This window comes from Lactuca saligna, chromosome 4 (genome assembly GCF_052625555.1).
Source record: "Lactuca saligna cultivar CGN05327 chromosome 4, ASM5262555v1, whole genome shotgun sequence".
In the NCBI taxonomy this organism is placed as follows: Eukaryota; Viridiplantae; Streptophyta; class Magnoliopsida; order Asterales; family Asteraceae; genus Lactuca; species Lactuca saligna.
The window spans coordinates 214,785,897-214,857,985 of record NC_136420.1 but is presented as its reverse complement, the minus strand read 5'-3'; the positions used below and the strand labels follow the sequence as shown (position 1 = coordinate 214,857,985).

Genomic DNA, 72,089 nt, shown 5'->3' with positions numbered 1-72,089 from the left:
CAAACATTTCCTAGCTTTCATCAAGGATATGATTCCAGAACTCACTCTGCGTTTGTCCCCGTACACCATAAATGATTCCTTTCCGGGTGGGTTTATCCTAACTATCTTCTTTCGGCATAATATCTCGGCATCGTTGGCGCTAAGCCAATCCATACCCAAAACGATGTCGAAACCGTTTAACTCTATGGGTAATAGTTCCTCCTGGAATTCGTTTCCGTTTAGGTCAATGACGATGTTCCTAATACGATTACTAACAGGTACGAATTTGCCACTGGCAACTTCTACAATTAGGGCGTTATCAAGTTTTTCTACAGGTAATGCTAATTTCGCACTAAATTTATGCGACACAAAGGAGTAGTTGGCTCCGGAATCAAACAGTATATTTGCAGGCAAACCATTTACAAGAAAGGTACCTGAAGCGACGTCTGCTGCCTCCTTTGCAGCCTCGAGCGTCATCTGGAAGGCTCTCGCCTTCGGCTTTGGTGGTATGTTGGGTCTTCCTGCCTCCTTCTTCTTCGGACAGTCCTTCAAAATGTGCCCTTCTTCATTACACCCATAACAGGCCTTCTGGTTAAGAGTGCATTCGTTGGCATAGTGCCCAGGCTTTCCGCATTTGTAACAAGTGACCCCTCCATCACACTTCCCAGAGTGCTTCTTCTTGCACTTGTCACACCACTTTGCTTCTGATCCTCCTCCTCTCGAACTAGACTTCGAGAATCTACCTTTCTTACCGGACCTCGAGGATCCGTCAAATTTCCGTTTCTCTCCCACTTCCGCTCTCTCCAGACCCTTTTCTCGTATCTGGGTCTCCACATTCTTAGCAGCCCAGATGGCAGCTTTCAGAGTGCTAGTTTGCTTGACCATTGGACCGAAGTCCGCTGGTAATCCGAGGGCAAATTTGTTAACCTTGGAGAGTTCAGTTGGGACGAGGTGAGGAACAAGCTTCATTTTCTCAGTAAAGCTTGCAGCGTATTCAGTAACGCTCATCCTCCCCTTCTTCAGACTCTGGAATTCGTTGTTGATCTCCAGAAGATCCTGCTCAGAGCAGTATTGCATCTTTAACTGTACCAGAAAATCCTCCCACGACATCTTGCTTGCTTCACCTTTGGGCATTGAATCAGCTAGTAGCTTCCACCAGCTTAGTACTCCAGATTTCAATAGAGGAACTGCAAGAGCAGTCTTCTGCCTATTGCTACACTCGCAACTCTCAAACATTGTCTCCATCTCAGAGATCCAGTTCATGACTTCCACCGGCGTCGGGCTTCCGGATAGACTCGGTGGCTTGGATGCCATGAAATCCTTGTATTTGCATCCACGTCCATCATTTCCTCCATCCTGGTGGTTTTGCCTAACTATCGGTGGGTTGGCTTGACCAATAGTCCCACTGTAGTTTCCTTCTTCAGTCTGCCCTTCGTTCAACTCGGGCTGTTCGAGCTGAATAGTCGCTTCCTCTCGATTTTGCTGGAGCAAACGCCTGGTTTCCTCCATTTGACGATCCAACATTGCCTGGATCATCGCTTGCACTCCGGCCATCGTTATTGGTCCGGCGGCGGCTTCCACAACTGTTATTTGCTCGATCACGGGGGGTTGGTGTCCGTTCCCATTTGCGTTTACGTTTACGCTACGGGTCCTTACCATCTTGATCTATATACCGAATAAGGTGGATTTAGATCTTTATTTAGGAGAGACGTTTTAAATCGTCCTTATCACTCCGACATGTTTACATGCTAGTTCTAATATCGTAGTCGTACGTTTAGAATCCTAAACACATAAGGTTCCAGATCCGGTCGGCAACAGACCATAGATCCCGAACAAAATAACAGCATATCATGCATAAAACATTTAGCACATAAAAGCATTTTAGGCACAATTCCTAAAATAAGCTAGTGCTCACACCTCACAATCATCGCTTAGCATTCTAAGTTTAAGTCTAGAAATCCTACAAATTCCTAGTTCGCTTAAACTAATGCTCTGATACCAACTGTGACATCCCCAAAATCACGGCCAGAAAAGACCGGTTTTGTTTATACTTTATTTCAAAATCAGAGTTATCTTTTAATAAAAGGGTTGCGGAATTTGTCCCAAAACAATAATATGATAAAGATTTATCAAAAGCATTTCCATAGAAATGTATTTCATTAAAAGACTCGGGATGTCATGTTCGTACAGATCAAAAGTATAAACAATACAATATAAGCCTTACTACATTATTTCATATCTACAGGCCTATATCCGTAATCCCTCGTCCAAAACATCACACCTATGCTCATGCGCCACTACCTGTAATGCATAAAACTGAGTGGGTCAGGCTTGGGAGCCTGGTGAGCACATAGGGTTTTCAACCCACAATAAGTTTATTAATTTCATCAATCAACAATAACCCGATTACCCGTTCCCGTTATCCTCACTTTACGTCCCTAAACACCTATCATAAGGGACCTAGCCTAAGGATCATCATCGGGACGGACACTACTGCTAAGGGGATTCCTCAGCAATAAATGTCCTAATAGGCAACCATGTGGGGGATGGAGTACACCGGTGAACACATCGTTCACAACACCTACAGGTTGCGAGCCTGCTAGTGTTCCACTGGACTGTCTAGAAGAGTCCGTGGTCGTCATCTATACTCCGCTAGATGACTGGATCAACAACAACAACATTGAGGCCTCTCATTATTTTATCACACATCACCTATTACATCTACCCATGTTTTACCCCAACATTTTCGTAGATATAAAATACATATACAGTTTAAATCATTGAAAACATGTATAACAACGTTCATCTAGCATAGATAGCAAGTATTCAGATAATATGCACACATAGCACGTAATTTATATAAAATACTTCATATCTATGTGTAAGTTGAAGGTAACTATGCACTCACCGGAAAAGGTGGTGATTCCGAACTCAGACAGCGCTTCGCTTCTTAAAAAGAATTTTTTTCTTCGACGAAACCTAGTATTATTACCACTAGAGTTTAGTTTATTATTCGTCGAGACTAATTAATAGTCTAGCTATTATTATTATTATTATTATTATATAAGCATCAAAAAAATACTTATATAACCCATAATAATAGCCCAAGTATTTATTATAAGTTCCTAATAACGTTACTATAATTAAATAAAAGTTATATTAAAAATAGCGTAGGCGTAGCTCACTTACAGCGGGTTTTATAGAAAACCGGGCTTTGCTTGGAGCAGCGTTCCCGAGCCGAAAAGCTCTTCTTCTCGGAGCCTTCGAGCACTCCGGGGCTTCCGCCTCGTGCTAGGGAGGTTCCCTAGGCTTTTCGGGGGATTTCGGGGCTAGAGAGAGGTTCTAGAGAGAGAGAGAGAGTAAAGAGAAGAAAGAATGGGAAAGGTGTGAAGAAAATGAGGGTGGGAGAGGTGGTATTTATAGGGTGAAATGTGGCTGAACTTGGTGCCACATGTCACCATCTGGTGGCAAGCCTTGGGGAGAAAGCAATGGCCAAGATTGTGCCACATCACCCATTTTCGCACAGCACACTTCCGACTTCTAAAATCCGTAACTTTCACATACGACCTCCGTTTTTGACGTTCTTTATATCCACGCGTAGGTAATAATAAGATATACAACTTTCATTTTGACACCGTCAGCTAATTCTCGACCGATCTTAAATTTAACAGTACAAGGAGATTATACTGTTAAACGTCTGCGTAAAATTAATAACTTCTACATACGGACTCTGTTTTTGTCTGTATTTTTACTGTTGATTTCCTATTAATGAGATCTTCAACTCTCATTTACGTTGCGTAAGCCAAAAACCGCTCGAACTAAAATTCGAGTTTCAGGTCGTGCATTGCTAAGCCGAATCTTAGAAAAATCATAACTTCTTCATACGAAGTCAGATTTGGGCGTTCTTTTTATCGATGTTCTTAGTTTAACATATTCTACGACTTTTGTTTAGATTGCTAAGGCTAAAAAGTCTTCTATCGTAAATTCACTATTTACATCTCCCGGTATCGTGCCGGTTTTGTCGTAAAACTTCGGCGGGCCATAACTTCTTCGTTATAGCTCGGATTTCGGCATTCTTTATATGCACGGAAACCTTGAGACATATTCTACAACTTTATGTAGAGATATCGGGATTATCTCACACTTTAATTTTGACGCTCATTTTTATTCTTTATTAATTATACATTTATAATTAAATAATAAACACATAAACACACATAATTCACATAATACTCAAATATTTCATATTTATTACTTCAAAAAGAGTTACAATAGTTGACCTAGACTATTACATTGACAAAAATGCTTAGCCCTGAAAACCCGGGCGTTACAGTACGTTTAGCTTACTAAGCATGCATGAACGCGGAGGATGGCCACGTATGCAGGGTGTACGTATAGATACGCGAGGCATACGCAACAGAGGGCCAAAACCCTAATTCTTAGACTTGACACCTATTTAAACACCTTAAGCCTCTTGGAACAAACTCTAATCAGCCTCTATAGCCTCATTTCTCCCTTTTGCACCAGAGATACCTTGTGAGAGTGTTTTTGAGCTTAAGGAGTGTATTTTTTTTGCCATTTAGAGTCCATTCAAGAAGAAAGAATTACTAAGCAAGCTTGGAGTGGCATTGGGTTCAAGAATCTGCATCTAGTTCACCTTGAAGAGTATCTGGAGGTATAAAGTCTTGATCTTGCCATCTTATTTATTAGATCTAGCTAGGGTTTTCTATATTGTCCCTTTAGTTGGTTTTGGACCTTCTCTTGAGAGTTAAGCAACTCCAGAGACTGAAATGGTTAGGTATGGGATTTTTAAGCATGCTAAATGTATAAAGGTACTAGCTTGAAGAGTATCTAGACCCCATGCATGAGTTTGAAGCTTTATATGAAGTCCTTATGAGAACTAGAATTTGATCAGTTGCGTAGGGACAAGGATTGAGAATACAAACCTTGAATGAATGCTTAAGATCAATGTCTGCTCACTATAAGAAGTTTCAAGTCTAGACTGGAAAGACCAGTCAAGTCTTAGATATTATATTCAACAAATGATCAAGACATTAAATGAAGAACTAGAGTAAATGATCAAGGTAAAGCTAATAAATGAAGAATAAGAAGAATGTTTGAAAAAGATTTGAGATAACTAAGTAAATGCCAAAAGTTGAGCAAAAGATCCATTTTTAACTTGTATCGAATGCTCCTTTATATAGGAGAGAATGTTACAGTGAATTAACTGAGTAACTTATATCGGACTGGACAATAGAGCTATTTATGACATTCTGATTGTCAAATACAACAAAAGGCTAAGTCCTTTGTAATGTTACATCAATACAAGGATAATAAATGACAAAAAGACAAAAAAATGTTCTTCCAGATCAGCATACATTTCGGACGTGAGTGTCACTCCGGAATGTGTTCCTCTTCAAAATATTCTTCCTCTTCTTCTCTTCAGCTGTGGACAAATTCTGGAGCATTATTCACTTCGAAACCAGTAAGCTTCGAAATAGGTACTTGGGATTGCTAGATGTTCACTTTCAAGTTCCAACAGTCCTAATGTGAAGAATGAAGTTTTTAAGTTCCATATAGCATGTAAGGGCATAAAGTTGCCAACTTTATGCCCTAGGACGTCTTAATGAGCTCAGATTTGATATTGGACGTTAGAACATCGAGCATTAAGCACTTAATGGAAGAAGGTGCTTATTTTGTTTGTACGTTGGGCGTAACTTAGAATACGCAGTGCGACCAGCTCAGGGACTCATTACACTGTGTGTACCAGGGTGGTACGCAATCGTATGCACCTCAGATGGACTCCAACTTGTTTTGGGCTTGTATGCCCTTTGGGCCTTAATTAGTTATTGGGTCTGCTCACATTTTGAGTCAGTGGTCCAACTTATATATTTTGTGCCATGGTTACTATGGTTGGGCTTTATTGGGCTATAAGGCCCATTAATGATTTAAAAGATGGACTTTGGGCCCATTAGCAAACGAGGACTTTTTGGGCCATTGTTAAAGGACTTGGGGTTTGGGCCCTTTAATTGGATTATGTTCAACCCTAGCTTGGGTTAATGGTATTATTGTTCAGTATGGGTGGTTACAGATTGTTAGGAGAGTAGCTTTCAGATTCAGCAGATAGAGGTGAGTCTCCTCACCATACCAATGGGTCAAAGACACCAAGGCCGACCCATTACATATTATGTGGAATACTAGTTGATTGCGTGATATGTTATATTATAGTTATCTTTATGATGCTAGTATGGAAGACCCCAGGGGGTTCCCGTGGCAGCAGACTAAAACCATGCGGTGGTTCCCATGACATTCAGTGTAAGACCTTGGAGGGTTTCCATGGCATCCTAGTATGTTATACGTTTAGTTTATATGAAATTTTCTGTGATAGGAAAAACCGTGTGGGGGTTCCCATGGTAGGTAGTTAAGACCATGTGGGGGTTCCCATGGCAATAGGTTAAGACCACGTGGGGGGTTACAATGGCACCCAAAGTAAGGCCTTTGAGGGTTTCTACTGCATCCTTCTAGGTTGATATGCATAGCTTATGTGGCTTACGTAGCTTTTATAGTTGATATGTATTATGTGATTATGTGGATCGTGTGCGGTATGCTATGTGGAACTCACTAAGCATTAGCTTATAGTTTGTTGGTTTGTTTCAGGTACTTCCGAGCATAAGGGCAAGGGCAATGGCGCGACATACACTCTCTTAGGAGTTTTTATGGGACACTCTGATATTTGTAAATAAATTGTTGATATTATGAATGTGAAAACAATTGTTCTTGAGATTTTGTGGCTTATTGGAAATGTTTCGATTATTTAAAAATGAAAATTTTCTTTTGAAAAAAATTGGGTCGTTACAGCTAGAGATTTGGAAAATAATTATGAGTTTTTTCAATTGAGATGGGATGCTAGAGGTAAACGTGGTTTTACTATGTTTCAAAAATGCACAACAAGTCTTAGATAATTGGCATACGACATAGCCGCAGACACTTCAGATGAATATTTGAAAATGTGTGCGAGGATAAGTCGAGAATGCAGATATCTTTTTTGTAAGTATGTTATAAAGCTTTACGCTGACATGTGCTTTCGAAATCCGACTAGAAGTGATGTCGAATAGTTGTATGTCGCACAACAAGCTAAACATGGATTTCCAGGAATGTTAGGACCGGTCAAGAATGCACATATATTTTTTGTGAGCGTGTTATAGAGCTTTACGGTGACATATACATGTGAAATCCGACTAGAAGTGATGTCGAACAGTTGTATGCCGCACATCAGGCTAAACATGGATTTCCAAGAATGCTAGGTAGCATTGATTGTACACATTGGGTGTGGGAAAATTGTCCCAATGCATGACGATGGCAATTCACACGAGGTGATCATGGTGTGCCTACTGTTATACTAGAAGCAGTTGTTTCACAAGACCTCTGGTTTTGGCATGCATTTTTTTTGGTATGGCAAGGTCAAACAACGGTGTGAATGTGCTTGGAGCATCTTCGTTATTTAATGATATTTTGTAGGTAAAGCACCAAACATGCCATACGTTATAAATAGACATGAATACAATTATGGATATTACCTTGCTGATGATATATATCCAAAGTACGCTACATTTGTCAAGTCATACACATATCCGACTGATGAAAAACGAAAATTGTTCAAGTTAGCACATAAATCTGCAATGAAGGATGTGGAGCAGACATTTGGAGTCCTCAAACAGAAGTGACACATAATCAAACATCCAACACGAGTATGGGAAATGGGAAAATTTATGAAGGTGATGAAAGTGTGTGTAATTTAGATAACATGATAATAGAAGAAGAGGATAATGCTATTTGTACATATACTCAGAACGATATGCTCAATCCACCAACAATAACACAAGTCGGTAGCCCAACATACTTTACAAGGTTTTTGAAAATACAAAATAGTGAAACACATCACAATCTACGTCATGATTTGACTGAGCACATATGACATCGACAATTCGAAGACCAAAACGAGGAGGATGAGGACGCGGACGATGAGGACAATGATGCAGGTGAGTAATATTTTTTTTAAATGTTTTTTTTATTAGTAAAATGTATGTTGAATTTTAAAAATATTATTTTTATTTAAGTGTGTTTTTTTATTTATAAAATATTTTTGTATTTTTAATACTTATGTTTTTTATTTAATATAATGTAAAAAAATTAAAAAAATAAAAGATAAACAATGTACAGTCACTTTTCTAATATAATTGTTACAAAATAGTTAACACTAAGGTTCTAAATAATATAACGCGTGACTTTGCAGTAATATCAAGTCTCAAGCTTTTCCGAATCTTGACGAGCCATATCTTTTGTAAGACATGACTTAAAGCGACAATTTTGTATATAATTCATATTTTTATATGTATTTTCAACTATAATTTATTTTTATACACATATAAATCAAAACAATATTTTAATAAAGCTTGACCACACATATAAATTTTGAAGCATGTAAGTACCATGAGAGAACCATATCCAACTATTTAGAACACACAACACAAGTTTCGTAAACAAAGGTCGTCAGGCGTCAGCTACATACTTGTGTGGTGACAGGCATTTAATTGCCCTTGGCATTGTCTGCACTAACACGCCACCTGGCCCCAGTTACAACTACTTCACTTTTCTACTTTCTACTACGTAAAACCAATAAATCATGAATTACTATACGAGTTATTTCTATAGGAGGAGTCTTATGTGAAAAGTAAAAACAGTTATATCAACCCTACATTTAATATTTTACTTAGATATCATTACTTAAAGATAACGTTCATGTATACTTAATTATTTATATCTCGATATATGTCTAAATTTTAAAGTCAGTGTTCTTTTTCGACAACATGTAATCCGTTCATGAGATATTGGCATATACATCAATACATCATTTTCGTTTAAAATAAATGTACTTATCTTTTGTAAAACCTCAAACACAACGTTACACAATAACTTAAGGTTGGAACTTGAGTAGTCACCCATTTGACGTATACACGTTATCTTTCCTTTTTCTTTCATTTTTCCCAAACTAACAATATAAAGAATTCATTTTTACAACCTTCCGAACCCTATCGATTTTGTTTTTACATTAAAACATTTAAAAAAAAAAAAAAAAAAAAAACATTTTTCATCACAAAAATACACACAACTGAAAATTAAAATCCTAAATAAGATAATTAAAATGATATTTGAATCAACTCGTTATCCTGAATAATCACTTGAGTTGTATTGACATCCTTAAAACATATAGAAAATATGATAGATAACTTATTGATCTATGTTTAAATCCAGACACTACTAAACAAAGAACGTTTTTAGTGCTTTTAGTACACGTAGTGACATGTGCAACCCTGATTTTTCGGACGCAGTGAAAAATTTTCAAAATTTTTTTATTATCGTGTAATCCCTGATTTTCCCATGACACCCCTACTATGAAATCTTGCATCCGGGTGGTCATGGAGGTTCGTTTGCAGTGACTCTAGGGCATGAGACATAGTCTTATGTTCGCAGCAGAAAATTATTCGGTACACGAAACCTGATCCGAAAATTCTCATTAGAAAATTTTCCATTATGAAAAAAAAGAAAAAAAAAACTTGTCATCGTGAATGACTAATAGCAACTCAAAAAAGCTACATTCTAGAATGTTGTAATTAAATCATGATTCTTAAGAAGATCAGTGACAGAATTATGTTCATGGGCCATTTGTTGCCCATATATGAATTATAATTATATGAACTTAATTGGAGTTGGGTGGAGTTTTTATATATAGTCGGAAAAAGGATTTTTTATTTATTTATTTATTATTTAATATAGCCTTTGGCAATGACTTCAAGGCTCTTACCAACCCAACAATGTCTCTTCCGTCGATATCGCTAACCCTAATAACCTTTAGATCAATTTAAATTACTGTTTTTTTTTTTTTTTTTTTTTTAACAAACGGATATTATTAAATAGTAAGAAGCTAGAAAATTGAAAAATATATTATAAAGAATTTAAAGCCAACACAAGATTCTTCACATAAAGAAATTCAATTTTGTGTAATAATAATAATATATACATAGAAACCTCTAATTGTTACCGGGTTCAATTTCACAGTGTTCTGTTTTTATCCATAATCGGACCAGAATATTAAAGACATTTTAATTTTAAACCCATTATCTAATTCCGAATTACCCTTATCAAAATACGCTATCAACCCTACCACTTTATTTGTTTCTCTCTTTTGCCTACTTTTGTTGGTATATGCTGCTACCTAACTACATTACTGATACTATGCCTGGTTTTCATTTATTGTGGTCCAAAGTCGACACCATCATGCCATCAATGAAACTTATTATACATACCCACACGTATACATAACTGTTGTCATTTATGATGCTAGAAAAAACTAATCGATTAATGTATAGTATCATTTTATTTTTCATGAGTGTTTCAAACATACTTCATGATTAGCAAGTAGCTAAGAGATGACTGGTATAAAGATGAAAATATGGTGTTTAACAAAATGAAGATATATTCTAATCTACCCACCTAGTTTTTACATCAAAATTTCTATATTTGAACCATGCGTATGTTTGACAGACCACCTCGTATGCAATTTTTGCAGTATTTGTATTCATCTGTTTGAAAACCTTATTGTTTCTCGCCGCCTATATGAACATAACATTCGATAAATTACTGCAATTATGATGGGTTTTGAGCATAACAAACAATTCTATTTGTGTATGCATCCCTAATTGTTGGATTTATGTTTTCTCTATTAGACATACAAGCATTGAGCACAAAACTAGAAACCCTATGAGGCATGTATTATTTTCGAAAATAACAATAACTAGGGTTAGAATACATACATTGATTGTTATATTGTAATAACAATGAAATCCATGAAGATCTTGAACTTTTGAGAGCAAGTGTCACAAGTGTAACACATCAAATGACTCACAAACACACCAAGTATCAATTATCAACACATATTTCAAAAATTATTTATCACAAATCTAGATCCTCCAAAAATATTTCTCCAGCTTAGGTGTGTGTACAATCAAGCCGGTGCCTTCCCGCGATCATCGGAAGTACCTAAAACACATAACACATAACACGGTAAGCACGAAGCTTAGTGAGTTCCACAAAATACCACACACAACTCATTAGCCACTTGAGGCTGTAACTCAGTAAGACCCTCCGGTCAATGTGTCTCAGTGGGATCCTCCGGTCTCACAGCTCGGTTTGGACCCACTGATCCTGTCTCGGTGGAAACCCTCCGGTCCCACAACTAGGGTTGGACTCTCCGGTCCGATCTCAGTAAACACAAAATAAAGCATATATATCACACAGGCAAAATGCATAATATCACATAACTCAATAAGCACATAGACCATCCGGTTACACAGAGATAACACTCATGGTAAAGTATAGTGAGAAGACTCACCTCGTAAGAACTCGGGTAATCTCGAACTCGAATCACCGGTCTAGCCTCCGCCTAACACAATACGATAATTATCCCTAATTAATAACGACTCTTAATGAAGCTAGACCAACCCTTCTACAAACTCACCGAAGGGTAAAAGACCATTTTACCCCTCCATGGCCTTAATAGTCTGCAAATTGACCAAACCCTAAAAGTCAACCAAAAGTCAATGAAAGTGCAAACGTTGCACGTACCAGCTCTCTACGTTGGGCGTACTTAGCTACCATGCAGGCATCGAGGATGCTCGACCCCTATGCTGCGCGTACTGGGATTATGCCCAACATATGTCCTAGTTTCACTCTTTCTACTCGTTTGTTCTTAATCAGTTAAGACCTTGGATCATATCACAGATCTGGACTCCTTAATAGCTCCTAATCTATAAAGTGAATGACTTTAAGTATTTGCATGGATGATATGGTCACAAACACACAAAACACTCACTCTTTTATCACAAAAAGCTCATATCTCATGCATGGCTTGATTCCAACGTCCAAGAGTGGATTTTTATGACACTTCACCACTAAATACACTCAAAGGGGGTTGATCATAGTCTCTGGAACTCAATATCTCATAAAGTCTCCAACTTTTGGGACAAAACCCTAAAATACTCTACTATGATGCACAAAACAAAAGAGTGAGAAAGCTTGAAGCTTTATACCTCTATTTGAAGCTCCCAACTTAGATATGCTCAGATCCAAGGGCCTGGACACTCACTCCTTCTCCAAGGCTTCTTCTTCACTCCAAGAACACACAAAATCACACAAAGGCTCTCAAATGCACTCACAAGTTTTAAGAATGAAGGTTTAGGGTGTAAGAAGGTTTGTTGTCTGAGAATGGTGGCCAGGAATGAGGCCATCAAATCCTTTATAGAGGGGACTCACCCTAAATTAGGGTTTTCACTCTGGGCCTAGTACGCCCAGCGTACTAGGTGGTTTCCGTGTCAAAAGCACGCATATGAGTGCACTGAGCATACACTCGCGTACGTCCCGTGTACTCATTCACCTCCTTTTCTCAATAAGGGTCTAACATAGACAAATACTCAAAAGATCAAGGGTTACAAGGTATACATGAACTCGGGATGTTACAATGACATGGAACAGATTTATTCTTATTGTCCAACAATTTGCTTTCCGATTTCTGATATGTGATGACAAAGAACTTAATTGCGCAGATCAATTCAGTCTTGATCGGGCTTGGCACATAAGTCAACACCAAATCATCAAGGGGGCCAAGATATCGCTTCTCCCATTAGCGCAAAAGGAACAGATAAAGTTTGACTTATATGCTTGTACTATTTACTCATCAAATCATGCACAACGATATGTTTTATAATATCAAGTTACTGATGCGTTTATGCATTATCAATGCACAACCAACTCGTAAACAACAACTCATATATCTCAGATTAAAGATTATACGATATTATCGTCTCAGAATTACTCGTGATAAATTCCATGAAGTAATTCATTGAGCATGAGTTTAATATGATACTCAAATTCTCCATTTCAAAAGCACTCATGAATGTTGCAGCAAACCATTACTATGTCCAAACACTTATACAATCTACAACCCAATTCATGAAAACCTTCATTCACTATTTACTTCAAAAGTATGATCGAATGTGGGTATTTGAATAATCCAATTTTTTTAGAAGTAAAACATGCAAAAGTGAAACACAATGATAAACAATTGATAAAAGATACTAAACAATACTTATAAACGAATCTCCATTTATTTAATCATCAAATGTCAATTACATTTATTTGTTACAAGTTTCTATCTATCTATCTAATCACTAAAACGAATATCATCCTTTAGACCAATGTTCCGCGTATGTTGAGCGTGCTTAACCCTACTTAGACCCTTTGTGAGGGGATCACCAGGATTCTCTTTCGATGATACCCTCTTCACGACGAGGTGTCCTTCTTCTAATCGATGTCTGATAAAGTGGTATATTTTATCGATATGTCTAGATCTGCCATGATATCTTGGTTCTTTGGTTAAGGAAACCGCTCCTTCATTATTGCAATAAATGTCCATTGATTCCTTTATGGTTGTTATAACTCCAAGGTCTCCAAAGAAGTTCTACAACCATGTAGCCTTTTTTGATGCTTTGCTCGATGTAATGTACTCTGATTCACAGGTCGAATTAGTCACCGTTTCCAGCTTGGAACTTTTCCAAGTCACCGCTCCTCTATTAAGGGTAAACACCCAGCCAGATTGAGAACATAAGTTGTCTCTGTCAGTCTGAAAGTTGGCGTCACTATACCCAGTAACTCTTAAGTTATCATTACCACCAAGCACAAGGACCCAGTCCTTTGTTCTTCGCAAATACTTAAGAATGTTTTTGACTGCTATCCCATAAGCTTTACCTAGATTTCCCAAATATTGACTAACCATGCTTAAAGCTAAATCCATGTCAGGGCGAGTACATGTCATAACATACATCATCGATCCAACGGCGAAAGCATATAGAACTCGACTCATTTCTGCTATCTCCGCATCGGTACTCAGACTATGAATCTTACTCAATTTGGTATTGCTCTGTATAGGTAACTCTCCTTTCTTGGAATTCTCAATGCTAAAACACTTTACCACCTCATCCGAATATGTACTTTGACTAAGTCCAATTAGTCATTTACTCCTATTTATCAGAATCCTTATTTCCAAAATATAAGCAGCCTCTCCCAGATCCTTTATAGCCAAACAATTTGCAAGCCAGGCCTTAGCTTCCTGCAAGGTTGGAACGTCATTTCCTATAAGTAGTATGTCATTAACATATAATACCAGGAATGTGACTATACTCCCACTAGCTTTGACATACACACAAGATTCATCTTCACTTATAGAGAAGCCAAACTCTTTGACTTTCTCATCAAAACAAAGATTCCATCTGCGAGAAGCTTGTTTCAATCCATAGATTGAATTCTCAAGCTTACACACTTTATTGGGATACTTAACATCCACAAAACCCTCTGGCTGACTCATGTAAACATCCTCACCGAACTTTCCATTAAGGAAAGTGGTCTTAACATCCATCTACCAAATTTCATGATCATGAAACGCATACATGGCTAGCATAACCCTAATAGATTTAATATTAGCCACTATTGAGAAGGTCTCACCATAGTCAACCCTTGGGGAGCACATTCCCCACCCCCCCTGAAATTTCCTGGTTCCCCCGTCCCCGCCCTCGCCCCCGAAATGTTGAGCCTTCCTACCCCCGCCCCCACCCCAGAATCCCCTTTATTACCCTCGCCCCATTCCCCCGCCCCTGATTGATTTTAAGTAGTCTTTTTTTTTGTTAAAAGAAGTTGTTATCTAGGCTAAAAGAAGCTATTTTTAGGTAGAAAATAATTATTTATAGTAGAATTATACATGTTAAAAATAAAAAAGTTTTGGCATCTTAAAAACATTATACTGACAACTTAAAAATATATTTTTTGATGAATTTTGGAAGTTTAAAATCATGTTATTGTTTATTATATTTATATAATTAATATATGTAAATGTATGTATAATTTATTAACGGGGTCCCTATGGGGGTTTCGGGACGGGATTGCTTACCCCCGCCCCCACCCTCGAAATTAAAATAGGGGTTAACCTTGCCCCCACCCTCGATTTTTATAAAAAAATTCCCCTAAATGGGACGGGGCCCCCCATGGGAACGGGGTACCACAATACTTTTTAACATCCCTACTGGGGTTTGCGTAAAGCCCTTCGCAACCAGTTGTGCCTTGAAAGTGTGTACTTTTCCATCAATTTCATCCTTTTACTTGAAGATCCATTTGCACCCAACTGTCTTGCGACCTAGTACATTGACATCCAAATTCCAAACTTGGTTGTCATACATGGAATTGATCTCGCTATCCATTGCCTCTTTCCATTTGGCAGACTCGGGGCCTGCCATAGCTTCCTTGTCATTAGAAGGTTCATCCAAATTTACCAGTGTACTATCACTGATAAACGTATCACCATCTGCAGTTATATGGAAACCATAAAACTCATGTGGCATTCTAACTCTACCGGAACGCCTCATAGGTAATGACTCGTCAATTGGTTCAGTAGGAATATCTTCCTTAGGTTGAGCGTTAGTGTTAGAGGTTCCTTTTTCGCTTGACTCTTGAATTTCTTCAAGATCGATTGTACTCCCACTGTCCTCTTAGCATATGAGCTCTCTCTCTCTCTCTCTCTCTCTCTCTCTCTCTCTCAAGACTCCCTTTGGTGCTATAAAAACCATGTTTGCATTAGGTTTGTAGAACAAGTATCCAAAGGACTTTTGAGGGTAGCTGATGAAAATACATCTCTCACTTCAAGGTTCAAGCTTGTCGTGAGTCTCTCGTCTAACGAAAGCTTCACAACCCCAAACCTTGATATGTGCCAATGAAGGAACATTCCATGTCCACACCTCGTGAGCTGTTTTTATTGGATTAGGTGCCTAAGTCCATAACTGTAACTGGTATGTACTTGAATTGATAGCAGTATAGTCCTTTTGGGATGCCTTCATACTCGTAACTTGACAGGATGACTTTTAGAGAGAGAGGTTAAACGTATTATTTGGAATAATAAATTAGTATATAAAATGATTTATTAATGTATTATGAAAATATTATATTAATTAGAAATCATATTATTAATTAATATTTAATTATAAATTAATTTGGAATTAATTGTGGGATTAAATGAATTAATTAAAAGTACAGGGTTTTTTGCAATTTGTTGATAGTTTTGGAATTGAGCTCTTGGACTCTCCTAAAACGAGTGGGCAAAAACTCCTAGGGAAAGCCATAGAATTTCCGTCCAAGGCTCTTGGATAGGGAGTCAATGGGATACTTAGGGCTTAAGCAAAGAGATTAGGGTGTCCTCATTTTACCCTAGCTTTGGCTCTAAGATACCTCAGCTATATAAGGAGCCCCAACCCCTTAAGTTTTTGGTCAGATGATTCAAACCCTAAGAAGAACCAAATTCTAGGAGTTTCCTCCTCCTCACTCCTCTCATCCTTTTTCTTGGTGTGTTTGTAAGCCATTAGAGGTGTTATACTTGTGACACTTGCTCTCAAAGTTCAAGATCTTCAAGGAAACAATTGTTATTACTATATAATAATAAATGTATGTATCCTAACCCTAGTTTATTGTTAATTTCAAAAATTATACATGCATCCTAGGCTTTCTACTTTTTGTGTTCAATGATTATATGTCTAATAAAGAAAAACATAGACCCAACAATTAGGGTTGCATGCACACATAGGATTGTTTGCTATGCTCAAAACCCATCAGTGGTATCTGAGCTACTTGTTTTTGTTTTCTATTAGATTTGATGCAACTGATTGAACTTGACAAATTTAAGGATTATGACAATTAAACCCTAGGCCTTATGGTTTTCGCAATTAGGGTTTCATAACCCTGTTTTTCAAAATTTCTTAAGGGTTTTTAAACCCTTTCCTTTAGCCTCCATATTTTCGAGGCCTAGGGTTTCCTAACCCTAGGGTTTTCGAAAATAAGGCAAGGTTGAAAGCCTTGCCTTCCACTCCAAGTCCTAGATTTCGAAAATCAAGGTTTTGATAGGGTTGTTATATTTGGTACTTTATCTTCCAAATTGTTTTATTAGATAACTATAGAACCTTATAAACCCCTCCCATATTTTTGAAATTAGGGGATAAGGGATTAGGTTAAACTAATTTGTTTAATTTAATGGATAATCCTTAATTGATTTAATAAATTAATTAAAGGTTTAATTAATATATAATCATTAAATCAAATTTTTTAAAATTTAAAATTTAAATTAAGATTGTTTTTTAATTTTCGAAGTTTTAAATAAATTTAAACAACCTAGTATTTTGAAATGTTTAAAATACACCCTTATACTATATGTAAAATTAAAAGCCTAATATTTAATATACATATAAAATACACCATTTTTATACATATAGTAAATATTAGACTTTTAATTTTACATATAATATAAGGGTGTAATTGAAACATTTCAAAAAACTAGGGTTTTTAAATCTGTTTAAAATTTCAAAAATTAAAAACAATTTTAATTTAAATTTTAAATTTTAAAAACTTTGATTTAACAATTATCTATTAATTAAACTTTTAATTAATTTATTAAATATATTAAGGATTATCCATTAAATTAAACAAAATAATTTAACCTAATCTCTTATCCCCTAATTTCGAAAATATGGGAGGGAATTATAAGATTCTATAATTATCTAGTAAAACAATTTGGAAGATAAAGTACCAAATATAACAACCCTATCAAACCCTTGATTTTAGAAATCTGGGACTTGGAGTGGAAGGCAAGGCTTTCAACCTTGCCTTATTTTAAAAAACGCTACAGTTAGGAAACCCTAGATTTCGAAATTTAGGAGGCCAAATGAAAGGGTTAAAACCCTTTGCAAATTTCGAAGAAAAGGGTTATGAAACCATAATTGCGAAAATCATAAGGCCTAGGGTTTAATTGCCATAAACCCTAATTTTGTCAAGTTCAATCAATTGCATCAAATCTGATTGAAAACAAAAAACCAATAGCTCTGATACAACTAATGGGTTTTGAGCATAGCAAACAATCTTATGTGTGAATGCAACCCTAATTGTTGGATCTATGTATTCTCCATTAGACATACAAGCATTAAACACAAAACTAGAAACCCTAGGAGGCATGTATTATTTTGGAAAATAACAATAACTAGGGTAAGAATACATAACTTGATTGTTATATTGTAATAACAATGAAATCCTTGAAGATCTTGAACTTTTGAGAGAAAGTGTTACAATTGTAACACCACTAATGGCTCACAAACACACCAAGCAAGAGGATGAGAGGAAAGAGGAGGAAGATTCTTCAAAGTTTCAGCTCTTGTTAGGGTTTCAAAGGATGGTCGAAACTAAGAGGGGTGAGGCTCCTTTTATAGTTGAGGTTGCTTAGTCCTAAAGTTATGGTTTGTTGGAGGAAATCCTAATTTCCAGCTTAAGGCCTAAGCAGCCTATGGACTCCTTAACCTTAAGGTCTTGGACGAAAATTCTAGGTCATTGTGACAACTGTCAATTTCCGGTCAGGTCAAAGTCAACTCAAGTCAACAAGTCAAACCGATCAACTCAACTAACCCTTGTGTACTAGGATTTACGTTGTGTAATTACTAAACAACTCGCTATTCTAAGGAGAGATCATAAATCGAAAAGTACGTACATCTAGATCTCCTTAACCCAAATCTATGGTAAGTGATGAGCCAAACCGATAAAACAATGTTGTATACTCATCGGGAGTGTGTAAGATCCTTAAACAAGGCTTAACGGGGTTTACGGACCCTGAATTGCGAAGCCAGACACTCAAAAAGGTCACAAATGAAACCTCTTTCAATCGTTTTCACTCTATATTTTCTTGTCGAGAATCTCTCCCAAATCTCTCTAAGTATGTGAAATCTCTCCCAAATATCTCTTTGTATGAGAAATCTCTCCAAGAATGTCAAATCTCTCCCAAATCTCTCTAAGTATGAGAAATCTCTCCCAAATATCTCTTTGTATGAGAAATCTCTCCAAGAATATCAAATCTCTCCCAAATCTCTTTAAGTATGAGAAATCTCTCCCAAATATCTCTTTGTATGAGAAATCTCTCCAAGAATGTCAAATCTCTCCCAAATCTCTCTAAGTATGCCAAATCTCTCCAAGTATGACAAATCTCTCTCGAAATCTCTCTCAACTTTCTATAATCACTCGGGGCACCCCGACCCTCGAATTTGGCGAAAACAGCCTAAAAACGGAAGTCTACGCGAAAACGGACTTAAGGAGCCGAAACCCCTCTTAGGACCTGAAAGTCCTCTTAGGGATCGAAACCAAGAAGGCAAGAAGACCCGAACCCGAGAGGTCCTCTCAGGGCTGAACCTCGCACAGGGGGGGGGACCAAACCCGAAGCCACTGTTCATTCGGCTCATTTCGGTCTGACCATCTTCGCCTCTTACCTTCGGACCGACCCTGGCATGCGAACCCGAGCCCTCCCTTCGCTTCCCTCTGTTTCGCTCCTTTCGCTTCCTGCTCGGCATCAGCAAGGACCGAATCTCGGCCTAGGGACCGAACCTCGGCCTAGGACCGAGAGGTCTCGCTGGGAATGCTTTTCTTCCCGGTTTTCGACTAGTTTTGCGTTTTAAGCCCGTTTTTAATTATTTTAACGCGGGATTTTCACCAAAAATTATATTTTAACATAATGAACCCTAAATATTCACAATTTAATCATATTTTCATGAAAATCTTTATTTAAATAATAAAAGCTAGTGGGTAAAGTACAAAGAGGTGGAGTGTTGACTTTGCTTTACCTTATGACACAAGCAACCACTCCCACACCCACTCTATGACCAGCCACACCTCCCCACCTTACCTAGGTCACATCAATGTCCTTTCCACTCAATTATGACCCTTTCCCCATGTTTTTGAGAGGTGGACATTCATCCTCTCTCCTCATTTCTCCTATTTTCTCTCATTTCACCAAGAAGATCAAACTCTTTCCTCTCTCACTTCCTCTCTCTAGAAATTCAAGATTCAAGGGCTGATCTTGGGTTTTTCTCCACATTTGGTAAGCATAATTCATTCTCCTTATGAATATCTCACTTCTTTCTACTCAAATCATGGATATCTTACACAAACTCCATCATATTTGTGTTAGAGCTTCGAATCTTCAAGTGATTCTTCAAGTGTTCTTGGGTTGAACACTTCTCTTCTTCAACACTTATCTACTGAAATCACTTAAGGTGAGTTCATACCCCTACATTTTCATGTTTTCTCAAGTTTTTAGGGGGGGGGGGAATACAAGTTCAAACACCAAGAACATAACTAAACTTTTCTAACAGCTGTCATCAGAAAAGTTCAACTCCATTCACGGACTGTTTTGGACAACTTAAACATTTTAGTTTTTAAAACTTTTTTAGGTACAAGTAGTTCCACCTATTAGCTTTAAAATGACTACTTGCACATCTCCACACAATTTTTCTACAATTAATGGTGACTTTGAAAAAACAGCCTGTGTTTTCAAACACAAATCTGGACCAGTTTGAGAATATGAGTATATTAATACAAGTTAAAGGCTTCCAAAAATCATGATAAAAATTATGAGTAAACTAGAATCATTTTAGGAACTCTCAGAATTTACGGATCTAGTTTTCGACTTCGTATGATTTTGCTATGATTTTTCTAAAACAGTGCAGAAAGGTTAAGAATTAGTTAACAGCTTCTAACTATCAAAACACTTTGTAACAAGTTGAGCAAAGTGTTAAGTCTTTGATGACTTCATATATTACATGTATTTCTTATTATGATATATTTATATAATAGGAAATTACTTACTTAGTTTATAAGAATCCTCCATCATAACCATTAGTACCAAACAAAGCAAGATAAACATAGCTATATTGTACTATACATTTGACTTACATAGGATGGGATTCTTAAACACCACAAATAAACATACTAAACTATAATAGGTATAGTTAGGGTACATATACATTTCAAACATTTTAATAAACTATAATAGGTATAGTTTATGATCATTTACATAACACACTCGTACAAAAAAGAAAGGGTACAAATACAAAGTGTCGGGTTTATATACAAAAGGGTGTACAAATACAAAGTACCGGGTTTTTATACAAAAAAGGGTACAAATACAAAGTGTCGGGTTTATATATAAAAAGGGGTACAAATACAAAGTGTCGGGTTTATATACAAAAAGGGGTACAAATACAAAGTGCCGGTTTTTATACAAAAAGGGGTACAAATACAAAGTGTCGGGTTTATACACAAAAGGGGGTACAAATACAAAGTAACGGGTTTTTATACAAAAAGGGGTACAAATACAAAGTGTCGGGTCTTTATACAAAAAGGGGTACAAATACGAAGTGCCGGTTTTTATACAAAAAGGGATACAAATACAAAGTGTCAGGTTTATACACAAAAAGGGGTACAAATACAAAGTGCCGGGTCTTTATACAAAAAGGGGGTACCGATACAAAGTACCAGGTTCACTTAAGATAGTTATTATGATATTAAAACTATATTTCATCTAGAATTGCTAGACTTTAACTATAATCTTTGAGCGTATATGTTTGAGTCATATAAGAATTTAGTCTCGATTGGCTTAGAATTGGTAGGGCCCACCTCATCTCCTGTTCCTCGTTGGGTTGTGGACCTAGGGCAGACCCACTATATTCAACGTTTTATCTAATTTAAACCTTATATAACTTATATACGCTGGACGATTACAGGAGAATGCTACGGGTCATTCTAGGGTCATTAATACATCATATAGGAATATTATGTTCACATCCAACTAAGAAAATATTGGATTTTCTGGAAATCAAACTCTATCGATTTTACAAGGAAACGTTTTTCTACTTCAAACAAAACTCTTATGAACTCACCAACTTAATTGTTGACACTTTTTCAAAACTACTTGTATTCTCAGGAAATCAATGAAACAAGAAAACTTCAGCGCTTTGAGGATGGGACGTTAAACCGTCAACAATTTACTTTTGTCATCATAATGTAATTGATTTTGAAACATGTAAACATATACTTTGGTGTAACTTTTTCAATTATATTTATGATGGTTGCATTTACTTTGAGCACTATTATACACGTTGTGATACTGTACATGGAGTCCTCCACCCCCGGACGTTTCCGCCATCCTTGGTTTGGGGGTGTGACAGATTGATATCAGAGCATTGTTTATAGTGAACTAAGTATATCGAACCACATAAGATATACAAACTATAAATGCATTGGGACTAAGGTCTCTGATTTAAAGTTTTCAAAACAACTATACTTTTAGAAATAAATAGCTTCTTGTTAAAAGTATACATGCATGCATACATACTAAGGTCATCATCATTCTAGAACAAAACAAAAGTAATGATTGTTGGATATCACAGGTAAGCTTGGGGATGTATGGTCAGTCTTGGGAATGGCATAGCCTGATCAACTATGCTGGTCCGAGTAGTGATTAGCATATGCCCAAGAATGGTTGTGATGTGGCAACAAGTCTAAAAACTTACCAACACTACCACAATGAAATACCATAGGGGTATTTGGTGTTATTATAATTACTTATCTGAGAACTAAATAGATTTTTATCAATAGGTTAATAATTGCTTAGTGGATACATTAAAATTATATGTATCCAGGATGTCATAGACTTAGAATCCATGGATCTTTGCTTAACTTCATGTTCTCGTTGGATTGGGGATTTAGAGTTAGGGTCGCTTATTCGAAGGTCTATCCTGTCCCAAATACATATAACTAGTATGCACTAAACAATATGTTGAACTACCTGATAAAGATCATCTTATAATTATCTAATTAGTACGTCTACTTAGTTATTTCTTATATCCCCATTTCTCGCGAAGATATCATGGCTGGATTCCATCCCCACGATGACCCGTACTACCCCAACCACGACGATACTGAATGACTCAGAGAGGAGCCAGAGAATGATCTGTTGGGTTTTGAGCAATCTAACACTTCCTAAGTGTGCATGCAACCCTAATAAACCTTGGATCTATGTTTGTCTAAATACATGCAAAATAATAATTTTCCAAGGTTTATAACCTATCTAACATGGCATGGGGAACATTTCAACATAAAAGAGTTAGAAGAGATTACATACCTTTTGGTGAGTTTGGTTCTAAGGAGTTTGAGGGCCAAGCACCAATAGTGTGAATGCCTCAAATGGAATCACAAACACCACAAACTCTTGGAAAACTTTGATGAGAGTATACACCTTGTATAAATCGGCCACACACATGCACACACACACACTAGTTCACTAGTTTTCTCTTCTAGGCTCCATTTCATGCTCCATAAGCATGCTTATATAGTGTGCATGGTTACGGTGAAACCCTAATAACCCATGTCTTTTCCTTTTCCAAGGATCCATGGGTTAAAAGCTCCATGGATCATCCATGGACTTCCACATAAGCCTAGCCCATTAACAAATGAGTATTAGCCCACACTATATAAAACAAATAGCCCATAATTTAATTAGTATTCCTTTTAATCTCTAAATTAATTCATAATTAATTTAAGACTAAAAACTAATTAAATAACGTAACTTCATATTAATATATTATAATTCATAATATATTAATAAACATATGTGTATAACTCTCATAAAATTATCCATAATAGTTTGGATGAGATGCAACCCAAATGGACCATGCCGGTCGGGTCAAGTATATACCAAATAAGTTATGGACTTAGACACCTTATCCAACAAACTCCCACTTGGATAAGTCTAATAACTATATTTGCCTATAACTTCAGGAACCAACCAACAATCGTAGCTCTCGAAAACTCCCTCGAACAATGAAGACTCTGTCGAACTATGAAGCGCCATTTTAGATAAGTGATCACATAATCCTCTGTTCTCATGATATCAGCCGGACAAACACATGGAACTATGTCTTGCTTATTGTCTAGCAGTTGTTTCTCGATTTTCCGATTTGTTTGACGAAGAACTTCACTGAACACATCGGTTTAGTTCTGACCAGGCCTGGTACATGGGTCAACACAAAATCATCGAGGGGCCCAGATATCGCTTCTATTTCTAGAAGGAACAGATAAACTTCGACTGATATGCTTGTTCTACTACTTATTGAATTGTACACAAAGGCACGTTTTATAACATCAAGTTACTGATGCGTTTACGTGCAATCAATGCACAACCAACTCATAGGTAACAACTCATATCTCTAGGTTTAAAGATTTATATGATGTTATCGTCTCACGATCACTCGAGATAAATTCCATGAAGTGATACAAGTGAGCGTGGGTTTATACCAATACTCATAACTTATGAGTACTCATGAATGTTGCAGCAACCATTGCCATGTCTAAACACCTTTAAGGCATCTACAAACCCAATTCATGACAATCTTGATTCATACCTACTTCCGACGTATGATCGATTGTGGAGGTTTGAATAAATTAATTATTCTGGAAGTCAAAACATGCAAAACTGAAACAATAGTAAATAATTGACAATGATAGTAACACTTTACTCATAAATAAATCACAAATTTTATTCATCATCAAACGTCGATTACATTTTACAAGTTTCAGGAAAACTATCTAATCTGTAAAACTAATATCGTCCCTCAGCCCGATGCGTCTCGCATGCTGAAAATGCTTAACCCTCGTCAGTCCCTTCGTAAGGGGATCTGCAGGATTTTCATCCGACGATATCCTCCTTGTCACAAGGAGTCCTTCTTCAATCTTGTGTCTTATGAAGTGATATTTTCTGTCAATGTGTCGGGATCTGCCATGATCTCTTGGTTCCTTGGCTAAGGTAACCGCACCATTGTTGTCACAGAAAATCTCTATAGGTTCCTTAATAGCTGGTACAACTCCAAGGTCTCCGATGAAGTTCTTTAGCCATATCGCCTCCTTCGCTGCTTCACTCGCTGCTATATACTCTGATTCACAAGTCGAATCAGCCACCGTCTCCTGCTTGGAACTCTTCCAAGAAATTGCCCCTCCATTTAAGGTAAAGATCCAGCCCGACTGAGAGCGGAAATTATCCCTATCAGTCTGAAAACCAGCATCACTATACCCTAATATTCTCAAGTCATCACTGCCACCAAGGGTAAGGATCCAATCCTTAGTCCTCCGCAGGTACTTGAGAATGTTCTTTACCGCGGTCCAATGAGCCTTGCCAGGGTTCCCCTGATACCTGCTGACCATGCTCAAAGCAAATGCCACATCAGGATGGGTACAAGTCATAGCATACATGATCGAGCCAACTGCGGAAGCATATGGTAATTGGCTCATCTCAGCTATCTCTGCCTCTGTACTCGGACTCTGAGTCTTACTCAGTTTGGTATTGCTTTGGATCGGTAAATCTCCTTTCTTGGAATTCTCCATGTTGAACCTTTTCAACACCTTATCCAAGTAGATACTCTGACTAAGTCTAATTAGTCTTCTACTCCTTTCTCTTAATATCCTTATCCCTAGGATATAGGTAGCCTCCCCTAGGTCCTTCATAGCAAAGCACTTCCCAAGCCAGGACTTAACCTCCTGCAAGGTTGGGATGTCATTTCCTATGAGTAGTATGCCATCCACATACAGTACCAAGAAGCTAACTATACTCCCACTAGCTCTGACATACACGCAAGACTCATCTTCACTTCTCAAGAAGCCAAACTCTTTTACCTTCTCATCAAAACAAAGATTCCAGCTACGAGATGCTTGTTTTAATCCATAAATGGATTTCTCAAGCTTGCATACTCTATTAGGGTACTCTGCATTGACAAAACCCTCTGGCTGATTCATGTACACATCCTCAGCCAACTTTCCATTAAGGAAAGCGGTTTTGACATCCATTTGCCATATTTCATAATCATGAAATGCTGCAATGGCTAACATAACCCTAATAGACTTAATCTTTGCTACCGGCGAAAAGGTTTCATCATAATCAACACCTTGAGTTTGAGTAAAACCCTTCGCAACCAGTCGAGCCTTATAAGTATGCACTTTTCCTTCCATGTCTGTCTTCTTCTTGAAGATCCATTTGCACCCGACTGTTTTACGGCCTAGTACATTGTCAACCAAGTTCCAAACTTGATTGTCATACATGGACTGTATCTCGCTGTCCATAGCCTCCTTCCATTTAGCAGACTCCGGGCCTGCCATGGCTTCCTTAACACTGCTAGGTTCATCCAAATTTACTAGTGTACTGTCACTAATAAACGTATCACCTTCCGTAGTAATATGAAAACCATAATAAAACGAAGGTGTGTTCCTAACCCGTGTGGAACGCCTCGGAGGTACAGACTCGTCAGCTGGATCAACAGGAGTTTCCTCCTCAGGTTGATTGCTAGTGTCTGAGGTTCCTTCACCAATTGATTCTTGAATTTCTTCAAGATCAATCTGCCTCCCACTGTCTCCTTGGCTTATAAATTCTTTCTCGCGAAAGATCCCTCTTCGTGCTACAAAGACCACATTCTCATTGGGTCTGTAGAAGAGGTAACCGAAGGATTTATGTGGGTAGCCGATGAAAATACACTTTTCACTTCGGGGTTCAAGCTTATCATGAGTTTCACGCCTCACGAAGGCTTCGCAACCCAAAATTTTGATGTGGTCCAAATTGGGAACCTTCCCAGTCCACATCTCATGAGGTGTTTTGGTAACCTTCTTTGTAGGGACTAGTTTAAGGATATGGGCGATAGTCTCTAAGGCATACCCCCAAAAAGAGATTGGTAACGAAACTCGACTCATCATAGAGCGAACCATGTCCAACAAGGTTCGGTTACGCCTCTCAGCTACACCATTCAACTGTGGTGTCCTGGGAGGAGTCAATTGTGAGACAATCCCACACTCCTTAAGGTAGTCAAGGAACTCGGTACTAAGATACTCACCACCTCGATCGGATCGAAGCATCTTAATGTTCCTGCCCAATTGATTTTCTACTTCCTGCTTGAATTCCTTAAACCTTTCAAAGGTTTCGGACTTATTTTTGATTAAGTAGACATACCCATATCTACTAAAATCATCAATAAAAGTCACATAATACCGATTAGCATCCCTTGTGGCGGTTTTGAATGGCCCACATACATCAGTATGTATTAGGTCCAACAAACCCTCACCCCTCTCACAAGTTCCAGTGAAGGGTGATTTTGTCATTTTTCCAAGTAGACAAGATTCACAACTATCATCTGATTTGAGGTCAAATGATTCCAAGACTCCACTCTTTTGGAGTTGGCCTATGCGTTTCTTGTTTACATGTCCAAGACGACAATGCCACAATGATGCTTTATCTAGGCTAGTAGAAGAATCAATATACAACACATTATTTCCTAAGTTGTCTACAATCGACACAGTTTCATACACGCCATCACAAGGTAATGCTTTAAAATAAAACACATTATTAAAGAAAGCATTAATACCACCACATTCATTATCAAACGAAAAGGTAAAACCTTGTTTGTACAAAGCATGAAAAGAAATAATATTCCTCGCCATTTCAGACGAGTACACACATTTATTCAAATCTAATTTTAACCCATTATTAAGCAACAAAGTATAAACTCCAATCTTGGAAACAGGTGAAGCCTTCCTATTCCCCATGATTAGGTTTATCTTCCCGTGCTCCACATCCTCACTCCTTCTTAGGCCCTGCAAATCAGAACATATGTGAATACCACATCCTGTATCAAGCACCCAAGAGTTAGAATATGTTGAGTAATTAGACAATATAGTGTAAATACCTGCATAGGTGGGTTTCACTTTCCCATCCTTTAGATCCTGCAAGTACTTAGGGCAGTTTTGCTTCCAGTGTGCCTTTTCATGGCAATAAAAGCATTCAGCATCCTTGGGAATGGCAGAAGGAGTGACAGAACCGTGCTTAGTCTTTGATGAGGAGCCTTCAAGAGACTTTCCCTTGGTACCCTTCGAAGGGTGCTTCCTCTTTTTCCCTTTGCCTTGCCCAATAGCTAAAACAAGGGTAGAAGTTGGAGTAGGAGTAGTAGAGGTAACAACCGCTTTACCCTTAAGACCGGTTTCAGCGGTCTTCAAGAGTCCTTGAAGCTTGCTGAGGGTAACTTCCTCCTTGTTCATATGATATGTCATTCGAAAATGATCATAACAAGAAGGCAAGGAGTGCAAAATGATGTCAATTGCCAACTCCTCGGGGATGTTAACATTCAGCTTCAGCAAATGGTCCACATACCTTTGCATCTTTTGCATGTGGCCCGTGATGGATTCACCATCCTTCATGCGGGTAGTTATTATGGAGGAGATTATTTCATACCGCTCCTGACGAGCACTCTGATGGTACCTTTCCATCAGGTCTTGGTGCATCTCAAAAGGGTAGAAATCTTCATACGACTTTTGGAGCTCGGCTGTCATCGTGGCCATCATGATACATGCCACCTTAGTAGCATCTCTCTCATGAGTCCTGAATTCAGCGATCTCCTCAGGAGTAGCAGTAGACTCATCAAGTTCTTTTAACTCCTTATCGAGGACATATTCCTTGTCCTCGTAACGAGTAACCATCCTGATGTTCCTAATCCAATCCATGAAGTTGGAACCATCAAAGATGACCCTCCCACAAAGATTCATGAGAGAGAAAGAACCAGTTGGGTTAGAGCCTGAAGCATTAGTGTTGGAAGACATCTGAAAGAAGAAAGTAAGTTTAGATTAGATATTTAGGATCCTTAATAAGACACCCAAATGTAATATTAAGGCTAGGATCCAATCACAATATATTACACTTAGAAGAGGGATGCCGTAATCTAAGTAATAATATATTTGAAAGGTAGGTGAATGACGATTCACCAATTTCCACCATGAAAACGAAATGATTTATTAGGTTTAATTGGATTTGAAATTCCTAGATTCTTTTGAGATTCATTGAACTTTTCAATGGCATGTTTCAATCTCGATTGTTCCCTTCAAGTTTTGTGACTGGGATGCCGAGGATCACAAAACAAGGTGTGAATAACCATGCTAATTCACTTGGTACTCTTAATATTATCACCTAATCAATGTGCCGGTTAACCACACACGCTCCATTGATCTATGACAAACATTAAGTTACCCTTCGTGATCCTTACTAGTCCTAGTTAGTGTGCCGGTTAACCACACACGCTCTACCAACGACTTGGTAAGGTACAAAGTGTGAATTCCATGGACTAGCACCATGTTCACATTTTCCTAAAATAACTAAGATTAGGAATTAAAAGAGTTTAGTTATTTTATAGTATTCATTATACTTTTAATGAGGATTTAAAGTCATTGTTCTACCCGTTCGGCTAACGACCCTCCATCGATCAAGCAAGCGGTGGGTGAGAGTATACACCCATTAAGTCGCCATTTTATAGGCAACAACCTTATACCCACCTTATAGACCGGCTTCGTGAATGAGGCCTACTAACGGTAAAACGACTTATTCTTATACATATATATAATAATTAACCATTAATGTTATAAATAGTATAAGGGTTGAATTTTAACTATTAAAACTCTAAGGTTTGGAATTAAAGTTTATTAAAGTGTGTGAAACTTTACAAATTCCAAAACTTGAGGGCAAGTTTTGTAACTTTGCGAAACTCTTCATTTCATAACTTATGAATTAAAGGTTCATAAAAATGAAGACTCTTCATTTTCATATAACTTATGTGTTTTAAGTGTGTGTTGAATGAAAGTGACCTTTGGTAATCCATAACTTGAGGACAAATTATGGACTCCATTAAAACACATAAATGATAAAGAATTAATCCTAAACAATTCAGCAAATAATTCCTATCATTTTCTAAATTCATAAGAACATGAACATGATCATCAAAAATTCAAGAATTATATGAACACATAAAATCATGGAATTTTGATATATGCTATTGTAAATGGATTAGAACAACCATTACACCAACTAAAATAAGTTTTATAACACCAAAACAATTTAGGGTAATGTTTCTAGTCCATTTCCAACAGTAAAAGTCGAGAATCTGCACTCTTTCGATCCTACTCGTCGAGTGCATGAACTGACTCGTCGAGTAGGTTGAAGTTTGCCTTGGACTCGTCGAGTCCCCCCAATGGACTCGGCGAGTCCACCATGCAGACAGCAACGATTTCGACTTTTTTCACTATTTTGCATCAAGTATCAAACAAGCAAGCCTAGGCTCTGATACTACTGTTGGGTTTTGAGCAATCTAACACTTCCTAAGTGTGCATGCAACCCTAATAAACCTTGGATCTATGTTTGTCTAAATACATGCAAAATAATAATTTTCCAAGGTTTATAACCTATCTAACATGGCATGGGGAACATTTCAACATAAAAGAGTTAGAAGAGATTACATACCTTTTGGTGAGTTTGGTTCTAAGGAGTTTGAAGGCCAAGCACCAATAGTGTGAATGCCTCAAATGGAATCACAAACACCACAAACTCTTGGAAAACTTTGATGAGAGTATACACCTTGTATAAATCGGCCACACACATGCACACACACACTAGTTCACTAGTTTTCTCTTCTAGGCTCCATTTCATGCTCCATAAGCATGCTTATATAGTGTGCATGGTTAGGGTGAAACCCTAATAACCCATGTCTTTTCCTTTTCCAAGGATCCATGGGTTAAAAGCTCCATGGATCATCCATGGACTTCCACATAAGCCTAGCCCATTAACAAATGAGTATTAGCCCACACTATATAAAACAAATAGCCCATAATTTAATTAGTATTCCTTTTAATCTCTAAATTAATTCATAATTAATTTAAGACTAAAAACTAATTAAATAACGTAACTTCATATTAATATATTATAACTCATAATATATTAATAAACATATGTGTATAACTCTCATAAAATTATCCATAATAGTTTGGATGAGATGCAACCCAAATGGACCATGCCGGTCGGGTCAAGTATATACCAAATAAGTTATGGACTTAGACACCTTATCCAACATGATCACCCAACCCCTGTGGATGGTCACCAAGCTGACGGCTTTGTTGATGATTCTGACTCCAAACCTGAAGTGGAGAACCTACCCCCGATGACCCTTGTTCCAAATCCCAACCCTCGTCCGGTTTTTTTCAAGGCCTGACGCCTCCTTGGGTAGAGTTCTTGGAAACCTGGAGCGAAGAACAAGACCAACCTATGCCGTTTAATAGAGAACGAAGCTTCTACAACAAAAGCAAAGGAAGCTCAGCAGATAGAATTCTTCCAATCCTGGTCCGTAAGGTTACCCGAAATGAGATTCAGAACAGAGCAACTCTCCATCGTACCACATAGGTTGATGCAAATGCATGAATGCATACAATCCGCACCAATCGCCTTGAGCACAATCGTGAAAAATCTGAGAGAGACCATGAAACCCTGTTGCAAGCACTGGCTGAAACACAAACCGAAGTCATAGAACTCTGAGTACGCCAGATGAATGACCGCCGCCAGTAGTAGATGCCTTACTTTCTTTCCCTATTAACAAGGAATTTTTTTCCTATCTATGTCCTATGTGGCATTCTCTATGAAACCATCTTGTACTATAAGTACTTTGGTTAGGCCTTTAGATGGCCAAAACTCTCCTGCTCCAGATGTGATGTAAGACCCTCTACAAAGTCAATTTTTCCCAAGCGTATTACATCTTAAACATCAATGACGTTGTCAGTCTGATAAATTCTGTGACACTCTTTGTTCGAATACTTCCTTATGAGTCTATCTGAAACCCACTTTAATCAAGTTGTTGGACTAGAGTAATTTAGCTCCGGGATCGTTCCCAATTTCTTTCCAAGGTTGGATCATGTTATTCACCAACCAATGGAATCCGATTTTGAAACGACAAACATCATAAGTGTAGTTGAGTTGATTCTGATGGCATATGCGGAATTAGAAAAGATCTAATGATTCATCATACAATTTCAAGAACACAAGGAGTAAATAAATCTTTGTAAGCTCTTATTAGATCTAGAAAGATTATACAAAATGGGTCTTGTATACAATTTCTCTCTCTAGTCTAACACTCCATATGGACTCTTACATAATGGGAGTCACTCACTTCCTATTTCTAGGAAAAGACTCAACCCATTTACACATACAAAGAGGAAAGCCTAAAATAATACATCCAAGCATGACTTTGCACCCTAACATTCTCCCTCTCAAAGTTAGGATTGGATGTCCGGCTTTAATCTCCAATGAGCTAGCGCGATCAAGACCAAACTCCCCCTCGAAGTAACACCGGTCTTCAAATCCACAAATGAATATTCGAAAAACCCGAGAAGCTTCGAATACCCATCATATTCTCCCTCTTTTTATAATCAAAAAATGATTATAAAACCCACTAAGGATGAGAAGCGCCCGAGGAATAATCTTCACAATACTCCCCCTTGATGTGTACCAAAAATGAATCACCAAAAATCTTGCACGGAAAAACAATCACGAAAAAGCCACAAAAAAATTTCAATTTATGAAAATTTTTGACTTTTTGAGTGAAAGTTGCAAGATTTTTCAAAAACCGGGTAGAAATTGTTACTTTCTGAAACTTGCAGGGACCCGTTGCGCCAAAAACAGTCAAATATGCGAAACTTTAGCCCATTTGCGAAACCGGGCATAAAGCGTAAATTCGCACAAACTGCAAGGACCAGAACTGAAAATGTTGTAATTTCTCAGCTTTTATTGCTATTTGCGAAGTTAGGTATGTATTTCTAAAAATGCGAAACTCCAGGGACTATTTTCGAATCTTCTTCCCTTTTGTTCTCCAATCATGCGAAGTTGGATCAATTTTGTCACTTCGTGAAAAAGTTCAGGGATGCAAAATGAAACTCTTTGTTTTCTTCTTCCCCGATTCACTAATCAGTCAATCACTTCGCATTTTCCAGATTCTTCCATATTCCTTACAAATTTTTTTCGCATCTTTAATCCAAATATGTGAACCATATTACCATTTCATAACAAAATACAAATGAATATTTTGTTTGACTTCCAAATTGCGAATCAAACAAACATGGCAAATGCGAACCCAAACAAGATCAGTATGCGAATCTAATAAAGATCCAGATGCGACCTTTGATTTTAATATGCGATTCCAAGATAGCTCTGTAACCAAATGCGAACGCAACTGAAATTTTCATAAAATCAGTCGACAATTGATGACCTACTGGATTCGGTTTTTCATTCAAACCAACCTTCGCAGTCAACATTACAAGCAATCGACTCTTGGCAATTGATTTCCAAATGATTCAACTATTGACCAATGACTGGCTTCACTTTTAATCGACTTCGCAAAATCAACATACATTGAAAAATGATTCCAAGATTTCGAAATCCAGTCTTCCCAATCGATACAAATCACGTTGATATCACAAATCAAAGTCGAAATCTAATTACTCATCAACCATCGATTCGTTAGTCTCAGGTCATAACCAACTATCGATTTCAACATCAACGAACATACATCCCTGATTTCGTTCCTAAGATTTGATTCGCAACTCCAAAATCATCAATCATTGATTCCATATGCAAACTCGATTTCACAAATAAGCAATTCTCAAACATGCGAAATTAGACTAGCATCGATCAAAATCGTCTTCACACATTCGAAAATCGGCTCCAATAATCAAAAATCGAACATCAATCCTTGACAATCGATCAAAAACGACGTCAACATCACAAATCGATATCATTTAGAGCCCGATTATTAACATCCAAAATCGAATCAATAGTAACGAACCCACGATATCGACGACTCAGATAAGAACCTTTAAAACTCTCGATCCCAAATATTTGTTCTCCATTCTTTGATTTTAACTCAGATATTCAAAATTAGTTTGATTTCAATAAACATTGTCCAATCCTTCATTGAATCAAACAATCTAAAATCAAAATTAATCAAAAATCAAAATCGAACAGTATCATCAAAAATCGTTTTCAAACAACGAATTCAAGAATCAGTTGAAATCGAAATCATCTAAAACGATTTTGAATCAAATACGACTCCAAGAGTAGGTAACAAAAACGAGTTTCGATTGTAATTTCAAATTCATACAAATCGAGTATCAATTTAATCACACTCTCATAGTCAAAAGAGGATTTTGACTTTTAATGGTCATTCGATTTCAAGTCAGTAAGATGAAATAAGAGTGGAAAATATCATAATATCAAGCTTGATACATGTGTGAACAGTAACAAGTAACGAATTGGGCTTTAAAATCGAATGGATTAATAGAAATTAGGATTGGGCTTTAAACAAAATTAACGATGAACAGTGAATTTCAAATTTGATGTTTTGAAATAATCAAAACAAAATTAAATGTTTCTTTTGGATATGATCTGGAAAAAAAATATTGGATCAATCAAAGGGGTTGAAACGGAATAGATCCAATGAGGCAAATCGATCAAAAATGAAAAACGTAAAACATGAATCGAAATCATGGATGTTTTGGTATCCATTTGAGAATTTGAGATACCTTTTCGACGAATCGAGATCCATTTTTAACGAACGAATCATATTTGGAAGATCTTGGTTCTTTTGTCGGAATGAGAAAATCTCCAAATCGAACATTGTACCACCCACCATGCGAGATGTACAACTTGTTCTTCGTGTTCTTCATCAAACCAAGAACATCTTCAAAAGAACCACCAACACATTTGGGTTTTGACTTCAAATTCATTCAACACTTGGAGATTGCTGCTTTGGAACCCAAATTTGCTTCACGGATTTTGGCTTCACAACATATGACGATTTTTGTGAGTAAACCCGCTTGTTCTTCCGATTCATCTTCTTCTTCTTTTTCTTTCTCATCTTTTTACATCTTGAAGATTTGACTTCATGAACAAACTCACTTTTCACAACATCAACTTTGTGAATTTGAATCAAATCTTTTGGAGTTTGATACTTGTGAATTTCTTGGATCACCGGCTTCCGATAAAGAATCATTCCTTCAAACGAATCACAAGAACCCAAAATATCATCGGTTTGAACTCCAATTGAGCAAAAAACTTTTTCATCTTGAAAATCAACTTGAACTCCTTTTTCTTGAACATCAAGAACATCCGGGTAAGAAGCAAAAACATTATCACCATATATGCATTCATCAAGACGAATTCCTTCAATAACTTCATCATCTTTCTTCTTCTTTCTTCTTTCATGATAAGTTGTTACCAAACGATTAAGCAACATCTTATGATGATCATGATCAATAGGATAACCAATGAATTTTCCACATTCACATTTCATACTAGAAATGAGTGTATTTTGTTTGAAATATCCGGTTACAAAACAATTGAGAACTCCTTCAAAACTAAATGGCCGTGGAAAATCCTCCATAAAAACTTCATAAATTGTTTCTTCCATCTTTGATCAATCGATATGAACTTAAGTTTTCTAGAGAGAGAAAGTGAATATGAATCAAATTCTAGTGAGAGAAAGTGATACAAACAAGTATTCTAGAGAGAGAAAGTCGAATTATGAATCAAATCAAGGAAAAATTCGACTTCAAGAACACAAAAACACTCTAATCACGAAGATCCATGATCAAAAAATGAATCACCAAATCAAAATCGCCATCAAGGATCAATTCTTGATGAAATCAAGAACACCTGCTCTGATACCAATTGTAGTTGAGTTGATTCTGATGGCATATGCGAAATTAGAAAAGATCTAATGATTCATCATACAATTTCAAGAACACAAGGAGTAAATAAATCTTTGTAAGCTCTTATTAGATCTAGAAAGATTATACAAAATGGGTCTTGTATACAATTTCTCTCTCTAGTCTAACACTCCATATGGACTCTTACATAATGGGAGTCACTCACTTCCTATTTATAGGAAAAGACTCAACCCATTTACACATACAAAGAGGAAAGCCTAAAATAATACATCCAAGCATGACTTTGCACCCTAACGATAAGATCATTCTCCAAACTTACTTCTACTTTGATATAAGACTGCATCATAGGGATGTAGGTCAAACCTTCGAGAACATACTTCAATTGGTCATAATAAGGACCTAGCCTAGGTCAAGTATAAGGCTTCACTTGGATAGAAAACCTACTGAACTCATGAAGTTCATTCATATGGACTTCCTTTATGAATTACATATAAGGCATTCTTACATCGGAGAATAATGCAGAAAAATCTAATTTTATAACAACTGACTTGTCTTTGCTAGTAGAAACTTACCATCTGATCATTTTTTTGCAAACTCATGATAGAATGATGCCACCAAGGAAAAGACCCAGACCTTCCGGCAGCACAACACCACCACTTCCAACACCACCTCCTCAGTTTGATCCCGCAATGTTCCAAGTTGCAGTAACAGCAGCCGTGGTAGCTGCAATGTCACAAATTGGTACAAATGGCACTGGTGGTGCTGGATTTGGAGCCACAAACTCTAACCACGGGGATAATACAGGACGCGCAAAAGAATGCACTTACAAGGACTTCACAAATGGCAAACCCGATTCTTTCGATGGAAGTGGGGGCGTCCTCGCACTAATTCAATGGTTCGAGAGAACCGAAGCAATCTTTGAGACTTGTGCTTGCCCCGAAGCGAGCAAAGTCAAGTACGCGACATTCACCTTCATCAAAAGAGCTCTCACTTGGTGGAACGGCAGAGTTAAGTCACTTACGCTTGCAGTGGCTAACTCGTTGAGTTGGGAGGACTTAAAGAAGATGATGCTGAAAGAATATTGCTCAAGAGGCGAAGTGCAAAAGCTGGAGAAAGAATTGTGGAAACTCAGAATGGCAGGCTCCGACCTTACAAATTACACCAACCGATTTTGTGATCTAGCACTCCTTTGTCCCGCTATGGTCACCCCGGAAGACAAAAAGTTGGAGCGATACCTCTGGGGATTGTCCCCCGAAATTCAAGATAGCGTGCTGGCCTCAAGACCAACTACCTTCGACAGCGCCAAGGAGTTGGCACAACAACTCATCGACCATCATGCCAACCATGACACTATGACAACCACCCTTACCCAAGCAAGAGGAGGGAACAACGAAAGAAAGTTTTGGGACAACAAGAAGGACCAATCAGCCCAGGACCTCGCTATGAAGCAACATATCTTTGCTATTCATGCTTCCACAACCCTCACCACGCCAACTCCCATGAAACCATACGCCGGAACCCTTCCGAAATGCAACAGGTGTAACTTCCATCACATTGGGGCTTGCCGGAAGATGCATTGCAAAAACTGCGACAGAGAGGGGCACATTGTTCGTTTCTGTAAGGCACCAGCACGACCCATTAACCAGGTCCCTGGCTTTGGAGTAAGCCCAGCCTGTTACAAGTGTGGAGAAACAGGACACTTTAAAAGGGACTGCCCAAGAACAAGAGATGCCAGTGGTGGTGGAACGGTTCTTGCAATCACCAAAGGAGAAACCACCCCGGAACTGCCCGCAAATATCAGTACGTGTTTCTAACATCGACATTTAAATTCTAAATATCTTTATATGTTAAATCTAGCATCGATTAAAGCATGCATAGTAGTAATGCCAAGGATTAGACTGAGAGCGTAAACAATAAGACATTCAAAGACCGTCATGTGATATCGAGCGAGTTATTCCTCACCATAATCAATTTCTTGTACTGCGAAAAGTTTTCCCCCATCTTTCCTCCAAATTCTTGGATCCCCATTCAAAGTGCAAATTTCGGGACGAAATTCCCTTTAACGGGGGGGGGGGGGGGGGGGGGTGATGTGACAACCCTCAATTTCCGGTGTAACAGCCCAAAATCTTAAGTATTGTGTAATAGCATTTTGGGGTGTTTTAAAGGGGGGACTCGGCGAGTTGGAGCCAGACTCGCCGAGTAGGGTCGCAGTTGTGGTCGCGGGTTCGTGGCTGGACTCGACGAGTCCAGGTATGGACTCGACGAGTCCAGGTATGGACTCGGCGAGTCGACGCTGTTCAGCGGAAAACCCTAGCCGTTCAGTTTGGGATGTATATAAGGGATCTTATGCCGTCATTGCTCGTCTTTTGGCCGATTGAAGAGAACCCTAAACGACTGAGGCGTCTAGAGCAAGCTTGAAGGCCATGGGTGACCTTGAAGGAATTGTTGTGCAAGGAGGAGAAGGGTTTTAGTTAAAGGAACTGCAGGGAGTTCGAGTTCTGAAGGTTGGGGAACATGGAAGGTACATCATTCAGGTAATAACTCGGATTACATTCTCCTGTGATTGATGTGTATATAGATTTAGGGTTTATGGAACCCATTTGGAGTCTAGATGGTTTGTGTGTTGTTATTCAACGTTTATAACCTTGCATTAGGACCCTTAGAGGTCCAGAAGGATCCATGTTTGTATATTCGGGAAAATATGTACCTCAGGAAGCAGTTCGATCGACTGCATGGCGTGGACTCGCCGAGTCGGATGGTCAGACTCGGCGAGTAGCTTGAAGATTCACTGGGACTCGCCGAGTTTGTTCTTCAGACTCGGCGAGTGGAGTCGGGGTGGCCCCGCGATTCTTCCAGGAGTAACTCGCCGAGTCAAAGGGGATACTCGACGAGTAGAAGGGGAATTTTAGAGGATTGAAGAACGACCAGACTCGCCGAGTCGCCAGGGAACTCGCCGAGTCCAGTCGAGCTGACAATGGACTGTTGACCAGAGATGACCGGTGTGATTTCTTAGGGTCAGTAAACGTGGAAGGTAGAAGTGTTGATAAGATATATATGATGTTACAGGGAGCTTGTAGCTCGGAGGATCAAGTGCAAGGGACTTCAGGAGTTGCTATCTCCCAGCGTCCGCGAGGTGAGTCTTCTCACTATACTTCACCCGGAAGGGTTTGATTGTGTGACCGGAAGGTCAAGTATGTTATGTGTTAAGTTTATATGCTATAAATGGAAAGTTAGCTGCTACGCGTGATATACATGTTTATATATGGGCCGGAAGGCAAAGTATTATGTGATAGAAAGGTCAGGTATGATATATGATATATGTGCTTATTGTGTTAGAGTATGTTACGGGCCGGAAGGCAGGTTGATATATGATATATGTGCTTTATGTGTTAGAGTATTTGTGTTATGTGTTATATATGTGTATGGGCCGGAAGGCAATTATCTTATGGGCCGGAAGGCAATTATCTTATGGGCCAGAAGGCAAATATCTTATGGGCCGGAAGGCGATTATCTCATGGGCCGGAAGGCATTGTGCAGTGGACCGGAAGGTCAGGGCCTGGAAAGGCGTACGTGCGTAAGGTGTATATTGGGGAACTCACTAAGCTTCGTGCTTACGTTGTTTATGTTATGTTGTTTCAGGTTCTTACAGTAACGCGGGATGGCAACGGTTCGATTGTACACACCGAATAAAGAGTTGTGTTTTGGAGGATCCTGGTCTTCTATTATAATGAAAATGAAACTATGTTTTGTAATTCGAATGTGAATAAGATTTTAAACAAGTGTTTTAATATTAGATTGATTATTTAAATGAAAAATCCTGTCTTGAAAATCACGGTGTTACATCCGGTCAGGTCAAAGTCAACTCAAGTCAACAAGTCAAACCGTTCAACTCAACTAACCCTTGTGTACTAGGGTTTACGTTGTGTAATTACTAAACAAGTCGCTATTCTAAGGAGAGATCATAAATCGAAAAGTACGTACATCTAGATCTCCTTAACCCAAATCTATGGTAAGTGACGAGCCAAACCGATAAAAAAAATGTTGCATACTCATCGGGAGTGTGTAAGATCCTTAAACAAGGCTTAACAAGGTTTACGGACCTTGCATTGCGAAGCCAGACACTCAAAAAGGTCACAAATGAAACCTCTTTCAATCGTTTTCACTCTATCTTTTCTTGTCGAGAATCTCTCCCAAATCTCTCTAAGTATGTGAAATCTCTCCCAAATATCTCTTTGTATGAGAAATCTCTCCAAGAATGTCAAATCTCTCCCAAATCTCTCTAAGTATGAGAAATCTCTCCCAAATATCTCTTTGTATGAGAAATCTCTCCAAGAATGTCAAATCTCTCTAAGTATGCCAAATCTCTCCAAGTATGACAAATCTCTCCCAAATCTCTCTCGAAATCTCTCTCAACTTTCTATAATCACTCGGGGCACCCCGACCCTCGAATTTAGCGAAAACAGCCCAAAAACGGACTTAAGGAGCAGAAACCCCTCTTAGGACCCGAAAGTCCTCTTAGGACCCGAAAGTCCTCTTAGGGACCGAAACCAAGAAGGCAAGAAGACCCGAACCCGAGAGGTCCTCTCAGGGCCGAACCTCGCACAGGGGGGGACTGAACCCGAAGCCACTGTTCATTCGGCTCATTTCGGTCTGACCATCTTCGCCTCTTACCTGCAGACCGAGCCTGGCATGCGAACCCGAGCCCTCCCTTCGCTTCCTTCTATTTCGCTCCTTTCGCTTCCTGCTCGGCATCAGCAAGGACCGAATCTCGGCCTAGGGACCGAACCTCGGCCTAGGACCGAGAGGTCTCGCTGGGAATGCTTTTCTTCCCGGTTTTCGACTAGTTTTGCGTTTTAAGCCCATTTTTAATTATTTTAACGTGGGATTTTCACCCAAAATTATATTTTAACATAATGAACCCTAAATATTCACAATTTAATCATATTTTCATGAAAATCTTTATTTAAATAATAAAAGCTAGTGGGTAAAGTATAAAGAGGTGGAGTGTTGACTTTGCTTTACCTTATGACACAAGCAACCACTCCCACACCCACTCTATGACCAGCCACACCTCCCCACCTTACCTAGGTCACATCAATGTCCTTTCCACTCAATTATCACCCTTTCCCCACGTTTTTGAGAGCTGGACATTCATCCTCTCTCCTCATTTCTCCCATTTTCTCTCATTTCACCAAGAAGATCAAACTCTTTCCTCTCTCACTTCCTCTCTCTAGAAATTCGAGATTCAAGGGATGATCTTGGGTTTTCCTCCACATTTGGTAAGCATAATTCATTCTCCTTATGAATATCTCACTTCTTTCTACTCAAATCATGGATATCTTACACAAACTCCATCATATTTGTGTTAGAGCTTCGAATCTTCAAGTGATTCTTCAAGTGTTCTTGGGTTGAACACTTCTCTTCTTCAACACTTATCTACTGAAATCACTTAAGGTGAGTTCACACCCCTACATTTTCATGTTTTCTCAAGTTTTTAGGGGGGAATACAAGTTCAAACACCAAGAACATAACTAAACTTTTCTAACAGCCGTCATCAAAAAAGTTCAACTCCATTCACGGACTGTTTTGGACAACTTAAACATTTTAGTTTTCAAATTTTTTTTAGGTACAAGTAGTTCCACTTCTTAGCTTTAAAATGACTACTTTCACATCTCCACACAATTTTTCTACAATTTATCGTGACTTTTACAAAACAGCCTGTGTTTTCAAACACAAATCCGGACCAGTCTGAGAATATGAGTATATTAATACAAGTTAAAGGCTTCCAAAAATCATGATAAAAATGATGAGTAAACTAGACTCATTTTAGGAACTCTCAGAATTTACGGATCTAGTTTTCGACTTCGTATGATTTTGCTATGATTTTTCTAAAACAGTGCAGAAAGGTTAAGAATTAGTTAACAGCTTCTAACTATCAAAACACTTTGTAACAAGTTGAGCAAAGTGTTAAGTCTTTGATGACTTCATATATTACATGTATTTCTTGTTATGATATATTTATATAATAGGAAATTACTTACTTAATTTATAAGAATCCTCCATCATAACCATTAGTACCAAACAAAGCAAGATAAACATAGCTATATTGTACTATACATTTGACTTACATAGGATGGGATTCTTAAACACCACAAATAAACATACTAAACTATAATAGGTATAGTTAGGGTACATATACATTTCAAACATTTTAATAAACTATAATAGGTATAGTTTATGATCATTTACATAACACACTCGTACAAAAAAGAAAGGGTACAAATACAAAGTGTCGGGTTTATATACAAAAGGGTATACAAATACAAAGTACCGGGTTTTTATACAAAAAAGGGTACAAATACAATGTGTCGGGTTTATATATAAAAAGGGGTACAAATACAAAGTGTCGGGTTTATATACAAAAAGGGGTACAAATACAAAGTGCCAGTTTTTATACAAAAAGGGGTACAAATACAAAGTGCCGGGTTTATACACAAAAGGGGTACAAATACAAAGTACCGGGTTTTTATACAAAAAGGGGTACAAATACAAAGTGTCGGGTCTTTATACAAAAAGGGGTACAAATACGAAGTGCCGGTTTTTATACAAAAAGGGGTACAAATATAAAGTGTCGGGTTTATACACAAAAGGGGTACAAATACAAAGTGTCGGGTCTTTATACAAAAAGGGGGTACCGATACAAAGTACCAGGTTCACTTAAGATAGTTATTATGATATTAAAACTATATTTCATCTAGAATTGCTAGACTTCAACTATAATCTTTGAGCGTATATGTTTGAGTCATATAAGAATTTAGTCTCGATTGGCTTAGAATTGGTAGGGCCCACCTCATCTCCTGTTCCTCGTTGGGTTGTGGACCTAGGGCAGACCCACTATATTCAACGTTTTATCTAATTTAAACCTTATATAACTTATATACGCTGGACGATTACAGGAGAATGCTACGGGTCATTCTAGGGTCATTAATACATCATATAGGAATATTATGTTCACATCTAACTAAGAAAATATTGGATTTTTTGGAAATCAAACTCTATCGATTTTACAAGGAAACGTTTTTCTACTTCAAACAAAACTCTTATGAACTCACCAACTTAATTGTTGACACTTTTTCAAAACTACTTGTATTCTCAGGAAATCAATGAAACAGGAAAATTTCAGCGCTTTGAGGATGGGACGTTAAACCGTCAACAATTTACTTTTGTCACCATAATGTAATTGATTTTGAAACATGTAAACCTATACTTTGGTGTAACTTTTTCAATTATATTTATGATGGTTGCATTTTACTTTGAGCACTATTATACACGTTGTTGTGATACTGTACATGAAGTCCTCCACCCCCGGACGTTTCCGCCATCCTTGGTTTGGGGGTGTGACAGTCATCCCTAGAAATTTTCATACATCCTTCTAGGATGGTCCAAGAGCCCAAATCCACAACTATTATTAATTGCTAAACAACCCCTTTAATTTTAATTAATTCCTTTAATCCCAAAATTAATTCCAAATTAATTTCTGATCAAATGTTAATTAATAATATGATTTCTAATTAATATATTATTTTCATAATACATTGAAAATCATTTTATATACTAATTTATTATTCCAAATAATAAATTAAATCTTTCTCTCCAAAAGTCATCATGTCAAGTTGCTAGTATGAATGCAACCTAAAAGGACTATGCTACTATAAATTCAAGTACATACCGATTATAGTTATCGACTTAGATACCTAATCCAACAATTTATATTTTCCTTCTCGAGTTTACAATTTCCCCAACTTCTCGCAAATCTGATGAAATATATCACGTTATTGAACGTGGTGACAGGGATGCCACACCATTTAAAGATCCGCGACCTAGTCTCCACAGCGACTTCACATCTAATCGATAAGTGATCACATGTCTCTTTCTCTTTCTTACATAGAGGGCACATATCCGTTTCTACTTTTACGCCCCTTACCTCCAAGTTTGTAGCTACCCATATTCTAATCATCAAGACTCCATATAAAACATCTTATTTTCAGTGGGACAATCTTTGACCAATTGATTTGCACATCAGAGTGTGGTTTAAGGGCTTTTGATTATAGCAACTTCTTTAAGGTACTTGCCGTGTATTTGTCATCCAAATTCCAGTTTAAATGAAAACCATTAGCAACGGGAATTATATTAACATTACAAAGTAAAGAGCATAAGCTCTGAAAATCATTTGCAGCCTCATCAACCATATGTTGTGTTTTCCAATTCCATGTAAAGCCTGTAGTGGTGATATTGTTTGTGATTGAGCAAAACTTTGCTTTTTCCATAACATAAAGACATCGAAAACATTCTTGGAGTGTAAGAGGTCCACACCATCCATCCTTCCAAAACAAGAAGCTTGTGTTTGAACTGGGGTTATAGAAAATATGTCGTGGTGGTTTGACATTAAATTCACACAAGATTTGATTGCTTTTGCAATATTGCACCAACTTCCATTTTTCATTTCCTTTGCAATGTTTGTGACTATATATATATATATATATATATATATATATATATATATATATATATATATATATATATATATATATATATATATATATATATATATATATATATATATATATATATATATATATATATATGCAGTTTGTGCACGTTTTCCATAAGCTATCGGGCCCGTTTTTAAGTTTCCACCACCATGTTGTCAAGAGTGCCAAATTTTGGGTCTTGAATGTACCAACACCCAGACCCCATCAGTTTTTGTTGCCACCACTCTTGACCATGACACTTGATGTATAGCTGATTTGGTAGTGTTACCGCCCTATAAAAATATTCTTCTTAATTTTTCGAGATCTTCAATGATATTGGCGGGTGTAATAAAAAGGGAGAAATAATAGGTGAGGAGGCTATTGAGAAGAGACTTGATTAAGGTGAGACGAACTCCAAAAATGACATACTCTTCGCTTTCCACATCGATAGTCGCGACTGAAATTTCTCTATTATTGGTCTCCCATGCTTCTTTAATGACATGTTTTCCCCAACAAGTACTCCAAGATAGGTGGATGGGAATGAACTTCGGATACAACATAATACTTGTGCTTGCCTTTGGAGTTCATCATCTGGAACATAGATCCTAAATAATCGAGATTTTTGGAAGTTTACTTTTAAACCAAAGATAATATGGAAGCATTTCAAGATTCTAGCAAGGTTCTTTATGCTCATGGTATCCCATCTTCCAACAAATATTGCATTGTCTCCATAGAATAGATGTGAAAGAGATGGACCATTTTGGGGAAGAGTTATACCTGATATGCGATTTTTGTTCAGGGCACATTTGATGGTTTGATATAATCCTTCTATAGCTATGATGAAAAGGAATGAGGACAAAGGATCCCTTTGTCTAACTCCTTTTGAAATAGTGAACTCTTTCGTAGGAGACCCGTTAACAAGGACAGAAGCTCTTCAAGTCTCAAGACAACCATGTATCCAACATGCATCTCCATTTATTGTTGAAACCCATATGTTCTATAACCAAGTCTAAGTAATCCCAGTTTAATGAATCCAATGCTTTCTCGAAATCTACCTTAAACAGAAACAACTTCTAACAGATCCTAAGATCTATTTGCTTAGGGTTTAGGGTTAAATTCCAATTAAAGTATTCAACCATGGCTTATTTTCAATCCCAAAAATCCAATGCTTGTATTTCGAATATTTATATCCAAACTCAAATAAAATATCAACACATGTTTAAATTTTCATATACAATCTACAACATTTAAATATCAACGACCAAAATCACAATGATGGATCCGTGAAGTAGGCAGTAATAGCCTTCAACTTGCCATTCAGAAAATTCTTTTCAACCTGAAAAATCAATCATACACAATTATCATCACTCCATATATTCATTCATTCATTCAATCATACACATAAGTAAAGCACCTCAAGTTTCCATGGAGGATTAGCAGAAAGTGACAGCTCAGCAAGTTGGTTGACGTCAACATTTCTTGGAAGAAACATAACGATTCTTGGAGCTATTTGTTTCCCCACATTGAAAAGAAATTGTCTAACATAAGTCAATAAAACTACATTAGTTATTAGTATTTCAATTTTGAAGCCATTTAAATATAAAATAAAAAAGAAAAATAGCTAGAAAGTGAAAAACCCGTTATGTGGCTTCAGCATAGTGATGATGTCAAAGTTTCTTGCTTTAGCATAGTGGGGCCCACCCCAGGGTGGAGACAAGAACACAGTGTCTGCCTATATATTAAAAGGTTAGATGCAAAACAAAAAAAAAAAAAAAAAAAAAAGGAATGTAAATATTACACTTTGATACCTTTAACTTTTGGGCTAAAATGAAAGAGTCGCCTGTTATAAATTCTATAAGATGTTTGACTCCATAAATGGATGCATTATGTTGAGCATACTCGATCTTCTTTGGATCAATATCAATTGCAATTGTGTGGATGCTGCTGAAATTAAGTAAATATATATATATATATATATATATATATATATATATATATATATATATATATATATATATATATATATATATATATATATATATATATTATTTAACTTTTATAGAAATTAATTATAAAAAACAGATAAATGAAAGTAGATTGCTATTTATGGAAAGGGTATCTTTTGGAAACCGAGTAAAATTGAACTTACTTTGATGCAAATCGGATTGCATTCCCACCAACTCCAGTAAAACAGTCGACAATGATTCCATTCCGACATCGGAATGCGTGATGCCGTGCTATGCATTCCGGAGTTGCAGAAAACCAACCTTCTTCATCCATTTTTATTCCATCATCGTATTTGGAAAAAAGCAAGTATCTTTGACACCAATATTTGCTAATAATTGGATCCTTTGACACCTCAAATTCAGCCTCTGTGGAAACTACAATAAATCTTGATGATATCAAAAGCTATCAAATTATAATATCCAAAAAAAAAAAAAAAAAAAAAAAAAGTGATGAATGCAAGAAATAACTACATTTTTTTTTCCATTTGTTTGTGTATTATAAATAGCATATTAGCATTCTACTTTAATTTCTTTCTATGGTTAATCTCATAAAAGGCTTTATATTTTGTGTGTTTTCCAGATTAAATCTATCTCTTTTTTTTTTCCTGAAAAAGAACTTGTATTTTTTATTTTTTCCGAAAAAACCCCTCAACTGTCTAATTGTTTCCAAATAAACCCTCGAGTTTTTTAGTTTTTCTTGAAAAAGCCCTCACATTTTGCAAAGTTTTTCTGAAAAAAAGACTAAAAGGGCCAGATGGGAGAAAAATGAAGAACAAAAAAATGCAAGGTCTTTTTTCAAGAAAAAACTAAAGTAAAGGTTTAATCCGGAAAAGACACAAAATATAAGGTCTTTTATGAGATTAAGTGATTAACCCTTCTTTCTATTACAATACTTTCAGTTTGTTTCTTATTATATCATAACACTGCCTATAAAGTTGTGGCATTTTTGTCATTTTGTCTCCTTAATCAGGTTTAAAAGTCAATTACATGCTTAGTAAAAGAAACCTTTATTGTCAACAGATGATCTCTTGTGTGCCTTTGTTCGTTTCACTTTCTTTTTTCTTTTGTAAACAACATCATCAGCTTCATTACACAATTTCTCTGGTGTGAGATGCATATTTCCATCAACTTCTTTACTACTCAAAAGCTCATTAAATTTATCATCAGAAACAGTAGTTGAAAGCCTACAATCATGTTGCAAAACACCTGAATTTTCCTCTTTGATATCATTTCTAATAGCATCACCTTCATCATCTATTTTAAACACCATCTCTTTCAACTCATTTAACACATAAACAGAATCTAAGTTTGCCATTTCTGAAGGTTGTTCCCATGTTGACTCATGTGTTCTACTATTGTAATAGTAGTTTCTTTCATAAAACTCATCCCAATATGTCATCCAATCTCCAGATTCATTATTTCTTCCACTATCAATTGTATAATCAATCATTTCATCTTTTGGATTCTCACTTTTGTCATCAACAATCATATCACTACAAGTTCCACCATTAACATGTTCTGGAGTAGCTTCCGTTTGCATGTTATCTTTTGTGAGAATAGAACTATTTAATGAAGCTTCATCTATGGTTTCTTCATAAGTATACATAACTTTCTTGTTTCCATTCTTTCTATTTCCTCTAACCTTTCCATTTCTCTTCTGGAAAACAAATTTAAGCATCATTGTAAAGAAAAGAGATGGTAGTTAGTGTTAATAAGTAATAGCTATTCCTACATGGATATAAAGTGAGAATTGTGAACCCCTTATAAGCTAATTACAAATTGAAAAAAAAATGCATCATGAAATAGAATTTAACAAATAAAGATTCCCAAGATAGCAAAATCAGTGTGTGTGTGACAACTAACAAGTCTCTTTCACCTCAAGTTGAAAAAATTTGGTTAACTTTTTCACCTTTGTGATTTGAATATGGTTATGAATGCCTCCAAGTTAAGGAAATGTGATTGCAATGTCTCCTAGATAGACAAAATTGCAACAAAGGAAACAACAGATCATTCTAAAAAAAACCATGAATTGATGATTGATTTAATCACAAAGAAACAAAAAAGATATATCTTACCTCCTTGTTTGTGCAGAAGGAAAGAGGAAGCCCTAGTTCATTCATCTGCCTAGACAATTCAGTCTCAACAGATACAGAACTACTTTCTGAAACACACAACAAGATATAATCATGAAATTGCATTTTTGTTAGAACATAACAAGCATAAAATATCCCAACATTGTATCAAATCAGAACCTGTCTTGATTGAGCTGATGACTTCATCCATGGCCGTTTCCTGCATGACAAAAGTGTTAAGTTCAATTAACTCAAGAACTATCGACCTTACTGAGAAATGGAGGGATTAAATGAAGACACAGACTTACTTTGCACTCTAGATAAGTTGAATCATATGGTATCCCCGTATAAAGATCGACCCTGTAACAACACAGATAACAATATTTTACTAAATTTCTCTTTCGCAATTTCTTTCCCATCATTTCCGTACATTGATTTTGTTGACAATTAGGCATAAATATCGACATAACCAAGTTTCCACCAGGTATTGGAAATATGAAATTAAAAATGCCCTTTTCACATCCATCAAATTCTTTAGGTGAAACACTGAATCATACCAAAAATGGATTTCGGTGAGCTTAAGGAGGGAGCCAAGTGCTATAATTGCTGGAGAGTCTTCAAGTTCGCCTTTATGATCGTCGTCTGCCATAAGTTGGAGAATTGGGTGTTCTGTATCAAGTAATCAATGTTATACGAAGAAGAAAAGAGAAAAAGGGAGATGATATATGCGGAGAAATACGGTATGTTAGCTGTTATTGGAAGTGAGGGAGATTTTACCGAATCTGGTTTGGTCTGAACTGTGAAGTGCGAACCCTTTTTTCGCCTCGTCTTTTATGTTCCAACTAAAACCTCAATAAAACCCTACGCCTCTGCACCACGTTGGATGCAGATTCATGGTCATTTATTTTACAGCATAAGAAATTGGAAAAGAGAAATTAAATTGACTCCTACCTTTTATTCCTATAATTATTTCGACCCACTAAAATTATGACAAATCACCATTCAATTTAATTATATTTGATATATTCCTAATATAGTGTTAATGATTTAGTTTAAAAAATATAGAAAGATGACACTTATCATAATTTCTCATTGGAAAAACTGTAATAAAACCATATTATCTTGTATTTTTTTTTATAATTAAAGTCCATTCAATTTAATCCTTTTTATAATCTAACTTTCAAAAATTATATTTTTATCTAAATTTTAAAATTTATTATAAATTTGATTCAAAATTTACACTTTTATCTCAGATTCTATATTATATTACAAATTTAGTCCCAACTTTTCCATTTTGACCAAAATTTTAGAATTTTATTATAAATTTATCATAATTTTAGTTTTTTTACAACTACTTTTTTCAAAATTTATTTCGAATATATTTTTTCTTTATAAAATCATATTTATACAAAAAAATATATATATTTTCATATAAAAATATTATATTTTCTATATAAAAACTTTTTTGTCTATGAAATATCTATTTATAAAAATAGGTATTTATTAAGTATATAAATATATATAAATCAGTTTGTATAAAAAATATATACAAACACATATTTTATTATAAATATATTTGCTTACAAACACATTTATTAAAAAAATGTAAACAAACACTTATTTTCATATACATTTTATATATAAACGTGTTTAAATATAAATGCATTTATTATAAAATAAGTGTTTATAAAATATATATATATATATATATATATATATATATATATATATATATATATATATATATATATGTTTTTGCAAAAGAAATGTATACACAAACTTATTTGGATGCATATAAATATTTTTTTTTACAAAAGAAATGTATATATTTACTATGAAATAGGTGTTTGTACATATATTTTTATATAAATATGTGTTTTCATACAAATATATTTATAATAAAATAAGTGTTTGTATATATTTTTTTGTAAAATGAATGTATGTATGCATTTTTTAGACCAGATTTGTAATAAATTTTGAAATCTGGGCCAACAATGCAATTTTGGAAATTTTAATGACTTGTTGACCGGGTAAAAGGGTTAAATTAAATAAAAAAAAGATATAATGACAAAATCGATTATGAGGCCAATATGTAAGGACTTTATTGTAGTTTTCCCTAAGAAATTAAAGCAGGCTAAACAAACGGCAAATATGGTTTGAGATAATCGTTTGGTCTATAATTATTTTTTAATTTGCACAATTCTCAAAATATGTTTTTTGTGGTGCATTTGGTCTTCTTCGGTAGAAATTGAGTAAACTAACATTTATAAACGAATTTATTTATAGAAGTAACGTTTTTTAGAAATGACCATTTCTCCGGAATATCCTATTCTGGAGCACGTAACATCAATTCGGAATTGGATCGTCCAAAGTATTTCAAAATACGATATTCCAAAGTATTTATTTTTTGTTCTGAAGTTGTTGGTGGTTTGTAGGAATTAGGTCCAGAATCTGACACCCAATACATTCCAGACTGAAAGAGTGAATTTTGGACTGAAAAAGTGTAGTCTAGAATGGTCGTACATCCCGAAGTGCTATTCTAGAGAGTTAAAATTAGAGTATTTGTGTGTATTTGTTCATATATTTAACATATTTATGTGTTTGATACTTTCGCTCGCTAGGCCTTCGGCCTAACCGAACCTCTTTGCAGGGCCTTCAGTTTATCCAAACCGCCTTTGGTATGTTGGCCTTCAGCACAATGCAGGACCACCTCAACTCAACCCCCAATCAACAAACATGTGCACATACATATCATACGTTAGCATATATATATATATATATATATATATATATATATATATATATATATATATATATATATATATATATATATATAAGTCAAACCGATATAACATATCACTAATCATAGCAACATCCTATTACCAGGATACAGACCTATCCGATCACTAACATAGCATCATCCTATCTACCATGATACCGACCTAACCAGGTCACTAAGCATATCACCACCCTAAGTACTAGGATGTAAATCAATAAACATATCATGCAATAAACCAGGATACAAATCTGATAAGCTTCGGCATTGGTGCCTTTGACCCTGTTAGTATAGTGAGGATAACTCACCTCTTAACTGTCGAATTGAAGTGATAACTCAAACTCTCAGACCACGGCCATGAACTCCACCACCTATATTTACTATAAGACCTTTTCATAAATATCTAATTTACCATAATACCCCAGAAGTCAACTAGTCAACCCTTGGTCAAAATCCAAGTCAATGGTCAAGGTCAACAATCCATGTTGACCTGACTCGTCGAGTCCATCCTGAACTCGAGAAGTCGTGAAATCCCCAGTTGACTCGTCGAGTTTTCCTGAAACTCGTCGAGTTCATGCATGTCCAAATGTCGGGAAAACCCTAGCTGACTCACCGAGTCACCCGACTGACTCGCCGAGTCCATGAAGAAGTCCTTGCACGACAATCTTCATTGGACTCGTTGAGTTGTCCATGCAACTCGTCGAGTCCCTTTAGTCCTTTCTCCATTTAGATGCTTTTTAAGCCATTCCAAAGCTCCATATTGCAAATCAAGCTTCCTAAGGCATGTTCATCATGTAAAGTTGCAAACTTTACGTGCATGCAAGGTTCTAAAGGATTAGAATGTCAAATCCAAGCTTGTAATGGGGTTTAACTCACAAGAGAAGGTTCATACTTGCTAACGGTGGAAACTTTATAGACTTAGTGACCAAGGTAAGTTTAGATCTGAAGTTGCAACTTCAGATCCTAGCCCATACCCAAATGGCTAACATAAATATGCTAAAAAAATCCATAATCTTCAACTAGAAGGAAAGAATTTCAAGGTAACGACTTATTACCTTCAAACTGATGCCAAGAAGCAGAAGTGTTAGATCCACTACCACCTTTTGCACTACTCCTCTTATACTTCAAGTCTTCTCCTTGCAAAACACTTTCCAAGCTTGAAAATCACACAAGAATGGAGCATACACACGAATTAGGGTTTCTGGACTCACAAGGGGCTATAAGGGAGGCTAATGACCCTTTAAATAGGGTGCAAAACCCTAAAAATTAGGGTTTCATCCTCCAACTCTAACTCACTGAGTCATGTATCCGACTCGACAAGTTGGTCATTTAAAACATGTGGTTTCAAAAGTTCATACTCGATGAGTCAGGGCATCATCTCGTCGAGTAGACCTTTCAGTATGAAAAATTAAGCTGTAAAAATTAATACCTGAGAGTCGGGGTGTTACAAGATTTTTTCGATTGTCATCTTCTAGTGGAGGGCACTGATAGCGTATCGAGGGATCTATGCAATATATTGCTCCAGACTACACATGTTTTGGTGTAGATATAAGCAATGATATCAACTCTGTTGGGTTAATTACGTTGGTTGCTTCACTAACCAAATATGTTTATCTTTTCAATGTTCTAGATTAAATGTAGTTGTACAGATTCTTAATGATAGTAATGTTATATATTTTCTTAATTTTGTTACTATTCTGTCTCCTAACACAGTACATTTGTTTGTTGTTAATAATGTTATAGAAAGTGGTATTCATCGATTTGTCAAGGAAAATCATTCTGGTGGAAATGGGTCTTCTGGTGCTGACAATAACCAAATTTGTAATTTATTACATATAAAAGCCAACCGTCTTCCTTCTTATAAATACCCTATAGACGGGGGTGATTTTATGTATAAAGGTAGGGTTGTTGTTGATGCTTCTCGAAATTTGAATTTAAACCCTTCTTTTCAATTTGATTGTTTTGTGTGTGTATAGGATCTATTGAGCAAGGCGCTGGCAAATATTTATAGGGTCACAGTTCAGAGGCTACTAAGAAACACAATGCTACTAAATAATCTTGGCAACCAAGTTCAACTACTTTGAATTATATTTTTAGGGTGCTGACAAATATATGTGTCTTTATATGTATTTGTGTGATTATATGTATGTGTAAATCAATTAATAGGAAAAACAAGCTCTTAATTTTATTTTTTTCTCATATATTGAAAAAAATGAGTGCATGGGGAGGCATGATGGATGTTAGCATGCCAAAGAGAGCTTGACAGCAAGACCCACCCGTTGAGTGGGGACGAAAGTCAGCCTTAGTGATCTGACGGTGCCGAGTGGAAGGGTTGTCACTCAACGAATAAAAGTTACTCTAGGGATAACAGGTTGATCTTCCTCAAGAGCTCACATCGATAGGAAGGTTTGACACCTCGATGTCGGCTCTTTGCCACTTGGGCTATAGTATGTTCCAAAGGTTGGGTTGTTCGCCTATTAAAGTGGTACGTGAGTTGGGTTCAGAACATCGTGAGACAGTTCGGTCCATATCTGGTGTGGGCATTAGATTATTGACAGAACCTTCCTACATCTAAGATCTAGTACATTCCAGGCTGAAAAAGTGAATTATAGACTGAAAAAGTCTAGTCTAGAATATCCATATACTCCGAAGTGCTATTCCATAGAGTTAAAATTAGGGTATTTATGTGTATTTGTTCCGTATATTTAACATATTTATGTGTTTGATACTTTCCTTACACTTATCCAGAATGAGTATGTATACGGGATTTTTTCGAGTGTTAGTTTCTAGTAGAGGGGAATGGCAGCGTATCGAGGGATCTATGTAATATATTGCTCCAGACTACACATGTTTTAGTGTATATATAATCAATGATATCAACTCCGTTGGGTTAATTACGTTAGTTGCTTCACTAACCAAATACATCTATCTTTTCAATGTTCAAGATTAATGTAGTTATGTAGATTTTTAACGGTAGTGATGTCAGATATCTTCTTAATTTTCTTACTAGTATGTCTCCCACCACAGTATAATTGTTTGTTGTCAATAATGTTATGGAAAGTGGTATTCATCGATTTGTCAGCAAAAACCATTCTGGTGGAAATGGGTCTTCTGGTGCTAGCAGTAACCAAATTTGTAATTTATTACATATAAAAGCCAACCATCTTCCTTCTTATAAATACCCTATAGATGGGGATTATTTTAGGTATAAAGGTAAGGATATTGTTGATGCTTCTCAAAATTTAAATTTAGACCCTTCTTTTCAGTTTGATTGTTTTGTGTATGTGTATAGGATCAGTTAAGAAAGGTGTTGGCAAATATTCATAGAGTCACAATTCAGAGGCTACTAAGAAACACAATTCTATCAAATAATCTTGACAACCAAGGTCAGCTACTTTGAATTATATTTTTAGTGCGTTAACAAATATTTGTGTTTATCATTATATGTATTTGTGTGATTATATGTGTGTGTACATCACTTAATGTGAAAAACAAGCTCTTAATTTGATTTTTTTTTCTCCGATATTGAAAAAAATTAGTGCATGGGGATGCATGATGGATAGTAGCATGCCAAAGAGAGCTTAACTGCAAGACCCACCCGTCGAGTAGGGACGAAAGTCGACCTTAGTGATCAGACGGTGCCCAGTGGAAGGGTCGTTGTTCAATATATAAAAGTTACTCTAGGGATAACAGGTTGATCTTCCCCAAGAGCTCACATCGACGGGAAGGTTTGGCACCTCGATGTCGGCTCTTCGCCACCTAGGCTATAGTATGTTCCAAGGGTTGCGACAAATTCTAAATCATTTGGATGCATAAGTCCTATACCCATAATTTTCAAAAATTTACAGGGTAAGGATTATGATTAAATATTTGATTAATTTAATTAGTTAATCCTTAATTGATTTAATATATTTAATTAAAAGTTAATTGATAGATAAATATTAAACCACTTGGTTTATTTTTTGAATTTAAATTAATTGTTTATTAATTTATAAATTTTAATAGAATAAACCTAGTATTTTGAAAAGTTTAAAATACACCTAATATATATTATTAACTGTTAATATATGATATGTATAAGACTAAGTCATTTAATGTCACACCCCCGAACCAGACGGCGGAAACGTCCGAGGGCTATTGTGACTCAATTGAATACCATCACAATGATTATACATGAATCATAACATCATTCATCACCATGCATTGAAATATAACCAACAAATATTGCTTACATTCAGTACATTGTTTTAAACATTACATTTCCATAACTTAAACCGTTCGATACTAATTTAAACAAAACACCATGACATCACTGGATACCTATTCTTCGATTTACCTGTTACGTGAGAATACAAGTATTTTGGAAAACGTCAACATATGAAATGTTGGTGAGTTCATAAGTCATGTTTGAAAAATAATGATTTTTGTGAAGTTTGAAAACCCAGAAAATCCGATATTTTCTGAAACAAGTATTGTATATAAGAAAAAGTGTGGAGATCCGTAGTATGCTTGTCGATTTTGTAAGCGTGTATAATTGTTAAACCTTGTATACATCACATAGTTAAAAGTGTTGATTTCCCGGGAAAACCGATGTTTTCCCAATACATAGAATTACATGTCTTATTTATTGTTATACCGATACGACGATTGTTTATGATTACGCAGGTGACATTGGATTAATTATGGGTTGTGAGTCGTTATAATCACGCATTAACGAAAATGACTAGTTTATAACTACCAATTACAAATGATCCTTTAGGCGTCGTCCATAAGACTCACTTAATCCAACCACCCTGACTTCTCATAGCCCCACAACTGAGGAGAAAGGAAGGTACGAAGCCCCCGTTATTTCCATAAGTCGTTCAAGGCTATCGTGAATGCGAAAGGCACTTGGCCCGACTCGCATTTGACTTCTCGACTTTGCTAGCAGTACCAATGGACCCTTGGGGCCTAACAGCACAATAAAGCTATTAAAAGTCCTTTTACATGGAATTAGGTCATAGAAGACCCAATAACATGTAAGCGCGTTCCCTTCGGGCCTAAAGATCATGTCATTGGGCTAGCTAGGCCCAACAAGCACGATTTGAAACTTTCAAGCCCAAAGATTGAGTATTGACTTCTAGTAAATTTTGCGTGTTTTATTGAAGTACTAATGTTTATTGATTTTTGTTTTGTAATTGATTCGAGACCGAATCAAATCGTTTGGTAACGATATTGGTGTTGAAGGTGTATTTGATATTACGTTTCGCCGGTAGTCGTAGTGCTCGTATTTTATCTAATGGGATTTATTTGTTTATAAGTAAAAGTTTACCTTTTTGTGACCCTACTTGGATAAAATTTACACTTTTAATCCTTTATATAAAAGAATTTCCATTTTAGTCCCTAAACCATTTTTCTTGACACTTTAGCATCAAAACTTATTTAAAAGACATTTTCAGCCAAGATTTACTTAATAAACAACTTAAGTCCTTCAAAATGAGGTTTTCTCGGTTGGAACCCCCATATTTCGCAATCTTTACAATTTTGGCCCAAAATGGAAAGTTTTTGCATTTTTTATCCCTTTTGAATTTGAAAAGCATTTTTGACCTTTAAAATAGTTTCAATACACTTGTAATCCCCTGTTTTACGGAAACTTGCATTTTCAGCCCCTCTATTCCACAAATTTCGCAATTTGGGGCTTATTGGGCCGAAAAGCCCATTTTTAGCCCATTATGTTTAAAATTTACATTTTAAGCCCCTCAAAAGTGTTGTTATTCAGAAAAATTATATTAAAAACTATTTAGACTCTTTTCAACCTCCAGAAATTTTCATTTGTCATTTTGGGCCCTTAGTTTTTGTATTTTTGACAATTTGAGCCCAAAATTCGGTTTTATGTCTAAAAATGTCCATCCTAATCAAATAAATTATTTTTCTTGACTTGATTAGTGTAAAATGGTAAAAGTTAAGTTTATTTCATTCCTCTTGTTGTAGATCTCGGTTTTTAGGTATTTTTAGCCAACATATTCATCACATAACACAGAAAATCATACATACAAGCATAAAAATCACACAAGGCATACATTTACTCATAGATCTACACATTTGATTGTATTCCCCCCCATAAAAACCCATAAAAACGAAAAAGAGTGGGTATGAAGCTCACCTTGGGTGTGGTTTCGGTTTTGGAAGGAAATGATGAGAAGAATTCGATCCTAGCAGCCTTCCTTGGAAGATCTCGAACTTGGATGCTTCTTAGGTGCTAGATCATGAGTTTGAATGAATTAAGAGGTGATTTTTGGATGAAATGAAGTAGTTAGATTATGGATCTAAGAGATTTCTTACCTTAGATGATGATTTTTATGGAAGAAGCCCTTGAACTCTTCTTAGATCTTCGAAAATATGGAGGAGAAATGAGGGAGTTTCTTGAGAGAATGGTGAGTGAAATGTGTGTGTGTGTGCTTGAAGTCGGCCGAGAGAAAGAGAGAGAGGGATAAGAAGAGAGTGTTGCATGGAAGTATGGGAAATGCATGGAAATCCCTTTTGAATAATTGTGAGGTGGCACACACAAAGTCAACTCTTTGCTCTTTGTGGGCTTGGGCCAAGAATGGAGAGGGAAAGAGGAGATTTTTGGGCCTTAAAGGCTTAAGCCCACTTTCATAGTTATGTTCAGTGATTTTTGGTCCTAATAAATATAAGTGTGATTTTTATGACCTATTAGGGCTCAATTGGGTTAATTATGCCCCAAAATGGCTCATATAATTAATTTATTTCATTCTAGGCCCAATATGGCCCAAAATGTTGAAATACATGGAAGTGGGTCCAATTAGAGTCCATTTAAGAGTTCTAACCCCAAGATAGTCAAATTGGAAGATTATTGGTCCATTGGGCCCAATAAGGAAGTCCTAGTCCAAAATGGACTTAAACAAGAACTCCTAGGGTTTCCAATTGCTTGTTGACTACTTGAAATGCTTGCATGGGGTGTTTGTTTGAGATTTTGTTGTCATAGAGTATGCATGATACATGCTCTTATGTCTTTGATTCACAATTTAACTTAATTGTTGTAGTCACAAGGCACAAAAATTTCTAGCTGTGACATTCATGTCGCTAGTATGTTTCATTCATGAAGCCGATCTATAAGGGGGTATAAGGAAACTGTCTATAAAATGGTAGTTGAATGGACGTCCACTCTTACCCACCGCTTCCTTAATTAGTGGAGGTCGTTAGCATAACCTACTTGATAGGACATTAATTCTCATTAAAAGTATAATAATATTAAAAAGTACTAGAACCTTTTGTATATTTAAATCCCAAATCTAGTTACTTTAGGAAAAATGTGAATTTGTATGCTAACCCATGAAATTACACATTGCTTATTATAAGTCGTTAGTGGGGCATGTGTGGTTAACCAACACACTAATAGGGACTAATAAAGAGTTGTAATGGGTATCTCATAAATTATCATTGTTGATGGTGCGTGTGTGGTTTACCAGCACATCAGTTGGGATGATAAAGGACAATGAAGTTACTAAGCACATTCGCACAGTTATTCACATATTGTTTGTGATCCTCGGTATCTCAGTCACAAATAGAAGAGCATAATCAGAGATTAAACATGTCATTGAATAGTTCAATGAATCTCAAAAGACCTAGGAATTTTACTTAACTTAATTTCATTTCCTGTTGGTGGAATTAGTAAATCGTCATTTACCTACCTTTATAAAATTTACAATTAGATTATGACATCAATTTTCTAAGTTGTGAATTATTTAGTTGGATCATAGTCTTAATATTTTATTTTTGGTTATAATATTAAGGATTATTCTTATCTAACTAAAACTATCTTCCTTTTACAGATATCTACTCCAATTGATGCTTCTACTTCCTCCTCCTCCAACCACCATAACTTCTCCTTGCTCCCTATCTGTTCCAAAGTCATATTGGATGGTTCCAGTTATAATGATTGGATGTGGAATATCAAAATGGCCCTTCGGTTTGAGAACAATGAGTATGTTCTCGAAAAAGAACTCAATGAGACCGATGAAGAGAAGGCTACTCCTAAAGAATTGGCCGCCTGCAATAAACATTATTATGATGCGACAAAAGTTTCTTGCATCATGATAGCCACTATGACCCATGAGTTGCAGAGATTCTATGAGGATTACTGGTCATATGAGATAAACAAGGACCTTATGGAAAAGTACCATAAGTGAGCTTGTCAAGAAAAGTACGAGGTGGTAAAGTTCTTAATGGCATGCAAAATGAAAGAAGGAGAATCTGTTGGATTAGGTGTCTAAGCCCATAACTATAATTTGTATGTACTTGACCCGATAGTAGCATGGTCCTTTTAGGTTACCTTCACCATAGCAACTGGACAAAATGAGTTTTAGAGAAAGAGGTTATTTACATGGTTTATTAATATATTATAGGAGTAATATATTAATTGAGAAATCATATTATTTAATTAGTTTTGATTCAGAAATAATTTGGAATTAATTTAGTGATCAAAAGAGATTGATTAAAAGAACGAGGATTGATTATGTAAATGAGTAATCATTATAGTTTGGGCTAATGGATCCTATTGGTATAGGGTGGATGAAAATCTATGGGAAGCCCATAGAATTTTCATCCAATGCTTACCATGTGGGGGTCCATGTGTTGCTTAGGGACTAAGCAAGGGAATTAGGGTTTCAAGTGGAAAATCCTAGTAGCCTCAACTATAAATGGAACCTCTAGCCTCATGAAATTGACTACTGCTTCCCTAGAAGATATGCTAGCCGATTTCTACCTCTCCTCCTCCTCATTCTTTTCTTGTGGTGCTTGTAACTCCATTAGAGGTGCAACGCTTGAGGCATTAAGCTCTTGAAGGTCAAGATCAAGGAAAGGATTGCTTGTTACTACTAGTTAACAAGAAATGTATTCTTGTAACCCTGGTTTATTCATTGAATCCGAAAAATTGTATGCTAGTTTAGGGTTCTTGCTTTGGAAAATTGATTTGCATGTATAACTTGAGAAAGACCTAGATCCAAAGAAAATAAGGTTGCATATGAACCATAGGAATGTTGTAATGCTCAAAACCCATCAGTGGTATCAGAGCTTATGGTGTTTTCTATTATATTTGATGTTATTGTGTTTTGCCAAAGCTGGAACAAAATCGATTTTTGCTCTCTGACTGTAGAACTCGACGAGTCCTAAGATGAACTCGACGAGTTGGACCAACTCGACAAGTCCAAGCCCTGACTCGACGAGTTGATTCGTTTGTTGGCAGATTTTTTGGATTTTAGCTCAAAATTAGAAAAGGATCATTACCGTAAATTGTTTTAACTATTTAAATTCGAATTTTCTGATATGGTAGTGAATATCCTCATCTAATTAGAGGATAATGGTCAAATTTTAAGATAACGTTCTAATTATATGATTAGTTCAATTATTTAAAATTTGATCCATAAGTTTTGAAAGGTTTCAAAATTTTCCCTCAAGTTTTTGAATTTAAAAATTGATTGAATTTTTTTTAATGTTGAAATATTAAATTCTAAAATCCCTAGTTTTTTATAAGTTTAAAATACAACCCTTATACTATTATATTATTAAAAGATTAATATATATATATATATATATATATATATATATATATATATATATATATATATATATATATATAAGACGAGCCAGTCTTATCGTTAGTAGGCCTCAGTCACGAAGCCGATCTATAAGGGGGGGTATAAGGAAGCTGCTTATAAAATGGCGGTCAAATGGGTGTCTACTCTCGCCCACCGCTTACTTGATTGGTGGAGGGTCGTTAGCCGAACGGGTATAGTAATGGATGGACCATATTGATATAATTCTTAATAGATAAGATTCCATTAAGAATGGATAGTCATATGGAAATAATGGAAATGTTTCAATAATGGGAGTTGGATATTAAGAATCTATGTGTAAGATTAGAAACTTTTATGCAAGAAGGATGTTCGAATGAAGGTACTTTGAATGTGAGACTTCGTTTTCGTGGAATTGTCTTGTAACAATCTCCAATGGAATGCTTTGTTAAATAATTAGCAAAGTCTTTGTGACTTTGGTGCTTTCACATTACAAAAGGATCATTACATGTAAGTTTAGACTCTAGCACATTCTAATAGTGGCAAGAATTTGGTATTCTTACACTTGTGAAAAGTATTTGGAATTGTGAAATGAGCATCATTGGAAATGTGTTGAATTGTTATATTTCACAAAGTAAGGACCATAGATAAACATAGTGTGCATGCTTGGAGCATGGGATGACTATTGTTATAATTCAAGTATCAAGTTGATTGATCGAAACAGTATACAATGAGTAAGGTCTAATTAATATGGTGATTAAATAATAAGTGTTTTATTTATACTCAAAAGATTGAGACCATATTGGATTAGAATATTCTTGTGTTTCACTTCGCATGTTTTACTTCCCGAATAATAAGATTATTCAAACATCCACAGTCGATCGTACTTGGGAAGTAAGTAATGAGGTAAGACTGTCATGAATCCGACTGTAGATTGTCTAAGAACTTAGACATAGCACAAGTTTGCTGGAGTGTTCATTGAGTACCCCTGAAATAAGATTTGAGTATTGGATTAAACCCGCGCTCATTTGAATCACTTCATGGATTTTATCATGAGTGATTGTGAGATGATAATATCTTATATTCTTGAAACAGAGACATGTAGTTGTTGTTTACAAGTCGGTTGCGCATTGATAATATGTAAACACATCAGTAACTTGATGTTATAAAACATATTGTTGTGTGTGATTTGATGAGTAAATAGTACAAGCATATGAGTTGAAGTTTATCCGTTCCTTTTACCCTTAGTGGCATAAAAGCAATATATGTGGGTCCCATGATGATTTAATGATGACACCCTACTAAGTTGATGTGTTCAACTATAGTCTGTTGTCAGTCGTCATAAATTGAAAGTCGGAAAACAAACCTTGGATAGAGAGAATGATTATAATCCATGTCTCATGTCCATATGGTATCTTGTAGAATGGAGGAATATTTGATCACTTATCTAAAGGATGCATTACTGAAAATATCAGAGTTCGACAATAGCTTTTGAAAGCTACAATTGCTAATCAGATTATGAAGACATACTTGCAACAATAGTTATTAGACTTATCCAAGTGGGAGACTGTTGGATTATGTGTCCAAGCCCATAACTATATTTGATATGTACTTGATTTGATTATGAGCATGGTTCTTTTGGGTTGCCTTCACTCATGCAACTTGGTAGATAACAAGTGGAGAGAGAGTAGGATTTATTATATGAATAATAAATTAGCACTCAGAATAATTTTATTAATGTATTACAGGATTAATATATTATTTGGAAATCATATTATTAATTGGTAATTGATCAGAAATTAATTTAGTATTAATTTTGGGATTAAAGGAACTAATTAATAATGAAGGGACTGGTTTTGCAAATCATTGATAGTTGCAAAACTGGGCTGATGGACTCCATAGAGTGGAGTGGACGAAATCCTATAGGGAGGCCCTATAGATTTCATCCAAGGGCTCCAAAGAGGGGGTCCATGGGTTGCTTAAGCCTTAAGCAAGGTATTAGGGTTTCCACCTGAAAACCTTAGCAACCACAACTATATAAAGGCCATCATACTTGATGAAATCGGCCCTGAGCTTTAGAAACCCTATGGTGGCCGATTTTCACCTCTTTCCAAGTCATTCTTTGCATTGAGTGTTTGTAACACCATTAGAGGTGTAACACATAGGGCACTAAGATTTCAAAGGTCGAGATCTTCAAGGATTGTTCTTGTTATTACAATATAACAAGTGAGGTAGTCATCAATATATATGTGAATTTCGTAATTATATATACTAGATCTATGGTTATTGCTTTGGATTTTGTATTTTCATGTTCAATAGAGAAAAACTTAGATCCAAAGCAATTAGGGTTGCATGTGCACCATAGGAATGTTGTAATGCTCAAAACCCATCAACCTTAACCACCACAACCCTATGCATCTTGAGTCGAAACCCGCATCCAACCAGGTATCTGGGTCATACTTCGAATTCCGAAACCCTCATCCTGAACTCAACCGCAAACCTGCTATGCACAAATAAAGAAGACACCGACCAAGGTTTGGAAGTTTCCCAAACTCCCAATTACACCATCTTAATCTAAACGGCCATTTGGGTTATCTCTCTTCCTGACCAGGATGCGAAACTTGCCCTAGTTCCACACTCGATCCAACTCCCAGAAATTATCATCGATTCTCCCCCACTTGGATTCAATGACGCTCTTTCATCCCATAAGCCTGATGGATTCCCAGCCCATCAAACCTCATATAGCATGAACCACCTATGACTTGCACTTACCAAAACTAGCGTTCCATTACTAGCCAATCTCAATGATTGCCCAACTCCTGAAATTCGGAAGAATTCTCTTGAGACCTTAACTAGTCTGATAATCCAAATCACCTCCCATGATACCATATCAATTCCTTGAGTTCTTATGTTGGTGACTAAGAACCATAACCCCTGCCCTGATTGACGAATCCTCACCCCCAACTTCCATTCTCAAGGAATTACTGATTTCTAACCGTCGACAACCCATGCAAATATAAAACTCCCTTGATATTTCTAATGAACAACTAATGCAACTGAAATAACCATCTTCCTACTACCTCTCCTCTCCTAACAAAGGTAGTGCTTGAACCCAAAGGTTCTTCCATAGATAACTGCTGATCGTACTAGAACAGACAATAAAACCATTGAACCCTGACTTCACCAGAGAACCAATCTGCTAACCCTGACCAAAGATCCTCCAAGCAATACCCCTAAATTGATCCCGACAAAGACCTGGATCAACAACTAAACACGCTGAAACTCGCTCAATAGTATACGATCCTCTAAAGATTCATTGAAGACTCTCAACATGCAGAATGAAATACAAAAATGCTTGATAACCTAGATAATAGCAAAGAACTATCCCGAGATATAATTTACCCAAACACAATCAAAATTCCAACTTAATAAAAATCCATGATAACAACCCAGAAGAAAACAAAAGATATCATACCCGCAAAAGCATCTGAAGGGATCTGGACCTCCTCCTCCTGAAGACATGGTGCAAAACTCACCTCTGATCCCAGATGACAATAATTGACAACAGGATCCTCCTTCCTGAAGGATTCAAGGGATCCACAAGCTTTGGGCTCTAGACTAGCCCCTAACTTCCCTAATACAATCACGGTCTGAAAGGCCCCGTGATGACCATCCAAGAGTTCGAAAACCCTTCCTTCCATACTTGACTGAACCAAAGATCACCGAGGTCCATTCCAAAATTCCATGATTAATCTCTGATGAGGTGAAATCCCGTATTAGCGACTCAATACCTACTACTAAGTCAGAATTAGAACCTGAACCCCATACCTGAGTGCTCAACACCATACAAAAAAAACATGCAGACGATCCGAATACACCCGATAATCCTCATCCCACATGTTTCCTAGATTCTCCAAGGCTTTCCTCGATTCAAGTATGGATCCTGTGCTTCCATTAGTATGGGCCCAAAACTACCTTCCACACATATCCATACTTTCCTCAAGAATCCTCCCGAATCCTCTAAGTCACATTCTCAAATCCAAACACCAACACTCGCTAACCAGCACAACAACTCCCACTAGAGCAATCCCTAGGCTTTCCTAGTTTTCCGACCTCACCCTGCCATCAGATTCTAAAGAACTATACATAATTCCAGTCACCCACCTCATGAATACAATCGCATGCTACAAAGATTAGATAATCCTTCAAGTAACAGATTCATCCCTTCAACGGTTGGACTCAGACAAGAGCTGCGTAATAGGGTCAAATCCACCACTATGAGATTATTCAACCCTTGTCACGTGTGACTTGACATATTCACTTAGTAGCTAACTTCCGTCACCTAAGAGTTATACAAAGCAAAAATCAAGCAACATTCATGCAGTCGCGCTCCAATCTACATAATAATCACGAACATCCAATTCCACATACTACCATTTACATTAGGGGCTCCTACTCTCTCTACTGATTGCCCTACGCATGCAAATCATACCTAATCTAGCATCCTATGCTCCCTAGGATAACAGACATCACATATCAAGCCAAACAATCACTGGTTAATTAGAACTAACATGCAATTCTACAAGCTCACATAATAGGCATACACGACATCTCTCCTAGCATTCTATCATGCAAAAACTAAGCAGATCCTTATCCTTAACTAGAATGCGATTCATAGTGTAACAACCCGAAATTTTCTATTACTTTGAAATCTCAGTCAGTCAACTCAATTTAGTGTCAGACTCATTCCTGCTATCATTTAGCATAATTTAGAGTCTGTTTGAGCGTTTTGAGCCTAATACACTTAAGGAATAAGTGTTAGAAAGTACCTGCTAGAACCACAATGTAGCAAATCAGACCATAACCCCCTCAAAATGAGTTCACGGCCACAAGACCATGAGTTTATGTCCGTAAACTCATGTGGCCATAAACTCAAGAGTATATATATTGTCTGTGGCCATTTTTCTCATTCTTTCCTTTCCTTAGCCTATTTTACTTCAAATCCTCTCAACTATCATCCCGATCTTCACCTTAGATCTTCAAAACTAGTAAGTATTCTTCCTTGACTTGTTGATACACCTCTTAATCTAGCATTCCCTCATGATTTCATCCATGAAAATCATGTATTCATAGATTTTCAAGTTTCACGAAGAACACCAAGAACACACACTAGTGTTCTTGGCCATAATCGGCCATTTTGAGCTCCTATATTGTAAGTACTCTTGTCCTAACTTGTTATTTACTGGATTGAACATGCTTAGGCCTTAGAAACATCAAGATTTAAGGGTTGGAAGAGAGTTTACGTCCAAGGATCTCCCAAGACCGTAAACTCCCTATAAGTGTGTATTGATGCCCTAATTTCCTTTCCTATGCTTAGAACTTGGATTAGAACCCTCCACCAATGAACTAGGGACATTAAACTTTGAGTTGGTACATAATACCATGAGTTTACGACCGTAAACTCATGGAGGAATGGTCCTTAGGCCGTAAACTCATGTTATGTTCAATTCTTGGACATTAAACTCATATAGACTCTTGTTTAACCTAGGAACAGTTAAACACTTGAGACTCCCTACCTTCAAGACCATAAATATGACCCTTTAGAGAGTTTACGGCCAGGAGTAAACTCCCCTAGCCCGTAAACTCCATTGAGAGTGGTCTTTGGGCCATAAACTCAAATGCAATGCCTTACACTCCTTTGTTGCAATCCAATGGCCTCCTAGCACTTAAACCAAAGTGGTTTCCACGCTTTAGGGTGTTTATACTTACTTAATTAGTGTTATAATCACTAATTAGTTATATATATATATATATATATATGTTCATAGGATCATTGTGTGTGTTCAAGTCTTCACTTGACACCAAGCATCTTGTCCGACACTTCCATACAATCCACTCACTACAGGTGAGTTCATACCCCTTAATTAACCTTTTAAATGTTTTAAATGCTTTTATGGGGGGGGGGATACAAGTTGAATCATGATAGTTATTATATAAATCACATGTGATTAATAGCTATCAAACTATGGATTTACTACACTTTTAGCTGTTTTACTAAGCATACTACTTCAAAATGATTTCTCAAAACATTTTTACATGTTAAAACATTTATCAAACTATCATACATACTATATCTTTCCTTTCAAACTCTGTTATAACTATGTTTCAAACAAAGGTTTTCATGTACTTCAAGTTGTGTTTCAAACAAAGGATTTCTTATACTTTCAATTGTTCTTATCAAACAAACGGCTTTTAAATCGTTTTATAAACTGACATCATGTCATCAATTCTTATTTATTAAACTTTTCGAAGGTTTTACAAAACTTCTTTTAAACTTTTATATTGTCAAATGTTTGGCTATATATGTATAGTTATATAAGCAATGTTTAAAGGACGTAGGACTACTAGCTCGCTTTAATTCCTTTTCCTTGTTTGGATGTGGCCTTAGGGTATCAGTTATTTGTCCGAATGTCATCTAAATATTAGTTATATATTGTGTATACATATATAGACATAAAAGTTCTATCAGTCAATTTAGTACCTTTGGGTAGCAAAGGCATACTTTCGGTAATACACGCACATTACTAGTAACTATAATAGGTATAGTTAGGAGATACTACTTTCTATTCCTAGTACAAGGAATCACACTAAGAGTCATTTCATACATGATTCAATGCATACTATAAAAAATACATACACTACACTAATACATACACTACTCTAATACATACTATATGAAGATATACTATTTACTATTCTTAGTACAAGGAATCACACATGAGTCAGTTCATTTATGAGTCTATACAAGTATACTATACGAAGAGAATTGCTATATACTATACTAGGAAGACATTTACACACTATGGGACTGACCATTCCACACCCGGCTGATAGCTACAGTGGGATAAGTTCATCTACGGATGTTCTCGGTTGTATTGTTCGGTGAGTTACCACGCTGTGTTTATCCTAGAAAAATGGATACATTCTCAAGGATTATACAATTTTCCTTATTACCTTTACTTTGTGACATGCTCACATAAACGAGGTAGAATATATTTTGATATAAATATGCTATTTTCCTTATTACCTTTATTTTGTGACACATTCACATAAATGATGAGGTAGACTATACTTTTATAATAATAGTTAAACACGAGAAAAACCGTCATTTTTATAGTGAAGCATACCTTCAAAACAGTCGAGTCTTTGTAGAAGACTCCTTTTATACTGGTAGGAAATATGAGATTTTCTAGGGTTTTCATACTTATACAAACTTTTCCTCAAACAATTACAAGTCTTTCATTACAAGTTTTTACAAATCAATGACACTAAAATACTTATGGATTCACCAGCTTTATGTTGATAAACTCTTTCAAAATAACTTGTATTCTCAGGTCACCAGTAGACAGGTACGATGACTAGGTATTGAGAAGATGGAGCAGTCAATACTCATCTTTTATTTTGATTATTTATTATGGTGTTTTATTTTATGAAAGAACACACATGTATTAAAATTCTACTATCAATGCAATGGATGACATTTTTTCTTGTTTACTACTTTGAAATTTTGTGATACTTTACATGACGTGCTCCACCCCAAAACGTTTCCACCGTTCTTGGTTTTTGTCACACCCCCAAACCGGAACGGCGGAAACGTTCGGGGGCGGATGACTTCATGTGGTAACGTAACAAATGAATACATATTAAAGAAAGAAATACAACCATCATATATATAATTGAAAGTTTACATTGTTTAAAAGTGTACATGTTCAAAATCAATTACAATATGATGTCAAAATATGAAATTAAACTGGCGCTGCAGCGTCCCTTCTCCAAAACCTGTTTGTTACCTGTAATTACTGAATTCCTGGTACATACAAGTAGTTTTGAAAGAGTAGATCAGCATTTAAGCTGGTGAGTTTCATAAGTAATTTAATGAAAATGTTTGTATGAAATGAAATGTTTTTGTTCTTTGTTTGCTTGTTCCTAGAAAATCCTATATTTTCTACTAGTATAAATGTAGCATTTTTTCAAGACAATTGTTTGTTTCTAGTAAATGTATGTACGTATAAAATTTCCAATACGTCTGAAAAACCCATAAATCATTGTGTTTTTAATACTCTATGTGAGTTTTATAACCATACTATTGACAAGGAATGCGTATACACGACGTTCTTCAGGCGTTGGAATGTTTTGACGTTTGTCACCCTAAATGGTGGATTGTAGCTAACAGTCAGGGTGCGGGTTGTCAAGCCAATATAGATCTATACACAAACACCATGCTCCCCCTCCAAGGGATTCTGGTATATAATACAGGACTTGAAATGTGTACTCGAACGTACTTGAAGTTAATGTCTCACAAAACTTAGTATAAAACAGATTTACGTGTGCAAACGTTCGTTCGTTATTGTATATGAAAGTAGCTTCTTGAAATAGTATTTCCATGTATGTAAAAGCTCGTAGTATTCTCGTAAAACTATATCTATTATAGTTTCCTAAAAGTGTGTTTCCTTTGTATAATAAACCCTTAGTGAAAATGTTCACTTGTTATGAAAAGTGTAGTTTTTGTAGTGTCAAAACCGACACATAGAAATGTAGTATAAGCAAAGTTTCTGATTTATATAAATACATAAATCGTTTCTCATTTCAAAAGATAAAATGTTGTCGTGGTATAATTTGCATATGAAAGTTTCTTATAATAGTTTTAAATCACATATGATTCCTTTGATAAAACACGTATAGTGAAAGTTTATATAACACATGATAATAATCGAGTGTTTTACTTGTATTCCCCCCCCCCCCCCTTAAAAGCATGTAAGAGTACTCATAAAACATTTAAAAGTGTGAATTATAGGGGTATGAATTCACTTGTAAGATCGGAGGTTGCAGGATGAAAATCGGACAGAATTTCGGCTCGAGAAAGTGGATTTCCTCGGGATTCTCGGGAGCACAAACGACCTTCGGGACTTGAGCAAAGTGATCAGGGCTTCAGGGTAGCACGGGCACGGAAAACGAGGAAAGAACGTAAGAGAAATGAGAGAAATGGTGTGATTTTCCCGGAACCCTCGCATGCCTTTTATAGGGGCTGGGAACCGATCTCGTATGCTGGGCGTACGCGGGGCGTACGCGTGCGTCATGCGTGACCGAGTCCTCGACTGCCTCGGCTTCGGATGGGACGGGATGGGTAGGCTCGCATAGGGGCGACGTGGACGAACCGAGGCCAAGGCCTCGAGTACGCGGGGCGTACACCTGTACGCGACGCGTAATTCGGATGGATGCGGTGACTCACCCTTCGGATAATACCAATTTTTGAATTAAATTTATATATTAATTATTTAGCAAACTTCAAAAATTCATATCTTTTTCATACAAACTCCGTTTTCGACGTTCTTTATATCCACGAGAAGGTGAGACCATACTCTACAACTTTCGTTTAGACCCCGTTGGAAAATTTCGAAATTATTTTTATTATTTATTTTTTAAAGGTCGCGGTAAGAAAATTTCTTTAGAAATTTATAACTTCTTTATCTGACATCGGTTTTTGCCAGACTTTTTACCGCTGAAATACCATTGTTGAGACCTTCGATTCTCGTTTAGGTCATTCCGGTCAAAAGTCGCTCGATCTCTGATTCGAGTTTTTAGCCGTCTGCCGTAAGCCGAACTTGAAAAATTCCTAACTTTCTTATACAAAGTCGGATTTGGGCGTTCTTTTTACGTACGATCACAGTTTAACGACATCTAACATAATAGGTAATTTAATTAGTGATTTTTGTATATTTTATTTTTGAAGTTAATTTTATTACAACTAACATGGTTACAATACTTGACTTTTTAGTTCGTTTACATGTAGTTGAAATACCGGGCTATTACATCATCCCCCCGTTAGAGGGAATTTCGTCCCGAAATTTATAGCAAGAAAGATACAAGTGAACTAGCGAAAAAGATTCGGGTACTTTTGTTTCATTTGATCTTCGCGTTCGCATGTGAATTCAGGTCCTCGCTTGGCGTTCTAGCGGACTTTCATGATGGGTATGCAACTTTGTTTTGTTTGCTTGACCTCTCGGTCCATGATGTCTACCGGTTCTTGCACGAAGTTGAGGTTCTCATTGATCTCGATCTCGTCGAGTGGGATAACAAGAGTCTCATCGGACAGACACTTTTTCAAATTCTATACGTGGAAGGTTGGGTGTATGTTACTAAGTTCACGGGGTAGATTAAGTTTGTAAGCTACAGGGCCGATTCTGGCAAGAATCTCGAAAGGCCCTATGTACCTTGGATTTAGCTTTCCACGCTTTCGAAACCGTATTAAGCCTTTCCATGGCGAGACTTTCAATAGAACACGGTCTCCTACTTGGAATTCCAAAGGTTTTCTCCGTTGGTCAGCGTAGCTTTTCTATTGGTCTCTAGATGCTTTCAACCGTTCACGAATCTAAACGATCTTCTCTGTCGTTTCTCGTATGATTTCTGGACCGGTGAGAGTGTTTTCAGTATCTCGTCCTTTAGCTAGTTGTGTGTCGCCAACTTCGGTCCAGCACGGAGGGGATCTGCACTTGCGGTCATAGAGGGCTTCAGATGGAGCAGCCTTTATGCTCATATGATAACTATTGTTGTATGAAAATTTGACCAGAGGTAAATGGATATCCCATGCCTTTCCAAAGTCAATCACACAGGCTCTCAGCATATCTTCCAAAGTTTGTATCGTTCTCTCACTTTGCCCATCTGTTTGTGGATGGTAGGCTGTACTCATGTCTAATCTAGTCCCTAAGGAACTTTGTAGTGACTTCCATAACCTTGATGTAAATCTACTATCTCTATCGGAGATAATGGACATCGGAACCCCATGCAATCGTACTATTTCCCTTATGTAAGTTCTTGTAAGACTTTCCATCTTGTCAGTCTCCTTGATTGATAGAAAATGCGCGGATTTGGTTAATCTTTCGACGATGACTCATATGGTATCAAGTCCACCCGTTGTCTTGGGCAACTTGGTTATGAAATCCATAGTGATCCGTTCCCATTTCCATTCCGGTATCTCTGTTTGTTGTAGTAATATTGAATTTTTCTGGTACTCGACCTTAACCTTAGCACAAGTAAGACATTTACTTACAAAGGTAGCAATCTCTGCTTTCATGTTAGGCCACCAATACAGTTTCTTAAGATCCAAACACATTTTATCTGAACCTGGGTGAATGGAATACCTCGTGTTGTGCGCTTCAGTCATGACCGCATCCCTGAAACCACCATGTCTTGGTGTCCAGATACGGTCCACGAGATAATAGGCTCCGTCACCCTTGATTTCTAGATTCTTTTCCATTCCTCTCAGGGATTCACCCGTCACATGCTCGGGTTGTAAAGCTTCTAGTTGAGCCTCTTTAATTTGTGTGGATAAGTGGGAATGGATGGTCATATTCAGAGATTTGACTCTCCAACCAGTGTATTCTTTTCGACTGAGGGCGTCAGCTATTACATTGGCCTTACCAGGATGATAACGAATCCCGCATTCATAATCATTGAGTAACTCGACCCATCGTCGTTGTCGCATGTTGAGCTCCTTCTGATCGAGAAATGTGTTGAAG

The 72,089-nt window shown here is 36.6% G+C and overlaps 1 protein-coding gene across 3 annotated transcripts; it reads right to left on the bottom strand.

Annotated features, from left to right (window-relative positions):
- Positions 1-45,253: 45,253 nt before the first annotated feature.
- LOC145043327 (S-adenosyl-L-methionine-dependent methyltransferases superfamily protein) lies at positions 45,254-49,071 on the bottom strand. Of its 3 annotated transcripts, none has more exons than XM_078991954.1 (11): positions 48,943-49,071; positions 48,723-48,834; positions 48,474-48,525; positions 48,346-48,385; positions 48,169-48,254; positions 47,099-47,750; positions 46,237-46,468; positions 45,896-46,031; positions 45,725-45,819; positions 45,502-45,625; positions 45,254-45,423 (listed from the first exon to the last, which is right to left on the bottom strand). In XM_078991954.1, the coding sequence occupies exons 2-11, from the start codon at positions 48,812-48,814 to the stop codon at positions 45,355-45,357; spliced, it is 1,578 nt and encodes a 525-aa protein (XP_078848080.1). In that variant the 5' UTR covers positions 48,815-48,834; positions 48,943-49,071; the 3' UTR covers positions 45,254-45,354. The 3 variants fall into 3 exon arrangements, with proteins under 3 accessions (XP_078848080.1, XP_078848081.1, XP_078848082.1); XM_078991955.1 differs by having other exon boundaries at positions 45,896-46,028; XM_078991956.1 differs by having other exon boundaries at positions 47,099-47,747.
- Between the last annotated feature and the right edge of the window lie 23,018 nt (positions 49,072-72,089).

Coding starts and splice junctions, on each gene's coding strand:
- LOC145043327 (XM_078991954.1), bottom strand. CDS start 48,814: ATGGCAGACGACGATCATAAAGGCGAACTTGAAGACTCTCCAGCAATT. Junction 46,469..47,098: donor ATCATCTGTTGACAATAAAG/GTTTCTTTTACT, acceptor GATTTATTGTAG/TTTCCACAGAGGCTGAATTT. Junction 45,626..45,724: donor ATGCTGAAGCCACATAACGG/GTTTTTCACTTT, acceptor GACTTATGTTAG/ACAATTTCTTTTCAATGTGG.